Source organism: Protopterus annectens, chromosome 17.part0 (genome assembly GCF_019279795.1).
Source record: "Protopterus annectens isolate FY-2018-M chromosome 17.part0, PAN1.0, whole genome shotgun sequence".
Classification (NCBI taxonomy): domain Eukaryota; kingdom Metazoa; phylum Chordata; order Ceratodontiformes; family Protopteridae; genus Protopterus; species Protopterus annectens.
In genome coordinates this window covers 753,658,080-753,730,168 of record NC_056751.1, presented here as the reverse complement: position 1 = coordinate 753,730,168, position 72,089 = coordinate 753,658,080, and positions in this window count along the sequence as shown.

Below are 72,089 nucleotides of genomic sequence, written 5' to 3'. Positions count from 1 at the left end.
GTTATGCTCCGTACATTTATGTTAAGAAACAGGAGTGATGAGGCAGGCCTGAGGTAGAGGGGATTCTGTTGCGTAGGGTTGGTGTTGGTGGTTGTAGTGCGGCCTGGATTGGGGTGTATATCGCCGCATTGGGTGAGAGTATGGAGTAGGTAAAGATAGAATTTAGATGAGAGGTATGTGTGTGTGGGTACAGAGTGCATTCTACTGAGCAGAGATGTCCATTATATGTGTGGTATATTCCACATAGCATGTGATTTCCAGGTATGTCAGTGGCAGAACAGTACAAAGTAATGTGGTGAACCACTGACAGACAGTTGTGTATAGGTTGATAGGTTGATATGAGGTTAGTAGGCTACTGGCCCTGAAGCCCTTATAACCCTTGCAGACGAGAGTGTAGCCCATGTTAAGACATGTCAGCACCCAGAGCCCCTGTTCAGCAGGATTTGTATTTATTTTATTTTACAATTTGTTTACCAGATAACTGGGCTGGTCTGTTGACCATTTTCAGTCATGACCTAGGCACACAGAGCTGTGCAGTACTTTTCGGGGTATATTAGGTATATCAAGTATATAGAAAAGAAAAGTGTGTTCTTATGAAAAGTTAAATAGAGAAACATTTCTATGTATATTAAACTGTCATACACAGAATATTAACATATTATGAAACGTTAAATAATCCAAGGATTGACTACCTCATACAAATATAAAATAGCTTGCGAATATAGCTTATAGTATTTGCACAGTGTGATAATGTTTCATTGTGTTGAGTTAACCAGTATCCACGAAGCAAATGCATTTGGATTCAGTTTGCAGGAACTCTTTCAAGTTTATTTTTTGAAATTATCTTGAGTTAAGAGTATTTTTAACATTGTTTGGTAGATTATTTTGTAGAGCAGACCCCAGCCTAGAAAATAATTTTTCACTTCTATCCAGTTTGAATTTAGGTCTAGCTAGTAAGAATGTATTATCCTGGGTAATTTTGAATGAGAAACGTTGTTCTCTGGGGATGTTTTCTTTTCAAGGAGTAACAGTAGCCAGGTTGAAGTATTTTGAAAATAAGGGAGCCCGAACAATTTATCATAGAGTAACAGTCTAGAGATTCACCTTAAGGTACATGAATACCCTCCTAAAAAGGCAAAAATAAAAGGATCTCCTAAAAGTGATAATGATAGGGCCTCCTAAAAGTTTTGCGATCTCAATTACCTTAATCAGGGAAGGTAGTTGATGCTACAGAACCAGGGTAAATACAAAAAGTACCCCCTGCCCAATTTTTCTAGCTTGGTTCTTGGAACAGTTAGAAGACCCTCACTTGTCAACCTGAGCAGACAAATATTGGCTGAGGTGCTGACAGCTATTTTAATTAACAGGGACCCAAACCATGCAAGACTCAAAAAGTAAATAATTCTTAACTATAGTCTAGCTATAGCAGGCAGTCAGCTCCAATCCCACAGCACAGTGATGATCTGACAAAATGTGGAAAATCCAGTTAATGTCATGGTTACACTGCAGATGGGCAAGATCTGTGTCTGACTGCTCCAGCTAGAAGCACTTTAGTACTCCAGACATGATAACACAAGTGCATGAATAACTATCAAAGACTATTCTAAAGACATGCGTCTGGAGCATTTCTCCCCGGGCCTCCGCTGAAAACAGGATCTGTGGAACCTAGTCGGACTTTCCCGGTTAACAAATGTTAAATAAAAAATAAATAAAATCAACAACTTTGCAGAAGGGGCAAGGTGTTTGACCTGAATCATATTCTTATAGGATCATAGGATCATAGGAGGTAACTAGGATAATGGCCCTAGGGCCCTTACAAGCCTAGCCAAGTACAAGGATAATGGCCCTAGGGCTCTTACACGCCTAGCCAAGTTCAAGGAAAATGGCCCTAGGGCCCTTACAAGCCTAGCCAAGTTCAAGGATAATGGCCATAGGGCCCTTACAAGCCTAGCCAAATACAAGGATAATGGCCCTAGGGCCCTTACAAGCCTAGCCAAGAACAAGGATAATTGCCCTAGGGCCCTTACAAGCCTAGCCAAGTACAAGGATAATGGCCCTAGGGCCCTTACAAGCCTAGCCAAGTGCAGCCCCTGTTCCCAAGAGTATCAAGATATTAAGTGGAACTAAGTCAATAATTACTGCCCCTGTCCAAGAGGGACACAGGTGAAACTCCTAGGGTGATTCCTATCCAGTCATCAAAATTATGCTTAAATAGGGTCAGTGAGGTGAATTGGAAGTTTGTTTCCGAGGAGAGGTATCCTCTGTGATATATATCTGTCTGTCCAGCAAGTCCTGTTAATGTCACATACTAGGCTGAGTTTCCTAGAGCGAGTGCATCTTATACCATTTGATTTACAAATGTGCAGCATTTCCATTAGACCAGGATATGAGATTGCTTTATATGCAAGGCAGAGTTCACCTCTGAGTAGTCTGTAAGACACAAAGTATAGTGACATTGATTTCAATCTGTCAATGTATGACATATGCTGAAACCTTTGAGGTTTTTCCAGTTGCTGCAGGTGCCTGGTAAGTACATACCAAAGGTAGCATTGTACTCTATTATTGGGCTGATGAGAGAGGAGTACAGGGGGGTTTAACCTCTTTTGTTCTGGGTGAAATGCCCTTACTTATGAGATGGGCAATGTAAAAAGCCTTTCTTATCACTGTGGAGATGTGGTAATCAAAGAAAAGGTTGCTGTCAACCTGTGTGCCCAAATCTGTCACCACTGATTGAGTGCTTAGGGTGTTGTTATTAATGTGGTAATCTGCAGGGATGTCACTCTTACTGAAGGGGATGATAATGCATTTTTTTGCATTGAGTTTTAGACCATGACTTTGGCACCAGTTGTTTGTCTGTGTAAGTCCCTCTTGTAGGATGTTGACATTGTTTGGGGACTTAATGACTGCAGACAGTATGCAATAATCAGCAAACTTTGTAAGCCATAGGCCCTTTGTTTTAGCCTGTACACCTGTACATCTGAGAAGTAGATTCCAAACAGTAGGGGCCCCAGCACCGATGCCTATGGAACACCACTGGTTATAGGTTTGCTGGTGGAAGTAGAGTCACCTATTTTGACTGCATGCTTTCTATTGCTGAGCCAGTTTGCAACTGACCTGACAATATATGGGTTGCTCTCCAGCTGGGTGAGTTTATCAGTGATGCCTGACTGGGGAATAATGTCAAAGGCCTTACCTAGGTCTAGGTAGGCTGTATGCATGGATTTGCCTTCATCCAGGGCTTTAGTGACTGTCTCAAAGAAGTCCACCAAGTTCAAGAGGCAGGATCTCCCTTTAACAAAGCCAGACTGGATTGTGTTGAGTATCTGGAGGTCTCCTCTGTCTTTGTTGATAAGGCCCATGATTATTCCTTCCATAACCTTGCAGTTTAGGCTGGTCAGGCTAATGGGTCTGTAGTTCCCAGGGTTTGTGGAGGTGCTTCCTTTATGTACTGGGATGACAGTTGCTGTTTTGCATTCAGCAGGTACAAAACCATTGCTTAGACTGTGGTTAAATAGTACCCAGTGGTGCAGCTAGTTCCTGTTTTAATCCATTTAGAATGCAGCCTGGGGTATTATCAGGTCCCATACAGGCCATGTTTTTGGCTTTGGATAGAATGTTTATGACCTGCTCCTTGGAGATACTAGATGGAGGGCAGGTGGTAGGGATGCTTTTGGGGGATATGTGGCAGACAAGGGGGGAGAAGTTTTCACTGAACGTGTCAGCTCACAGGTTGGTTATGTCTCCAGGTTCAGCATATGTGGTTCAATTAGCAACCAGTTCTGCACAGGTCTGTTTTTTTCCTTTAAGGTTTCTGATGTAGCTAAAGAAGGTCTTATGGTTATCCTTAGCAAAGGGGGCTAATTTGGATTTATAGTTAGCTTTAAAATGCCTTATGAGGTGCCTTATTTGCTTGTTTAAGCTGAGGAAGGACTGCTTCCAAATCAGAGACTGTTCCTTTCCTCTCTTGGACAGCGATTTATTTCTGTTATTGCATAATCAGGTGCGGCTCAGTCAATACATTTGCATAGATGCTTATACAAGGCATTGGTGTAAATCCCAGTATAGATGTCCATGCCATCAGTGAGGACAGGGGCTATGAAGGTATTAATGTCATCATGTATTAGGCTGTGATTGGCTTTGAAGAAGTTTTTTAGTCTAGTTGCTGCTGATGTGGGGGGGTCAGATGTTACTGTTACTTCTAATAAGACTAATTTATGATCAGACCGCACAAGGCAGGGCCGCACATATTGGATGGTGCAACTATCACCCATGTTAGTGAGCACCAGATCCAGAATGTTTGGGCCCCTTGTGGGGGTGTCAACCAATTGGTCCAGGGCATTGGAGTTGATGAAGTCCAAGAATCTTTGGGCAAGTGTGTTAGTACGTGTAGAATTTATCCAGTCTATGGATGGGTAGTTAAAGTCACCTAAAACCAGGGTGTTTGTTGTATCTTGAGTGATTCAAGTAGATCCAAGTATGCAGTGTAGGTACCCTGGTTCATGGAAGGCAACGTCTTGGCAATAACCTGGAGAGGGGTCTTACCTACAGTCAATTAGACCTGGATTAGTTCAAGGAAATAATTTTGTTTATCCAGTTTAGAGGTGTATTTATCTTTGATGAATACTGATACTTCACCTCCTTTAGTTCTCACACTTTGTGGTCTGAATGTGTGGAAGGCATTATAATCTGGTATGGCTGTGATGCTTTCCGCAGCCTTAAACCAGGTCTCTGTGACTGCACAAATGTCAGCATCTTCTAAGGTGATGGCTGCTTCCATGAGTGCAGTTTTAGGTTTATACTTCTAGCATTTAGCAGCATAACCTTGAGGTTGCTTTTTGAAGATATTTTTACATTGGGAATTTTGTTGTGACATTGCCTAAAAAGGCACTATGGTGGAGGCAAGAACCTTGGCCACTAATCAAAATCCCGTTGGTGACAGATGAAGACCATCTCAGGCAAAGCAGTCTGGTCTATCTACTATGTCATCTCAGGCTAACGTACTGGATCCCCTTAGAATGACACCGGAAACTAAGACAATTGTCGAAGTCAATAATTTTTTGTTTATATTGTGGTATCATCTTAGGTGAGGGTATTATGCTGCTCAAGGCTAGGGACATACCTGCCTGAGACACATATTCAGAGAGCTCAGTCATGTCTCTCTTTATATAGTCCATTGAGGTACATCTTAAGTCATTCACACCAACATGAACTATGACAGTCATAACAGTACTTGTTGTGGAGAGATTTGAGTGCATGTGTGATCTGATGGATCCTGGCACCTGACAGACAGCTGACTGTAACCTTTTCCTTGTCCAGCCTGATGAGTGGGACATCTGTGTGTCTCACTGTAGAGTCACCTATGGCCAAATAATTTTGTTTAGATGCGCTTTGCCTTGGGGCTTGTTTGGTGAGGCACTTGTGCTTGTGGTTTGATGTGTATTGAGTGCTGTAGGTACTATATTAGGTGCAGCATGTTTATGTTTTGGAGGTCTCTGGTATTTAGGTAAATTTCTGGTGAGTACCTCTACGTATGATGGATGTATTGAGAGCGTAGTTTGTGCAGGAGGTGTAGTATGTGGGCTGACAACCTGTTCAGTGTCACTGTTCTGTGAATGGGAGAAGAAGGTTTGCAAATTCTTAGTGTAGATGCATCTCTCACAAATTGAGCTTGAGTGGTTTAGGAGTAGTGGTTGTCAGTGTACATAAGACAATTGCTACACTGCCTCAGGATACCCATGTCAATCAGGTTGACAGGAGAAACAGAGGGGGAACTGGCCATCTGTAAATTTGCTTACTTTGATGAGGAAGGATGTGGTTTAATAGGGGGCTTAATGCTGGGTCTGTACTGTTGGGGCTGTCAAGGGGTACAATACTATTAGGGATTAGGAGATCTCAGTTAAAGTGGCAAATGCTGTAGAGAGCCCAGCTGAGGTGATCTCTGAGCAGCTCAGCAAAATTTAAGGGACTCCTCATTTGGCACATGGGCAGCTTCTAAGGGAAAATAAATCTACTTTAACTTTTGCATCTATAACTGCCAGTGGTTACCTTCACTGCACGGTGCTGCGAAGGTGCACTATGTACATACAGATGCCTCGGATTGCTCAGATGAAGATAATAGAGTTATGGCTGGTCACCAAACTCTCTTGAGCTGTGTTAAAACAGGTGCAAATGCGGACCTTATGTAGCAACTATGAAAAACTTTTTTTAAAACAAGTTAAGGAATTTTCAAACAAGCTGGCCAATAGAAATTCTCACTATGAGTCCTTTGCTACATTCTTCTGCCACAAGGGTGCAGGAGGCCCTCTTAATGTAAGATGACTGGTTTTAGTGCTCAGATAATGCCAAACAGTGTAGATTCAATAAATTCTGAATCTAGCCTATGTTATCAAATACACAAGTACTAAAAAATACAAGGTGCAGGAAAAACAGTCTCAAACAGCAAATGGTTGAAACAGTGAAACACCAAAACAGTTAAAATGGCTAAAAACAGTTAAAGGTAGGTGGCAATTCAGTAATACATAGCTTAAAAGTGCAATACAGTGAAGAAAAAATACTTCTTTTTCTGTAGATTTCAAAGGGTGCCTTAGATTTCGTTTGGATTCACTCCAGAGATCAGAGAGAGCCCACCAGTCCTAGAGCAGCTGCTGTAAACTATCTTCAGGTCTAACTAAGATGATCTGATAAGTGACATATTCTGATGTTTAACTTTTAATAATAACTCTACTAGACAATTTCCGAAGAATATAAAATAAGTAAGATAAGGGATCTGCCAGGGGAGAATGGAAGCATACAGTAGCTTAGCTTCATTTTTGTAGGATTAACCATAAGATATCTGACAGTGCAGAGGATTAAGTGTGTGAGCTGCTAACAAGCTACTTCCTGTGGTTCAGGGTTTGATTCCCTCAGCCTTATTTTGCCTACTGTATGACCTTAAGCAAGTTACTTAACCAGGTAGTGCTTTGAGGCAATTGGGAATTTAGGCTAGGTCCATCAGTGGTCTCTTGGTCTGCAAGCCTAGTGATTACCTATGAACTGGAGGTTTAATTCTTATTAAAATGAAGATGGAATCCAAACAGTTTTCCATGGCGTTAAACTTTGACATTTGGGCTTGGGGATAAAGAATTATAGTTGGCTATTATCTGGATAATAGTGAAGTAGAATCCCTTCACCTTGCACAACCAACCTCAAAGGCAGCTTGTAAACTACAGAGAAGAGTAAAAAGGACTCACAGCATCACTCTCCTTATCAGGTAATCACCTTCTGAGAATGAGTCACCAGGTAAGGTGCAAACCACTAGAGTACAGTGCTAGAAAAGCCACGTTAGTTTTGAAAGTACCCTAATAATAGCCCATAGTCCACAGTGTCAAAGGCTGCCTAGAAGTATGCCAGAGTAAGAGAACTTTTGATGGCTTGCCATAAGGAGGTCACTGACCATGCTAACAATAGTGGTCTCAGAAATTTTCTGACTACAAACCTGACTGTAGTTGATATAGAACATCATAAGATGACAAATAAGAATACATTTATTTGTAAACTGCCTTGTCAATGGTGTTAGCAAAATAGGAATATAGAATTAACTAGCTCTAACAAGCTTTTTTTAAAAATTCTGCTAATTAATGCTCCTTTTAAGCTACACAGAATAACATGGATCTCAAAGAGGCCCACATGATCCAGAGGATGAAAAGACGCAGGGACTGCAGGCAGAATTTAACTTGCCAGGCATGGAATAAGCTGGTATACATAATATCTGAGAATAATAACATCATAATGACAACCTATCTTTGAATGGTCTCACAGGTATATACAAAAAAGAAAAAGTAGCGAACTATATTAAGAAATGCAGAGTGAAAATAGTTGTGCTGCAGGAGATACATTTGAAAAGAAATGAGCATATGAACTTGAAAAAAGAAAGGATTTCAGGATGGTTATTCAACTGAATATCTGGGACAAGAAAAAGGATATTACTTATAGAAATTGCAAGAAGCGCTACTATAGTGACAGGAGAAGATAAAAACAGATAATAAAAGCAGATATGTGGTAATAAGGGGCTACTGCCAAGGGAGGAGGAGGATTACACTAACATATTCATATTCCACTGAAAACTGCTGTAAAATTATTGGAGAAATAATCAGATTTCAGCAAGGAATATTACTGATACATGGGGACTGTATTTTGATTCACAACCGTGAGGATGTATCTGGGAAGCTAGAAAGAAAAATATAACAAAAGAGGGTAGAGTTTTGATGACATTTATAAAAATATTTGGCATGGAGGATGTCAATTCAGAAGTAGGAACCAATACAAACACAAAATACTTCAGTAGTAGGCTACATGAGTTCAGCGCTGTGAGTTTTTAACAAGGATTGTAATTGTTGTTATATGTATTTTAGATGGTTTTCACTTTTAAGGTGTATGATCAATATAGGCAATATATGTGGAGAAGGAAATGATGTAATGTGCTGCAATGTGAGGAAGCAATGGTAACGGATCTTAATTGGGGCGTGTATAAAATGAATTCTACACTGTGTGTTGTTATTCTCATGAAGTCTTTTTAGAGCTAAATCTGTTAATAAATATATTCTTTTACATACTTTGAGTGTGGAGTGGTTTCCTGTAGCCTACTACTGAGGTATTTTGTGTTTTTACTGGTTTCTGTTTTTTTGTACCTCAGCCTTTGCTCTTTCCTTTGGATTCAGTAATTGGAGCTCAGAGAGACTTTACATATTATTTCCCAAGGTACAATAACTGTGCTAGGCTAGACAGAAATTATATTTCACAGGAACATGTGCATTTAATTGAAAATTTTGATAAGCATCCAGTAACTATTTCAGATCATGCACCAATAATAACTAGAATAAAAATGCAGGGTAATGAAATAAAAATGAGACACTGGTGCTTCTCACCCCACCTATCTATTAATCAGAGAGTAATTTAAGGAATGGGCAGTGGAAACTATTTGGAACTTATTAAAGAAGATAGAAGTGTCATCTGAAAATATAGCTAGGGAGTCAGATAAAATGAAAGTGGGGTTTAAAAATATAGGATAGAAATAAAAGAAAAGGAGATATGGTTAAGAAGTAACAAGGATTATTTAGAGGGACTGGCAAAGGTTAAAGTATTGCAGAATCGGGGGAATCTCACAGAATAAGAAGAGGTGTAACTGCAGAGTGGTAAAGAAAAAATAAGGGAGTCTCTAGATAATTTGCATGAGTTTAGAAAGATTACTGTTAAGCAACTGTTTTTTGATAACAACTCCAGGGAACAAAAGCTTTTGACACAACAGCTCAGGCAACATAAAGTAGAAAGGGCATTTGCCAAGCTTAGGGAGCCTATATCAATGAAAAGAGCCAGAGATCCTATAGAGGTATAAGAAATATTTTGTAAATTTTATGAAAATCTGCATAAAACAGAGAAATATGGAAATCAATACAAAAAGTACAAATGGAAATGTTTACAGAAGAATTAAATATGCCAGAGCTACAGGTAGCTAAGGCTCAATTACTAACAGTTAGGATAGGTATAACCAATCTACAGGAAGGTCTCCAGAATGTTAATCCTGTGGAAATTTGGAAGTTAGGAGGGAAGAAAGTGGTAAAGATACGGAAGTTTTTTAAATTATTTTAAAAGGAGGCGAAGCACCAGCATCCTGGAAGAAATTTGTGGTGTTTGTAATATCTAAAGATGGCAGAGACCCATTAGACCCAGCTTCATATAGGCCCATTCCAACTCTAACCCCGTGATTATAACATGTTTATGTCTATAATGGCTAAAATAATGGTAAAAGTAATGTCAAAGCTGATAATATATGGATGAATGTGGTTTTGTGGAGGGGAGCCAAACATTTGACAACATTAATACAACAATGATGATTAAGAAGGAAGCAGAATGTATGAAAATACCTCTGTTGTTGGTGGATTGTGACGCAGAGAAAGCATTCGACTGAGTAAGCCAGGATTCTAAGAGTATGGAAATGAATGCATTTGCATTCCCTGACACAATAATAAGGTTACAGAAGGATATATGAGGAATCAGAGATGAAAATTACAGTGTGTGGGGGAGTTCCTGTCTGATAAGTTCTGTTTGTACACAGGAACCAAGCAGGGGTGTCCTTTTTCCCCTTTGTTATTTGCTTTATATTTAGAACCACTGGCAAAAAAATAAGGGACCTAGAAATTCAAGGATATAATTTATTTGGTAATAAAGAAAAGTTGGCTTTATTTGCAGATGATATTATTTTGTACCTGATAAAACCAATAAAAGATATTTCAGTGTTGTGGAGCATTCTGAGACAGTTTCAAGTATTTTCAGGATACAAAATTAATTTAGTTAAAACAAAAGCAAAAGCTGTAAACTATGTACACACACACAAAATGTTGAACAATACCTATTAAACTATGTACACACACACACAAAATGTTGAACAATACCTATTAAACTATGTACACACACACAAAATGTTGAACAATACCTATTAAACTATGTACACACACACAAAATGTTGAACAATACCTATTAAACTATGTACACACACACAAAATGTTGAACAATACCTATTAAACTATGTACACACACACAAAATGTTGAACAATACCTATTAAACTATGTACACACACACAAAATGTTGAACAATACCTATTAAACTATGTACACACACACACAAAATGTTGAACAATACCTATTAAACTATGTACACACACACAAAATGTTGAACAATACCTATTAAACTATGTACACACACACAAAATGTTGAACAATACCTATTAAACTATGTACACACACACAAAATGTTGAACAATACCTATTAAACTATGTACACACACACAAAATGTTGAACAATACCTATTAAACTATGTACACACACACAAAATGTTGAACAATACCTATTAAACTATGTACACACACAAAATGTTGAACAATATAGCAATACCGCCTGGGTGTACACACACACCCAGTTGGCATGGTTTGAACAAGGCCAGGACCAAACAAAGCCAACCATGGGTAAATATAGCATTACACACACAAATGTTTATTGCTATTAAACTATGACATTATTTAAGAAAAGAAACTATTACTTTTCTTAAATAATGTTGAACAATACCTGTTTATGCCCTTCCGCAGATGTCTGGCATACCTAGTTAAACTATGTACACACACACAAAATGTTGAACAATACCTATTAAACTATGTAGAAAGCAAGATCTCCGTTGAACAATACCTATGTTAAATGAGTTTAACATAGCGAGACAGTTTAAAATAACAGCGGACATCTCCGTTGCTTATTTTAAACTATGTACACATTAAACTCAATGTTTAACATACCTATTAAAAAACAACGGAGATCTTGCTTTCACACACAAAACACTGTTGAACTACCTGTTAAATGGGTTTAACATGGCGACACACTTTAAAATAAGCAACGGAGATCTCCGTTGCTTATTTTAAACTGTCTCATATGTTAAACCCACAAAATGTTGAACAATACCTATTAAACGATGTATTCTAATGGAAAAAGTCCGGCGACGGACCTTTCCATTAGTATAACTTCGATTTACACACACGCTGGCCAATCAGCGTGCACGTTTTGGGGGGATCATGGTATAATACCTATTAAACTATGTACACACACACAAAATGTTGAACAATACCTATTAAACTATGTACACACACACAAAATGTTGAACAATACCTATTAAACTATGTACACACACACAAAATGTTGAACAATACCTATATTTATGGGAACATGATAAAATGCTGTACTTAGGCATATGGGTTTAAAAGGATTCTTTTATGGCAGCTAAGGATATCTGGGAAGAGACTAAACAAAATATAATAAAAAAGTGAGAAATTGAAAGATCTGTTTTATGGATATGGATGGCAGGATACAAGCAGTGACAGTGTTTTTAGTCCCTTTAGTTTGATACACAAGTCAGGCATGTTTATCAACCAGGGGAGAAGTTGTGGATAGCAATTAATAAAGAGTTTTAGGATTTTATCTGGGAGGGGAAGAAGGCAATAGTCAAGTGGGACAAGACAAGGTGGTTTGGGTTTACCTGATTTAAAGGGGTATTTCAGAGCTACACAGTTAAGGCTCCTATACATACCACTAGCAGAAAGCTATAATTCAAAGTGAAAAGGGATGATGATGAACTAGGGGGGCAGCTCAAGAAATAAGGAGAGACTGGGATTTTGTATGCAGATCTTAGAGCAGAATAACAATAATCATACAGAATATTGTATTCATAAAGTAGCAGAAAGTATTCTAAGAACTAAGCAAACATGGGAATGGAGGAAGGAGATTCTGCTGATAGGGATGACTGTAAGTACAGAGAATAGGCCAGAGGGGGCTAGAATTCATTGGCGAAAACCGGCAAAAGACCCAAGATATCGAGAGAAAATAATTAGAGAGGGAAAGGTAATAGAATAGGAAGAGGTCAAGAATATATCTGTATTGCAAACTAGAGATTGCCTTCCCTAACAAGGATTGATATCAGAGTATAGGCAAAGAGACAGACCCTGAGTAAAGAATATCAGAGTATAGGCAAAGAGACAGACCCTGAGTAAAGAATATCAGAGTATAGGCAAAGAGACAGACCCTGAGTAAAGAATATCAGAGTATAGGCAAAGAGACAGACCCTGAGTAAAGAATATCAGAGTATAGGCAAAGAGACAGACCCTGAGTAAAGAATATCAGAGTATAGGCAAAGAGACAGACCCTGAGTAAAGAATATCAGAGTATAGGCAAAGAGACAGACCCTGAGTAAAGAATATCAGAGTATAGGCAAAGAGACAGACCCTGAGTAAAGAACCAGCACTGGTGCAGTTTTTAGTAGAATCCAGAATGGAAGCTGCTGTTAAAACAGGGACAATTAATAGGACATATAAATACTGCATGATAACTGTAGGATTCAATCCGAGGAGGTTATAAAGGATTTGGGAAGAGAGACTGGATAAGCAATTCACAAAGAAACAATGGGAGGATAAATATATGGTTCCCAAATATGCAACAAAGTCTAGAAGATTTAGGATTTTTGCTTGAAAGTGTTTACACAGGTATTTTTATACCCCAGTCAGACTCCAAAGAATTTTTCATCAGGTAGATTGCAAATCTTGGAGGTGTGATGGGGAAGAAAGAGGTAATTGGGAAAATGTTTTTTGGGAGTGTCAGGCTTTAAAAATTCCCTTGCAGACTACTGTGTCAGAAATACTGGGTGAGCAATTGGTGTAATAAGGAAATACATTGCTTGAGTTGTGATACAGAATTGGAATTGCCTAGACATAGTAAGGCCTTACTGAGTTTAATTCTGGTGGCTATCAAAATAGCAATTACTAGAAAATGGAAATCAAAGTGTAAACCAACTGCACTAGAAGTAGTGAATATAGTAACAGAGATACAAGAACTGGAAGTGGGCTCTTTAGAAAAGGGTAGGAGCAAATTACATAGAAAAAAATGGGAATTGTGGGAACAATGCATGCAGGATAATTTTTTATAGGAGGAATGAGTTTTAAGGGAAGGCAAGAACTGAATGAGCTATGTAATATTTGACTGACAATGATTGGCTATATTATAAGTGATGTATAGTGTTTGCTACTAAAAATATGTCAGCATGTTTGTTTTCATTTATACAAATGTATGACTGCCTATGTCATAAGCGATGATTTAATAAAGATGTTTCTTGCTTAAGAAAAAAAAAATGAATGTTCTTGTATGCTTTTCCACCCTTTCCAAGAATATCCAGGGTACTTCTGAAGATTCAGAAAGAATTCCCCCTACATAGGTTCATAGGTAGATACTAGGCTATCATACCAAGGGCCTCAGTAAGCCTAGCCAACAAGGTTTCCTGGCTTATGCCAACCAAGAAAGTTATTTTCCTGTGCCACTGTAGAGCAGAGCCACAGAAGTGATCCCCAGGGTGTATTTCCTATTTCCCATCCACTCATCAAGATTTTTCTTGAAGAGTGCTAAAGAGGAACTTTGCTTGACATAGATGGGTAGCTTGTTCCAGCGTATGGGAAGTCTCTGGGACAAGAATCTATCCCTCCAACATGTCCTGTTTATTGTGGTGACAAGGTTTAGGTCCCTAGAGTGTGTAGCTCAGAGGGATTGAGATTTCTTTAGGTGTAGCATGTCCAACAGCTCTGGATTTGACATAAAAATGTATGTTAGGCAGAGATCACCTCGGAGTAGGTGATATGCTACGGAGTAAAGCTGGAATTTTTTGAGATGGTCAATGTATGGCATCTGTTTGAGGCCAGTAATCCTCTTTGTGAGGTAATTCTGTGGCCTTTCCAACTGCTGCAGATGTCTTGTGAGGTACATTGCAAAAGGGGCGTTGTACTCTATAATGGGTCTAATGAGTGCTGAGTAGAGTGGAGTATGACCTCTTTCTTCCTGGATGAGAACCCTTTTATGATGAAGTGTGCCACATAGAAGGACTGTCTGACTACTGTGGCGATGTGATTATCATAGGAGAGACTACTGTCCACCTGAGTCCGAAGGTCTCTTATCACACATTCGGTGTTAAGTAGACTGCTGCCTATGTGGTAGTTCATGGGTACTGAGTTTTTGCCAAAGGGGATGACAATGCACTTTTTGACATTGAGCTTGAGGCCATGGCTTTGACACCAGGCATCTGTCACAGTGAGGCCCTTCTGTAGGATGTCCACATCATATGGGGACTCGACTGTGGCTCCTAGTTTACAGCCATCTGCGAACTTCATTAGCCAGAGGCCTTCTGTGTTAGCCTGTACTTCAAAGAAGTAGATACCGAACAGGAGAGGTCCCAGGACTGAACCCTGTGGTACTCCACGTGTCACTGGTTTGAAGTCAGATTTGGAGTCTGCAACTTTTACAATGTGGGTTCTTTCAGTGAGCCAGTTGGCAACCCATCTTGTGATGTAGGGATTTATACCTAGTTTAGTGAGTTCAGCTATAATTCCAGAATGGAGGATGGTGTTGAAAGCCTTGGCGAGGTCAAGATAGGCTTTGTGAACCACCTTACCCTCATCTACGGCTTTGGTGATTGCCTCAAAGAAGTCGATCAGGTTCAGGAGGCATGATCTGCCTTTTACAAACCTAAAATGGGTGGGGTCCAGAGTTTGGAGGTTACCAATGTCTTTGTTTATGAGTTCCATGATGATATGTTCCATGGCCTTGCAGACCAGGCTCGTCAGGCTAATAGGGCGATAGTTCCCGGGATCAGCGGTGGCTCCCCTTTTGTGGAGTGGGATAACTGTTGCTGTGTGCCAATCAGTAGGCACAAAGCCTGATGTGAGGCTATGACTGAACATGGTGCTTAGGTGGGGAGCCAGTTCGTCCTGAAGTTCATGTAAAACACAGCCTGGGATGTTGTTCAGTCCCATGGATGCTGTGTTTTTAGCTTTAGAGAGTGCAGCTTTTACCTGCATAGTTATAATTACAGGGACTCTGCATTCTTCCTGTATAGATATGGGTCCTTTAGTGGGTGAGAGGGGGGTAACGTTAGCACTGAACCTATCTACCAGGATGTTGGCAATATCAGTTGGTTCAGTAATTTTCATGCCATTGTGCTGTAACTCAGAGCAGATCTGGGTGTTGCCATTGAGATTCTTGACATAGCTATAGAATGCTTTGTGGTTGTCCTTATAATCAGTGGTGATTTTGGTTTCATAGCTAGCTTTGGAGAATCTTATAAGGGATCTCATCTTCTTACTGAGGCTAACCAGGGAGCTCCTCCACTCATGGGATTTTACTCTCTTTTGCAATAATTTCTTCCTTCTGTTGTACAGTTTGTTTGGCATGGGACCACCAGATTGGCTTCCTTTTTTGGAGGATAGCATCTTGGTTCTGTTTGGGATAGCATGATCCATGCACTTGTGTAAATGCTTATAGAGTGCATTTGTGTGGGATTCAGCAGTTGTAACTGTATTGTCCATCTGCATGGGTGTCATGAAGTTCACCAATTCTGTCTTAAGAAGCATGAAGTTGGCTTTGGAGAAATTTTTTACAATGCTTTTCCTAATGGGAGGTGGGGGCAGGATGTGGATATCTAGAGTGATTAGCTTATGGTCGGATCGGACCAACGAGGAGTTGACTTCAGGTGTGGAACACCAGTCACTCATGTTGGTAATGACTAGGTCTAGGATATTGTTGCCCCTGGTGGGGATGTGGATAAGTTGATCCAGGGCATTGGAATTTATGAACTCTAGAAAGCATTGAGCGAAGGAGATGGTACATGAGTAGTTTTCCCAGTTAATGGTGGGGTAGTTGAAATCGCACATTATTAGGCTGTTTGGTTGAACCCTAATATTTTCCAGTATATCAAGAAAAGAGGAATGGGAATCCTGGGGCATGGTGGGGGATCTGTAACAAGCTACAATTTGGATTGCAGTTTTGCCCAGAGTTAGTTGCACTTGGATAACCTCGGATGCATTATGCTGAGCAACTAGCCTGGAGGTGTGGCTATCCTTAATGAATATGGACACGCCTCCGCATTTAGTGTTTTTTTCTGGGTTAGGTGGCCGAAAGGTGTGGTATGAATTGAAGCTTGGTAATGCAGGGGTGCTCTCTGGAGCTTTGAAACAGGTTTCTGTCACTGCACAGATCTCAATGTTCTCCATTTTAAGGAGTGCCTCGAGTGAGTGCATTTTGAGGTTTAGACTTCTAGCATTAAGTAGCATTACCCTCAATTTTTGCTTGTGCATTCCTGTTATGGTTGTGAATTTGTCATTTGAACCTTGCCTAAAAAAAGGCACTATAGGGGCGGCAAGAGCCTTAGCCAGTATCCGGAATCCCAGGGGTGACAGGTGCAGGCCATCTCTGGCAAAGCATCGTCCCAGGCAGACAGATACTGGATCCCCTTAGAATGACATCAGAAGCTTAGCCAATTGTTGAAATCAATTATTTTGCCCTTGTAGTGTGGTATCATTCTGGGCGATGGCAGAATGCTACTCAGGGCTAGGGTCATGCCTGCCTGGGCTACAAGATTAGACAGCTCTTCCATGTCTCTTTTCATGTAGTCCAGGGAGGTACATCTTAGGTCATTCACACCAACATGGACAATGACAGAGTCATATTTGTACTTGTTGTGGAGTGACCTGAGTGCCTGGGTTATGTGGCAGATCCTGGCACCCAACAGGCAGCTGACAGTAACCTTCTCCTTGTTTAGGTGAGTGGGACATCAGTGTGCCTGACTATAGAGTCACCTATGACTAGTGTGTTGGGCACGTTGTTTTACCTTATGGACTGTGGTTGAGTGGCACACTGAGTCTGTGGGCTATGTGTCATCTGGGTTGTGTTGGGGGGTGGAGGTTGCTTGTGTTTCTGCTTTGGAGGTCCCTGTTGCTTGAGCAGATTATTATTGAGAGCCTCCATGAATGTTTTTGTGTTTCTATGTGTGGATTTTGGTGGTGATGACTGCGGTGTGGTGCAAGTGTTTACCTTCTCCTCTTGACTGTCACGTTCAGTTTTGGTTGGAGAGAGCTTTACTTCCAATTTGGCTAGATAAGTGCATCTCTCACAGGTTGTGTTGTTGGGTGGTAGGAGGAGAGGGTTGTTTTTTTACATGAGGCAATTGCTACATTGCCCCAAGATGCCCAGATTCATCAGATAGACAGGAGAGAACACTGAGAGCTGACCCTTGGACATGCCTGAATAAAAAACTATTTTCCTCTAGATAAGTGAGGAAAGTGAGTACAAGAGGTGTTTTTCTCTAAGCAAGTGAGGAAGTAAGTACAACAACTGTTTTCCTCTAGGTAATGAAGAAGGTTGAGTGCTATAGTAATTAGTAGCTTATTTAGTGCTTACAAGTCCTGAACAAGTGCTGAGCACGAATAAGCAAATTCAAGTGCTAAAACTAAGAATCTGTATCTGAACTAGACTAGTTACAGGAAAGAAACAAGTGCAAATGCGGGCTTTTAAATCAAAAAGTTGAGACAGATGGAAAAACTGCCCAGACGGCCAATAACTACAATTTCTGGGCCAATAACCACTCCTTATGTGGTAGATAGGTTACCTAGTGCTTACCACTCCCACTGATAAGATAGCAGGCTTCCCTCCAACACAGAAAGGCATGGGGGGCTCAGGAGCTTGCAAACAGTCCTGGATACAGCAAATCTGTATCTGGACTAGACTAGTTACAGGAAGGGGGGAAACAAGTGCAAATGCGGACTTTTAAATCAGAAAGTTGAGAGAGATGGAAAAGCTGCCCAAACAGCCAATAACTACAATTTCTGAGCCAGAAACCACTCCTTATGTGGTAGATAGGTTACCTAGTGCTTACCACTACCACTGATAAGCTAGAAAGCTTCCCTCCAACACAGAAAGGCTTGGGGGGCTCAGAAGGTTACATACAATCCTGGATACAGCAAATCTGTGTCTGGACTAGACTAGTTACAGGATAGGTGGGAAACAAGTGCAAACACGGGCTTTTAAACCAGAAGTTGAAAGAGATGGAAAAACTGCCCAAACGGCCAATAAACTACAATTTCTGGGCTAGAAACCACTACTCTTGTGGTAGATAGGCTACCTAGTGCTTACCACTCCCAATGATAAGCTAGAAGGCTTCCCTCCAACACAGAAATGTGTGTGTGGGGGGTCAGAAGCTTACCTACAATCCTGGATACAGCAAATCTATATCTGGACTACACTAGTTACAGGAAAGGTAGGAAACAGGCTTAGAGTTCAAGTGCAGTGCAAGCTATCACACTTCAGTGTGTAGCAGTATTAAAACAAATACAGTTTAAATAAATGCAATTTATTCAAAATGTATTCTGAACTGAATTCAATTATTGTTTTATTCAACTCTGAACAGTTAAAAAGTGCCAAAAATATACTTATCAGCCGAGAAGCACACACATTCAGAACACAGGGAGATTCTAGCAAAGTTTTTCTTTTTTAGTAAAGTGGAAAGGGAGAAAGGAGGAGCAGAAGATAATTCATGCTTAACAAACTAAGTGGGTTGGCCTTCTCAAATGTCCTCTCTGTAATAGATAGAATGAGCTAATGACACTAGACTGGGGGGAGTGTTCCAGAAGACATTTACAGTAGGGGCGGGCAACTGGAAAGTCACCAAGTATAAGAACAAAATACCAACAGGGAAGGTGGGTGAGAATACAGCACCAATATAAGTAATAAGCAAATGTATAAATACAGCACAGTGCAAATTAAGTTACAAAAAAGTGTACTTATCAGTTTGGTATAGATTCCAACACTTCTTACAGCCAGGAGATCTATCAGCTTTGCACCAATTCACAGAAATGCAGTCTGTAATGGAATTACAACAGAGAAAATACACCTCAGGCAATGACTAACAGCTAGAATGTATATATATATATATATATATATATATATATATATATATGCACACACACACACACACACACACACACACACACACACACACACACACACACACACACACACACACACACACACACACACACACACATGCACGCACACATATATATGTATATAAATATGTATATATATATATATATATATATATATATATATATATATATATATATATATACACACACACACACACACACACACACACACACACACACACACACACACACACACACACACACACACACACACACACACACACATATATTTAACTTATTTATTTATATATAACTGGGAAAATCTGTCTGGGTAGGAGGCCATTTTTAGTAGTGGCCCAGGGAGAAAAGCTCCAAAATATTACATTTTAATAACAATAATTTTGCAATCTTTAAAAATAATACAAAACACAAATACAGTTTAAAAATTTACCAGTTAAGCATAGAATGAAAACATTCATTAATTCCTTTCAGGCACCTGTTCTCTGAGGACGTGCAGCAGGTATTGATGGAGACAGGAAAGCCGCTACTAGAAAAGCAAATATTAGCAAACGGAAAATGTTTTGTAGTTGGTGCCAACACCATAACCAGCATCCATTCAGGACTACCTCTTCTCTGGTTCTGCAATATATGGCCTTTATTAGTCCTTCTTCAGGGTTAATTTTTTTGTCTGTTTTAGCATGTCTGCCTAAGGACACTCCTCTTTCAATGCAGCTTCATGCCAAAATGTTCTTGAAAACAGTTTTTTATAAGAAGCCTCCAAAAAAAAAACAGTGGCCCCCTTTTTGGGAGCTTAATTTTGTGTTAGAGAAGCTAACACTTGCTCCATCTGAACCAGCTAATCTGGCTGACTTGAGGTTCTTAACATGAAAAAACAGTTTTACTGATTACCCTGACCACTACAAGAAGGGTATCTCATTTGCAAGCTCTTATGCTGAGTCAACCCTATCTCATTTTCCATAGGGGCAGGGTTTCTTTGAAAACTAATACTTCTTTTATACCTAAAGTGGTACCTGAGTTTACTTTAAGCCAAACTATTCATCTCCCTGTTTTCTTTTCTGAATCTAAAAATGAGGACGAAAGGATACTGCATACATTAGATGTCTACAGACAATTTGGGTACTATCTTGACTGAACTAAATCTTTCAGAAATTTGGATCAATTGTTCATTTCGTGTGAATTCAAGAAGGAAGGACAACCTACATCAAAACAGACTATTTCCAAATGGTTGTCTAAACAATTAACATTTGTTATATTTGTGATGATGTGAGGCAGTGCCAGCTATGCCAGAGAGAGTAGAGCAGTGCATGTATAACATATGGCAGCATAGCTGGAGTTCTGTAAAGAATATTATATCATTTGAATATCAAACTGATTTGTACAGATGCTTGTGTTAAAATGTATTTATAAAGTTTCTTGTGTTAAAAATATATCAGCAGTGGGTCTTGTTGGACACAAAAGAAATATACATGTATGTCAGACTGTATTGTAACTGATGAAATATATATGTTAACAGAGGGTGCTGGAAGGGAAGGGAAAGGGTTAAGCTCAGCCCAGCTAATAATAAGAAAACTAGGTTGAAATTAAATGACTTGGGTTAGGCCATAAAAATTTTATCTCACAGGTCTAAATGCAGCCAGAGATGCAATGTCTGGGCTGGGATCCTACTCTTATTGTCCTTAGTGGTGAACTAATTGCTACCATGGGGTGCCAGAGAATGGCTTGTTAGTCCCTGCAGGAAGGGTGGAGCTATTGGAAATGTTTTACAGTCTCCAGATGCTGGAATAAACCTTAGCAAATCTGTGTGTGTGAATTGTGACACATCTGCGCCAAATCCTAGCGTAAAGCTTCTAGTGAGGGCGTAGTGTGGGAACCACAGAGTCAGGTGACCAGATATGATGTCATTTTGTAGCCATTACTGAAATTGTATTTAGACACTAGTGAGACATATGACAGAGGACACTCAGTACTCTGTTTTACAACTGACAAGACCACTCACCCACTTCATCTTGCATTGCTTTAGTAAGTAACAACTAGGAAGCAGTAATTCTTCAGTTAGTTATGAAAATACAGTGAGATTAGCTAAAGTGTTATTTTTCTGTATATGTATGAGTCTTTCCATCTGTGTTATTTTTTATACTTCCTGTGAAATGAAACTCTGGTGTTTTTGTAAATAGATATTCAGTATTTTCATGTTTTCTATTTTATTTATTATTAAACATATTTATACCTTTCATTATGGCTGGTCTTTTAGAAAATATTTTAACCTTTGAGAGTAATTACATTTATTTGGTGGCGCTGTGGCTTCATGGTCCTGAAAGTCTTGCCGATTGGTTAACAATATCATTTGTATAAGTATTAATTTTACTATGAGTAATTGTGTACCCTAGTAAGAGCCTTAAAGTAGCTGGCTGGTGGCAGTGAATCTACCTTATAGTCTGGGTGAAGGTGGCAGCGGGTAAATCTGTGCCAGCCTTTCTGATGTATGTTTGTGTCTGTGTGTGTGTGTGTGTGTGTGTGTGTGTGTGTGTGTGTGTGAAAATCAAATCTGAAAGAGTGTGTGTGTGTGTGTCTGCTACTTGGAACCGGGGCACAGACCACTGATTTCTCCAGTGAGAAAGGCAGAATCTTATTTGGGGCCTGGAGAGGAAGCCCAGCACCAGGACTGGAGTGTACTTCCTGTGTACTCTTAAGAGAAATTGTGCTTGGTGCAGAGAGCTGCATCTGAAAATATTATGTGCATCTATTTTTATTCTAAGTGAATGTTCCTCACCGGTGTCAGTGGTGAGGACTGAGGATGTTCTTCGTGTTTCACTGTTGCAGTCATAACTGTAGGGTGATCCTGCCGGCAGGCAGCCCGAGGTCGGCCAGAATCACAAAGTCTCTGTCGGCGGCGGCTGTACAGCATAGTACCCTGGCGTCAGTGCGGCTCTGGTACATAGCCCTCAGCCGCCATCTTCTCCAGTCTTTCTTGCCGTGCGGTGGAAAGCAGCTCGCAAGTCGTTGGTTGGGATTGCTGTCAGTCCGAAGTTCTTACTTCTCTTCTCAAAGCTAACTAGAATCTTTTTCTTGTTCCTCCGATGTCAGAAAAGTTAATAATTGTATAGCGTGTGGGAAACTGATACCTCATAAAGATTTCCACTCTTACTGTCTACCTTGCTTAGGCCCTGACCACGACGTTTCTTGCTGTCGGTTCTGTGCCAGGTTCAGTACAACTGGGCTTTAAATTACTTTACCAAAGACAAGACGTGGTGGCACAAAGGTATCCTGAGTTAGCAGGCTTCCGAAATGAAGCACCGAAAGTCACACTGATGCAAGTAGATTTTAAATAAAAGCTGTTAGTTTTAATGAATCAAACCAGGAAGGTGAAAACAAAGCCAGTAGTGTCACTGCTTGAACTTCCTCAGACTTACAACAATATTCAAATCAATTGTCTCTTAAATACTTTAGTTAATTGTATTGAATAATAAATTGATTGATTAATTAATTAAAAACATTTTGTAAAACATTTTATAAAACAAACCTAGAGAGCAACCTTACCATACACTAAGACCTAATACTAAGAAGGTATATATATATATAATAATAACCATAATGGTAAATAATAATCATCAATAGTGAATCATATGTCATCAATCACAATAGACCAACCACTCAACAGACCTAGATAGAAAAGGAGATTAGATTATCAATTAAAATTGTCACACATATAATAATAATTATAGTTAAGGTAAAAAAGCTAAATAAAGATGTATATATCAAAATATACAGAAACATATCTGCTAATGAAATGTTGCACCAATTATATAAGACCTATTATAATCCACAGTAAGAGATGAAAATAATGACAGCAATCAATTTTTTGAATTTTTTGAATAAATAGCATGGGAGATATGGAATATAAACAAAAGTAAACTGACATCCAGTTACGTATTATTTTATATATACAATGTATGTATGAATATGTATTTTGTGTATTTTATGTGTTGTATGTTATTAATTTATAAATTTGTATTGCAAGCTGTAACAAAATGTATATATATATATATATGTAGGCATCATGTGTCTATATTTGCAATATAGTGAAGTAAATATAATATGATGTAATATAATAAAGTAAAATACATTATATGTTATAAGACCTGTGATGAATACCCAGGTCAAAAACCATATAAAAGACATTTTAACTCAAGGTATCACACTATGATGTACATCACCTAGGTGTCGATTGTATAATGGAGACTGTATTATCTTAGTAAACTATTCAATTTAAGAATACACATAATTGAATAATATTCATTGAGACCAGGTGCTTTGTATGCTGCCAAACGTAACTGCCAACTTAATTCCTTCTTCTCTAACTGTAATTTCAAAAGGCTATCGTTGATACAATTAGTTTGGTCAGGCGTGATTTGGTCAATCACCATAAAATCAAATACATGGTCTGTAAAGGTGTTACAATGCCTTGCAAGAGCGTTGTCAACTTTGTTGTTGTTAATTGCGTAGCCATGTTCATATAATCTCTCCCTCAACCGCCTATCAGTCTTTCCTATGTAAAATGCGGGGCAAAGTTTGCACTGTGCCAAGTAGACCACACGTTTGCTGTTACAATTATAACGTTTCCAAACCTTAAAGTTGTTGTTTCTGATGGTAAATGAGTCAGAAGTATTGATGTTTGTACATTGCCTACATGCCCCGCATTTTTGGGTACCCCCCTTCCTCAAGTTGGATCCCACATTCTTTCTTTCTAAGAGGTCCTTCATATTACTACCCCTCTTGAAAGTAATTTCCAAAAGTGTGGATAAATCTTTCTCTAAACATAGACAAAACCAGTATTTACTCACCACCTTAGAAATCTCATTGGCTTCTGGGCAAAAGGTAAAAACAAACGAGTTGATGTAGTTAGTTTGTTTGTTGGATGACCTAACCCCTAGAGTTACGACGTTGTTAGTTGTGTTTGGACTTTGGGTGAGAGGAATGTCAATCTCATGGTTGTCAGTCCTACCTTGGACACCCAAAATAGCTTCATATACCCTGTGTTTTCTTTTTGAGATGACCTCACTGAAAATATTGTCCAAAAATGTCCTAGGGTACCCTCAGTGTCGAAACATCTGATATAGGTTCCCACATTCTTTTGTAAAATCCTCTTCAAGTGTTGTCATCCTAGCTACCCTCACCAGCTGACCCTTAACTACAGATTTCTTTTGGTGGTGGGGGTGGGAGCTTGAGAAATGTAAGTATGTATTTGAAAACGTACTTTTCCTATATATTTGTGAAATATATTGGTCTTGGTTTTTACTGAGGAGGATATCTAAGAAGCAGATATCCCTGGTTTGAAAGTTCATAGTGAACTTCAAAAAATTGGTCGTAGAATTAAAAAATCCTACCAAATCCCTTGCATCTGCCTCGTCTCCCCTCAGTAAAATAAAGATGTCGTCCAAATATCGCTTGTACAGATGTATTTCTGATTTCCAAATACTATTGAGTACGTGTGATGTCTCCCAGTGGGCCATAACCAAGTTTGCAAAGCTTGCCCCCACTGGGGATCCCATGGCTACGCCTATTTTTTGCAAGAACAACTTGTCTTCAAAGGAGACAAAGTTGTTTTTTAAGATGATATCCAAAAGTTGTTCCACTAAGTTGCATTGATCGCTAGTTTGATCCTAAAAATTCGACAACCCACTCCATTCCCACATCTTGGGGAATGCTAGAGTAAAGGTCACATACATCGACTGTTAAAAAGTTGTAAGTGCAGTCGAATGTTGTTTCGATACATTCAAGGAAAGACCAAGAGTCTTTCAAAATTTGGTCCTCCTTTCACGCATTCTTTTGAGAATTAAATCAGTCAATTTAGCAGCTGTGTATGTAATGGATTGGCGAGCGTCAACTAGCAGACGAAAGGGGGGATTTTCAAGGTTTTTGTGGAGCTTTGGAATACCGAAAGCTTTTGGGATTCTAGGGGCCAACATTGTTAGATATTGGTTTTGTTCCCCTGTAGTTAGACCGTCAATAAAGAGGTCATTTATATGTGACCTAATATGGTGACATGCTTGGTTGTACTGGTTCTTACTGACTTCTTCATAGGTATCTGTCTCCAATAGTCTTAACATGATATTAGTGTAGTCCACATTGTGTACTATTGCTAACCCTCCTCCCTTATCCGGTTTCATGACTCTTACCGGTAATGTCCTGAACATAGACAGTAAATCATGTTCGTCTTTAGAAATATTAGACTGATAGTTGCTGTGTGTTCTGGAAGTTATTTCCCTAAATTCCAACTCACAAAGTTGTTCAAATAAATATAGTGAGTTGTTCAGGGGTGGGTTGAAACTGCTCGGGACATGTAGTGGGTCAACTAAAAAATTGGGGTCAGAATTACCGAAAATCATGTTGAGGTTTAACTTCCTAATAAACATTTTAAAGTCTATTAGTAAATTTACAATGTTGCAAGGTTGTGAAGGTACAAAGGTTAAACCTTTTGCAAATAATTCAACCAAGGTGTTGTCAACATGACATTCAGTATAGTTGTAAATTTTAAAGTCTGCATCCCCATTAGTTACAACTTCAATTAATTTTAGTCCCACTGTTGGTTGTTGCTCCGAGTGTTGTAACGTTTCTTCGGAGGTGCTGGTCGTTTCGGTTTCCAAGTTGCCCCCCTCTGTAGTTTTTTTGCTGCTGTTGTTGCTCGCCATCGGTGGCCCAGTCGTCGTCTTCAAAAACTTCTGGCATAGTATCAAATTCATTAGAGCCTCAAAAAATTGATTGCTGTCATTATTTTCATCTCTTACTGTGGATTATAATAGGTCTTATATAATTGGTGCAACATTTCATTAGCAGATATGTTTCTGTATATTTTGATATATACATCTTTATTTAGCTTTTTTACCTTAACTATAATTATTATTATATGTATGACAATTTTAATTGATAATCTAATCTCCTTTTCTATCTAGGTCTGTTGAGTGGTTGGTGTATTGTGATTGATGACATATGATTCACTATTGATGATTATTATTTACCATTATGGTTATTATTATATATATATACCTTCTTAGTATTAGGTCTTAGTGTATGGTAAGGTTGCTCTCTAGGTTTGTTTTATAAAATGTTTTACAAAATGTTTTTAATTAATTAATCAATCAATTTATTATTCAATACAATTAACTAAAGTATTTAAGAGACAATTGATTTGAATATTGTTGTAAGTCTGAGGAAGTTCAAGCTTTTACACTACTGGCTTTGTTTTTCACCTTCCTGGTTTGATTCATTAAAACTAACAGTTTTTATTTAAAATCCACTTGCATCAGTGTGACTTTCATTTTGTAGCTTAAGCCTGCTAACTCAGGATACCTTTGTGCCACCACGTCTTGTCTTTGGTTTAGTTTTTGTTACAACCTTCGTTTTTTGGTTCTTGGCTTATCCGTAGACGCGGTGTACACGTATCGGAGATGGCAGCCACACAGGAAGGGGAAACCCTTTCACAGGGAAACCTTACGCAACTGTTAGAATTAATCAACAGCCGTTTGGATCGCTTAACAGAGAAGGTGGATAATGTTAATTTTACCTCTCAGCAGGGATCGACTATGGGCACCAATACAATAAGGAGTCCTAGACAAACCCAGACCAGCCGGAATAATAATACTCGGCCACAAGCCTGTGGGCATACTAGTGGAGGAATTACAACTGCTGAAACGTTTTTTAGCAGTAACTTCGACCCGAGGAAATGGCTTGATGATGAACTTAACATGGAAATCATGGACAACAGTGGTCTGGACAATAATAACACAGTAAGTGACATTACTCTTATCGAGAAACTAAAAACTTTTGACAGCAATTTATTCAAGATTAAGAAGAAACAACTTGAAGTTAACTATTTAAACAAGTGCATCAAAGAAAAAATTGTTCCTAAGGGCCTAAGACTGTTTGTGTACCAGAACGGTTTAGAACCCGGATCGGATTTTCACAATGAACTTACATGCTTATTTAACAACCATGGGTTAGCTTTACTTAAATGTATGGTCAAACATTACCAGATTGAACTTGACAGTCTTGGTACCGAAGCAACAACACTTGAAAGGGAGATTAAAGGGGACTTAGATTTTCATAGATATGAGTTCGAGTTCAGCCGAACTCTATCGAGCATTGCACAACAGATGATTAAGTTAAAGGCAACAAAGATTAAAAAACTTAATAGGGATCTTAAAGCGTATGAAGAGGGAACAGCTTTCCCTAAGCCTGCCAGTATGACTACTCGATTAAGGCAGAATAATTTTACACATGCAAAAAGGAGAACCCAACTTACAGGGTACCAAAGAAAGCAAAGCAACAGTAGACAAGGGCATAACACAGATGAACATGTGGGTGTTGAAGAACACACTATGAGAGCGAGAGGCTCTAATGAATTTGACACTATGCCAGAAGTTTTTGAAGACGACGACTGGGCCACCGATGGCGAGCAACAACAGCAGCAAAAAAACTACAGAGGGGGGAGGGGGGCAACTTGGAAACCGAAACGACCAGCACCTCCGAAGAAACGTTACAACACTCGGAGCAACAACCAACAGTGGGACTAAAATTAATTGAAGTTGTAACTAATGGGGATGCAGACTTTAAAATTTACAACTATACTGAATGTCATGTTGACAACACCTTGGTTGAATTATTTGCAAAAGGTTTAACCTTTGTACCTTCACAACCTTGCAACATTGTAAATTTACTAATAGACTTTAAAATGTTTATTAGGAAGTTAAACCTCAACATGATTTTCGGTAATTCTGACCCCAATTTTTTAGTTGACCCACTACGTGTCCCGAGCAGTTTCAACCCACCCCTGAACAACTCACTATACTTATTCGAACAACTTTGTGAGTTGGAATTTAGGGAAATAACTTCCAGAACACACAGCAATTATCAGTCCAATATTTCTAAGGACGAACATGATTTACTGTCTATGTTCAGGAAATTACCGGTAAGAGTTATGAAACCGGATAAGGGAGGAGGGCTAGTAATAGTACACAATGTGGACTATATTAACATCATGTTAAGACTACTGGAGACAGACACCTATGAAGAAGTTAGTAAGAACCAGTACAATCAAGCATGTCACCACATTAGGTCACATATAAATGACCTCTTTATTGACGGTCTAACTACAGGGGAACAAAACCAATATCTAACAATGTTGGCCCCTAGAATCCCAAAAGTTTTCGGTATTCCAAAGCTCCATAAAAACCTTGAAAATCCCCCCTTCCGTATGCTAGTTGATGCTCGCCAATCTATTACATACACAGCTGCTAAATTGACTGATTTAATTCTCAAAAGGGAGGACCAAATTTTGAAAGACTCTTGGTCTTTCCTTGAATGTATACGAGAAACAACATTCGACTGCCCTTACAACTTTTTAACAGTCGATGTATGTGACCTTTACTCTAGCATTCCCCAAGATGTGGGAATGGAGTGGGTTGTCGAATTTTTAGGATCAAAGGGGGCGTCTAGCGATCAATGCAACTTAGTGGAACAACTTTTGGATATCATCTTAAAAAACAACTTTGTCTCCTTTGAAGACAAGTTGTTCTTGCAAAAATGGGATCCCCAGTGGGGGCAAGCTTTGCAAACTTGGTTATGGCCCACTGGGAGACATCACACGTACTCAATAGTATTTGGAAATCAGAAATACATCTGTACAAGCGATATTTGGACGACATCTTTATTTTACTGAGGGGAGACGAGGCAGATGCAAGGGATTTGGTAGGATTTTTTAATTCTACGACCAATTTTTTGAAGTTCACTATGAACTTTCAAACCAGGGATATCTGCTTCTTAGATATCCTCCTCAGTAAAAACCAAGACCAATATATTTCACAAATATATAGGAAAAGTACGTTTTCAAATACATACTTACATTTCTCAAGCTCCCACCCCCACCACCAAAAGAAATCTGTAGTTAAGGGTCAGCTGGTGAGGGTAGCTAGGATGACAACACTTGAAGAGGATTTTACAAAAGAATGTGGGAACCTATATCAGATGTTTCGACACCGAGGGTACCCTAGGACATTTTTGGACAATATTTTCAGTGAGGTCATCTCAAAAAGAAAACACAGGGTATATGAAGCTATTTTGGGTGTCCAAGGTAGGACTGACAACCATGAGATTGACATTCCTCTCACCCAAAGTCCAAATACAACTAACAACGTTGAAACCCTAGGAGTTAGGTCACCCAACAAACAAACTAACTACACCAACTCGTTTGTTTTTACTTTTTGCCCAGAAGCCAATGAGATTTCCAAGGTGGTGAGTAAATACTGGTTTTGTCTATCCTTAGAGAAAGATTTATCCACACTTTTGGGCCCCAGACCCAAAATTACTTTCAAGAGGGGTAGTAATATGAAGGACCTCTTAGAAAGAAAGAATGTGGGATACAACTTGAGGAAGAGGGGTACCCAAAAATGCGGGGCATGTAGGCAATGTACAAACATCAATACTTGACTCATTTACCATCAGAAACAACAACTTTAAGGTTTGGAAGCTATAATTGTAACAGCAAACGTGTGGTCTACTTGGCACAGTGCAAACTTTGCCCCGCATTTTACATAGGAAAGACTGATAGGCGGTTGAGGGAGAGATTATATGAACATGGCTACGCAATTAACAACAACAAAGTTGACAACGCTCTTGCAAGGCATTGTAACACCTTTACAGACCATGTATTTGATTTTATGGTGATTGACCAAATCACGCCTGACCAAACTAATTGTATCAACGATAGCCTTTTGAAATTACAGTTAGAGAAGAAGGAATTAAGTTGGCAGTTACGTTTGGCAGCATACAAAGCACCTGGTCTCAATGAATATTATTCAATTATGTGTATTCTTAAATTGAATAGTTTACTAAGATAATACAGTCTCCATTATACAATCGACACCTAGGTGATGTACATCATAGTGTGATACCTTGAGTTAAAATGTCTTTTATATGGTTTTTGACCTGGGTATTCATCACAGGTCTTATAACATATAATGTATTTTACTTTATTATATTACATCATATTATATTTACTTCACTATATTGCAAATATAGACACATGATGCCTACATATATATATATATACATTTTGTTACAGCTTGCAATACAAATTTATAAATTAATAACATACAACACATAAAATACACAAAATACATATTCATACATACATTGTATATATAAAATAATACGTAACTGGATGTCAGTTTACTTTTGTTTATATTTTCGTTCCCCATATCTCCCATGCTATTTATTCAAAAAATTCAAAAAATTGATTGCTGTCATTATTTTCATCTCTTACTGTGGATTATAATAGGTCTTATATAATTGGTGCAACATTTCATTAGCAGATATGTTTCTGTATATTTTGATGGTTCTACCTGACATAGTCGAAACCACACAACACCGACAACCACATCACCGACACCACATATTCGACAGTCCATAAACACGAAACCACACATAACCGACAACGAAATAACCGACGGTACACAAACACGAAACCCCATACACTGCACACACCACAATAACAATTAAAAGCAAAACACATCCCCATTCCACAAACCACACACACAACACAAGCACACCAAAATCCTTACAAGCCCACACTAAACCTTACCCTAACCCTAAGGTCCGTCACTATCGCACACTTACCTACCCGCCTAACCCTAACTCACTTAACCCGCCTATCGCCTAACCCTAACTCACTTAACCCACCCCTATCGCCTCCCTAACCCTAACTCACCTAACCCCCCCCTATCGCAGCCTAACCCTAACTCACTTAACCCACCCCTATCGCTCCCTAACCCTAACTCTCTTAACCCACCGCTATCCCCACAGACCGTCAATCTCCACACTTACCTGCCTCGCACCCTAACGTCCGTCACTACCGCATACTCACACAGCCTTTCCCCATGTCGGCATCCTCGGCGTTGGTGTTGTCATCCGTCGTGTCGGTCTTCTGCATTGTCGATGTTCTGCCACTCGCGTCGGTCTTCTTCGATTTCGATCTTCTGGAGCTCCGGATTCCGATGTCGGTCTTCTGCGCTGTCGACGAAGTCAGGTAGAACCATTTTGATATATACATCTTTATTTAGCTTTTTTACCTTAACTATAATTATTATTATATGTGTGACAATTTTAATTGATAATCTAATCTCCTTTTCTATCTAGGTCTGTTGAGTGGTTGGTCTATTGTGATTGATGACATATGATTCACTATTGATGATTATTATTTACCATTATGGTTATTATTATATATATATACCTTCTTAGTATTAGGTCTTAGTGTATGGTAAGGTTGCTCTCTAGGTTTGTTTTATAAAATGTTTTACAAAATGTTTTTAATTAATTAATCAATCAATTTATTATTCAATACAATTAACTAAAGTATTTAAGAGACAATTGATTTGAATATTGTTGTAAGTCTGAGGAAGTTCAAGCAGTGACTCGAACGAAAAACGCACTTGGGAGCGTTTTACACTACTGGCTTTGTTTTTCACCTTCCTGGTTTGATTCATTAAAACTAACAGCTTTTATTTAAAATCTACTTGCATCAGTGTGACTTTCATTTTGGTTATCGAAGCGGTTAGTCGGTGCTTCATTTCGGAAGCCTGCTAACTCAGGATACCTTTGTGCCACCACGTCTTGTCTTTGGTTTAGTTTTTGTTACAACCTTCGTTCTTTAAATTACTTTGGCAGACGCTTCAATTATAGAATGTCGTCGGATTCTACCAGAATTCAAAAGAAGCGCAAAGACAAGGACAGGCCTCCGAGGTCCAAACAGGATTCGTCGCAGCTGGAGCCAGCGTCCGGTTCGGCTGTCATCAGTGAGGCGCTTTTGCAGCCCCTGTCGTCCGCCACTTCTGAACTGATGGCCGATACGGACTCCCATGGGGAGCCATCAAGGCCTATTGTTTTATCTGCTGCAGGACCTTCGGACGTTGCTCCCTTAGATGGGTCTGGAACCGCTGTGCAGGTACCGGCTTCTGAGGGGGTATTCAGGCCTACTCACATCACCATTTCAAAGACAAAGGCAAAGTCCAAGACTCCAGTTAAACCTAAAGTTTCTGCTCCAGCTACTTCTGAAGCTACTCCCAAGACACAGAAGCAATTGCTAAGGATGGCTGAAGATTTGCTTACAATGATTAGGGGTTCTCACCCCCCTCCAGAGAAAAAGCCTCGACAGGATGTTCCTTTGGATTCCTCTGACCAGGCTTCTGTATCTTCTGTTTCTTCCTCTGATCAGGAATATTCCTTTCCTCCTTATGAGGATTCGGATGCAGAGGATTCCCTGCCCTTTGCTTCTCCGCCTGAGGATTTTTCTTTTGGGGAGACCTTACATGAGATGAGGGAACATTTTCATTGGGAAGGTCAGGATTATTCTGTTACAGGGTCCCTGATTCTCTTTTATTCTTATTCAAGAACCCTTCTGCGGATCCTGAAACTATTTCTCAGGGTTCTAAGGCTGCTAAGGTTGCTTCTTCCAAAAATCCTATTCCCTCCGTGAAGGATTCTCGTGCCTTAGACAGGTGGGGTAAAAAGGTATATACTTCTGCTACCCTTGCTATTAGGGCTTTAAATTGCCAGTTTCATATGTTTAAGTATCAGCAATTTCTTTTGTCTGTTTTGAAGCAAAAGATTGCTACCTTTCCAGCATGTGCAGAGGATAAGGAATTGCAGGATGTATTGCATGCAACTGAACAAGTGAACAAGCATAGTTTGCATTGTGGTTTTGATGCTTTGGAAGCTTCTTGCAGGGCCGCAGCCTCTGGTACTGTTATTAGGAGACATGCCTGGCTTCGTGAACAAAGTTTGCCGGAACAGGTTAAGGCTAAACTTTTAGATGCCCCTGTTCAGTATGATGTTTTATTTGGATCCAAGGCTGAAGAGGTTATTAAAAAGATGGAAGAAAAGGCAAAATCTATGCAGACTGTGAAAGATTTCTTACAAGTTCAGCCTCCTAGATTTTCCAGGAATTGGCCCTCCAAAAATTGGTCTGTCTGACAGGCCTCAAAGAGGAAGATATAGACGCTCCAGAGGTCGTGGTCAAGCTCAGGCCTCTTACAGATCCAGACAATGGACTGCTTCTTCACCTACAAGGGGAGAAGACAGATCCCAATCTCAAAGGAAGCAGACTCAATGACTCTCTCGGTTGGGCTTCAGGACCCCCTTACCTGGATGCCCCTCTCGGAGGAAAGCTTTTACAGAAATTGGACTCATATTACCCAGGACAAATGGGTATTGGACGTGATTTTTAGAGGCTACAAGTTCCATTTTCATACTCTGCCAAGGGTTATCGGTTGGCCAGATCTGCCAAAACATCAATGGGCAGAGGCCTTAAATCAAGTGGATGCTCTACTGGCCATGAGAGCCATAGAGCCTGTTCCTCTCAGAAATGGGAAAAGGTTTTACTCAAGACTATTTCTGGTTCCAAGAAAACAAAACTCATGGAGACCTATTCTGGACCTTTCAGTGTTAAACACCTTTTTGGAATTTCCAAAATTCAAAATGCTTACTCTACAACAACTGCTTCCAGTACTCTCCCAGGACGCTTGGATGGTGACATTGGATTTAAAGGAGGCCTACTTACACATTCCCATCAGGCAGGAACGCAGGAAATTCCTCAGATTCAAAGCAGGCTCGAGGCACTTTCAATTCTCTGTACTGCCCTTTGGTTTATCTACTTGCCTGGCCCCAGTAGTGGCTTATTGCAGACTTCAGGGGATTCTGATTTACCCCTATTTGGACGACTGCCTTATCCAGGCAGACAGCAAGGACCTTTTACTTCAACATCTGGATTTTGTTCAACGTCTCTTCCTCCTCCTGGGATTTTCAGTGAACATAAAAAAGTCACAATTGATTCCTTCTCAACAAATGATATTTTTGGGAGCCCTCCTAAATACAACCTTACAAAGGGCCTTCCTTACTCTAGAAAAACAAATACAGCTGGCTTCAATTTTCAAAACCTTGGCAACCTTAACTCAGCTCACTGCAAGGAAATTCCTGCAGGCACTGGCCTATATGGCTTCATGCAGTCTGTTAATTCCAAATGCAAGGCTTCATATGAGAAAGCTTCAATGGTACCTGAAAAGTGTATGGTCACAGCATTACCAAGATCTGGACACTTTGATTCCTTTGATCCCCTGCCTCCAGAAGGAGTTCCTTTGGTGGTCCAGGGTGTGCGCTTTAAATGAAGGGAAGCCTTTTTGTCTACCTCAACCTTCTCAAATCATAACCATGGACGCCTTGGATTATGCTTGGGGAGCACATTTTCTAAACAATTGCCAGCAGGGGACCTGGACAAAGAATCACCTGCACTGGCACATCAATCTGAAGGAAATGTTGGCAGTTCAAAATGCTCTTCTAGCCTTCAAGACCCTTTTGCAACCAGGGCCTCTTCTAATTGACAGACAACACCACAGTCATGTGGTACATAAACAAGCAGGGGCTGTCATTCATACCCCTTTGCAGACTAGCTATGACTTTATGGGACATAGCTCTAAGTCTGAATCTGCATCTTCAGGCTCAATTCATTCCAGGAAAGCAGAATCTCTTAGCAGACAGCCTAAGCAGAAACATTTTGGATCCTCACGAATGGATGCTAGACACCAACTTATTCAACAGGATAACTGCAGTTTGGGGTGTCCCCAGATAGATCTGTTTGCATCCCATCTCAATCATCAGCTGCCTCTCTTGCACCAGGTCCTTCCACAAAACAGCTTGGAAAGTGGATGCCCTGTCATTCAGTTGGAGGAACCTTCGATATGCCTTCCTCCTCTTCCTCTTCTTCCCCGGATATTACTGAAGATAAAACAGGACAAGCCCAAGTTCATCATCTTGATTGCTCCAAATTGGCCTTGACAGTTTTGGTATCCGACACAACATCTGTGCTTGGAACCTCCTTGGATCCTTCCTCTGTACCCTTCTCTTCTGTCCCAGCATCAGGGTCAGATGCTACACCTCATCTCAAGACCCTTTGCCTGGCAGCTTGGCTCTTCAAGGAAACTTGATTTCTTCTAAGCTTCCCAAACAAGTTTTGGATGTTCTTCTTGAAGCCAGACGGCCTAGCACTAGGAAATCCTATGCCTCTAAATGGAAAAGGTTTTGTATTTGGATGCAGGACCGTGGCTCTAATCCTCTTGTGCCTGATCTCTCTATTTTGTTTTTACCTTTCAGACCTTTTGTCTAAAGGCCTTTCCTTTTCTTCCATTAAGATTCATGCTTCTGCTATATCTGCTCATTTTAATACTGACCCTCCTGTTTTTTCTCATCCATTGGTGAGACAATTCTTGAGAGGAGCTAAGAATTTGAGGCCTCCCAGGACCCCTCCTGTCCCTGCCTGGGATCTTAACTATGTTTTGGAAAAACTCACTTTGCCTCCTTTTGAGCCTGCGGCTTCTGATATAAAATTTTTATCCTGGAAGACAGTTCTTTTGTTAGCATTGACTTCTGCCAGAAGGGTTTCAGAGTTGCAAGCTCTTATGGCTGTGGAGCCATACCTATTTTTCCATCTTGACAGAGTATCCTTGAGGACCAATCCTACTTTCATGCCTAAGTTGATTTCAAAAGTTGCTTTAAATCAGACAATTCACCTTCCTACCTTCTTTCCTAATCCTCAAAATAAAGGGGAAAGGATTTTGCATTCATTGGACATACACAGACAGTCGATTTTACTTGGACAAGACTAAGGAGTTCAGAAAATCTAACCAATTGTTTGTTTCTTTTGCCTCCAGTTCTCTTGGAAAGGCTATTTCCAAACAAACTATTTCCAAATGGATTGCTTATGGAATAAGATTTTGTTACACTCATCATGGGAAACAGTTTCCAGGTGAGAAGTCATTCTACTAGAGCAGCTGCCACTTCTACTGCTTTTCTCAGAGGAGTCCCTACCAAGGATATCTTGGAAGCTGCCACTTGGAGTTCTGTGCATACTTTTTCCAAGCACTACAATCTCCCTTTGTATTCTAAGACCAGGGCAGGTTTTGCCTCTGCTGTTTTGCAGGGTCTTCTTGCTGCCCCTTCTTCTATCTAGCCTCCTCCCTTTCTTCACTGCTTTGGGATTCCACCCTACAGTTATGACTGCAACAGTGAAACATGAAGAACATAGTACAGTTGTGTACACCTACCATAAATGTAGATGTTCGAGTGTCTTCACTGTTGCAGTCCTCCTCCTATCCCCTCTTGTTTCACTTTATGGTGTGTTTGTGTTTCCTTGTGGGACTCATTTTTTGTTTATTGGGGATTTCTGACATCTGGGGCAAGAAAGGCTGGAGAAGACTTTGTGATTCTGGCCGACCTCGGGCTGCCTGCCGGCAGGATCACCCTACAGTTATGACTGCAACAGTGAAGACACTCAAACATCTACATTTATGGTAGGTGTACACAACTGTACTTTCCTTAATTACTGGCCCAGAGGAGGGACGTCACAATATTCACCATAACAAAACTATTCCAGGTTGGATCAAGGCCAACTCTACCAGGGCCTTGGGTTCATCTATGGGTTTTTGTAAAGGGTGGATTCTAGAAGTAATCTAGAAGTTGCTACTTTATCTTCTACACACTTCTACAAAACACTGTAAGCTTCATCTCTTGTCTAGGTCCAGATAATGCTTTCCTAGGACCATTCTTCAGGGGCTTCTGGAATCTTCTTCTTTCACCTCCCAAATGCAGTTAGCTAATGTAATTTATATATATAGCTAAGATTACTGCAGCAGTAATCAATCGGATGAACATGGTACAGTTGTGTAAGTTAAACTTATCATAACAGTAGATGTTCAAATGATCCCTGCTGAAGCATCTGTTCCCTCCCTCCATCCCCCTTGTTTTTTGGTGTGTTTTTAATGCAAGGGTGTGGACATTTATTTTTTTACTATTCCTAGCATTGTCTTTTCATGACTCAGCCTCTCTCTCTCTCTCTCTCTCTTTCTTCTGGCAAGAATGCACTGAAGGGCTTTGCTCCCAAACTTGTCTTTTACTTAGCTCATCTCAAGTTTCTTGACAGTCTGGGAGCATGGAAGGTGCCATGAAGCTCTGGAAGCTGGTTTACCATTATATCCTATGCAGGGTATAACCCATATAACTAAGGCTACTGTAGAAGTGATCACTTGAACATCTACAGTTATGGTAGGTGTAACTTAATGACTGTAATTTCTCTTATTTCCAGTTGCTCATTCCTGTTTGATAGTATCAGAAGCATTTATATGCCTTTTCGTCCCAGCCATTCTTCATTAGAGTGTTTAACTTTTAGGCTTTCTGCCACACCCACACTAGTGTCTAAGCACATTTTCAGCCAGCACACAATATAATTGCGGTTCTTGCACAAGTTCACTCTTATGAAATTTATTCTTAATTTCTAACATTGTTTTCCCCTTTGTTTGCTTAGAAATTACCAGTTGCTTGAAATAGATTTTCTCTCCAATTTGAAAATGACTGTTTTTCATATCTGGTTAAGTAGACACTAGCAACAGGTAATGCAAATAGCTTCACACAAATCTGTTTTCATTACTATGTGACAAAAAGTGTGTTTTTGCTGCTGCACAACTTGTAAAATCTACTTTTTTATTTTAAAACACATTATACTATTTCATTTGTTCAAGCAGCCACAATTAATTGAAGATTATTTTATACAAAGTCATAAGCAGTGATATGTAGAAATTATGTATTTTTGCTTCTCTGTGATTTTTGCCTTTAATATCCACCAACCATCACCCCCTTCCTCTTGGACTGTAACCCTCTGATCCTCCTACACTTGCCACTTGTATGCCACGTCACGTTAGGTGACAACTGCAGTCTCCCTTGATGATTAGCCTATTGGTACCTCACTCTTAGGGGGCCCAGTTTTGGAGGCAAGAGCCATCCAGAGGATTATCCATCATCTAGGAAGTGATAAAGTGTGCATGATTTCTTCCCTAGCCTGTTAGGGTCTATGCATTAGATGGATGTAACTGACAGTAATTGTGAGGATGGTGACACTGCTTTTGTTATAGGTTATGGATGGATAAACATTCCAAATTTACCCTGTATGGAGAATTCCTTTTATCCCCCCAAATTGCCTGAGGCTGTTACTATGTTTGAGAAATTGCTGTTAAGTAACATTGAAAAAGAGTTTAAAAAGTTTAAATGCAAGCAATTAAAGGTAAACAAGGATGAATGGCGTGAATTTATTAAACTTCGCAGATGTGTGGGGGATTCTATATTTAGAGAAGCAGACAAGGGGGTTAATCAGGTGATTATGGATAAAGCAGGGTATCAAAACATGGTTTCTGAACTTTTGAATGATGACAAGAATTATGTCAAGTTGTCCTATAACCCCCTCCCTCATTTTAATAATGAGTAATTAGAGATACTTGAAAAGGGAGAAAGACTAGGATTCTTTTCTGCACAGATTGTTAAGAAATTGTACATTACTAAGGCCTGTGACCCAACATTTTAAGCCATCCCAAAGGTTCATAAGGATCTTAGTAAACCTCCATGTAGGCCGATTATATCGGGCATCGGGTCTTATTTAGAAAATGTGGAAGTGTTGTTGGACTCACTACTTAAGAAACATTTGAATTTAGTATCAGCTCATATTAAAAATACTCAGGAACTTTGTGTTCTGGTTAAGAGCATAACATGGCAAAAGGCTTATTTTTGGGCTTCTATGGACAATTCTTCTTTGTATACGAATATTGTCCCTGGTAGGGGTCTTGAAGTAACAGCTGCAATTTTGGGTAAAGGACCATGTGGTTCCTATATTTTGGAATTACTTGAATTTTGTTTAACACACATTTATTTTACTTTTAATAAAGAATATTATCTGCAGATCAGGGCTACAGCCATGGGGGCACCCTTCGCCCCATCTTATGCTATTTTGTATATGGGGGGAATTTGAGAATCATTTCATCTATAGTCATAAGTACTACACAGAGGATGTGATGATCTATAAGCACTATATAGGTGATTTGTTTTTTATTTGTAAGGGACCCATGGCTAATTTTAGTAAATTTGCAGATGAGTTAAACATGAATGCAAATGGTTTGAAATTTTGTTGTCACAGGGACCACAGGAAAATAAATTTCTTAGATGTTCAGTTATTTGTGGATGAGATGGATGGTGTTCAATACATTTCATTCAGGAAGAGTACTGCAGTAAATAATTTTTTGCACGCATCTAGCATGCATGCCCCTCATCTCATCAGGTCATTACCCTATGGTCAATTCAGGAGAGTGTGGATGAATACTTCTGAGATGGCATCTAAAGATAGTTTTTTGGCTGAAGTTGAGGACAGGCTGCCTGTTAGGGGTTATTCCAAGTTAATTTTAACTTCTTCTTCTTTCAGCTTTTCCCAGTTAGGGGTCACCACAGTGGTTCACCTGTCCGCTCATGATTGGCAGTGGAGTTTTACAGTATCTAGTTGCCAGCCCAGCACCCAACCTTCCACAGAAGACACACACACACACACACACACACACACACACACACACACACACACACACACACACACACACACAGGGCCAATTTATAGTGTCCAATCCACCTAGGAGGAAACTGGAGCACTTGGAGGAAACCCACACGACCACAGGGAGGACATGCAGACTCCACACAGAAGGCACCCCAACCAGGGATTGAACCGGAGAACCTCTTGCTGTGAGGCAGCAACACTAACCGCTGCACCACTGCAGCTGCTCCATGTTGCAGATTACAATAAAATATAGAAATATAGTTACAGTACCAGTGGCAACAGCCCTGAACTCCGTATCTACAATGTTATAAAAATACTTCAAACAATGAGTAGTGATGGGAGAAAATGAAGAAACTAAACCACACACAGGAAAATTTTTGTCTTGGTAAGTAACTGGATATAAAATATTCCTCATACATTCACAATTAGAATAAACTAACATGAGCCTGTCCTGACAATTCCCAAAATTCTAAAAATGAAAGATGCAAAAATGCACACTTTTTCCTCTAACTTATGAATTATTTTACCATCCTTGTCAAAAGGTTGATGATTAGAATTAACAAAATGTTTGGCAGTAGCTGGATTAACTAAAGTTATAGCTGCTGGGTCAGGTCTGGGATGAGTATAAAAAATTGAAAGAATGAGGAACTTTGTACCTTCTATCTGTTTTCTTAGGTGCAGCAGTCTGGCTATCAGGGAAACCATGGTGTGTGGCAAACACTTCCGTCAGTGCTGATAGCATGAGGGTGGAAGGTGGGGTTCTGGAATTCCAGTTGTAACAATTCATAGTATTTTCTGAGGGAATGACAAATCTCTGCATCCTCCAAATGAAAACACTAGCACATTCTGGAAATGGTTTCAAAGAAAGAGAATCTGTGACAGGGAGATCCAGATAACAAGCTCTCCAGCATCTGAATCAGAAATCTAAGGGAAAAATATTCTGGTCCTCATCACATTCTTCTTCAGTTTCAATTCCTTGAATCTCTTCAGGAAAACAGGATAACCTTTTTCTTTTATTAGAAACCACCTGATAAGAAGGATCAACAGCATGTACATGACTCTGTGCCAGACTTAATAAACTACTCCTGTCCAGTGAAACTGGTGCAAGGAGAAGATATGTGTTTCGTTTGTGATTCTTTTTGACAAGACAGTTGGGGCAAACAGGATTATTAATGGCAGTAGCACCTTCCCCAGGGAAGGGCACAACATTCTGGTTTAGCAGGGGCACCCTCCATGCCCTTCTCCCAAAACAGACAACAGTGGTTCTCCCTTACCCACTAAGGGGATTCAAACAGCCACAGAGCATGTAGCTACCACCTGGTCCATAACGGCTGTACAGAAAAAAGACATATAACATAAAAACAAAGAGTACAGCACAGTAAGTCTGAGCAAACACAGAATAGTAGTACATAGGATACTCATAAAACACAGATTAACAGTACATATGATATTCAAAAAATACATTCAATACCTAGAATAGCAGCAAATAGCAATGCATAAGCTATTCCGAAAAACACAGAAAAACAATACAAAGAGTATTCAGAAAAATAATACAATTTGTTCAAGAACATAGACTCCAGTACATAAGTCATGATGCACAGTAATGTGGAGTCGATTCTAATGTCTAAACTTAACCTAGCTTATCACAAGGGCAGAGCCAAGTATGCATAAGATGTTGCTTAACTTCTGTTTTGAAAGAACTTTGGTTTTCAATTTGTCTCAATGTCACTGGAGTAGAGTTCCATTTCATAGAGACACAGTTAGGATATACAGTGTCTCCAACCTAACATAGCAAAATGCAAACATTCTGTAACAATCTGTGACCAGATCAAGTATTTGTATGGGTAAATGAGTGATTCAAGGCTTGGACACTGTTCTGGTTTATTAAGTAGTTGATAAACTGTTTGTGGATTACTAGTAGTTGTGCATAGGTAAGTGTATATAAGAGGCCAAGAGCTCAGGCTAGTTTAGGTTCTGAGTGCCAAACAGTGTTGTGCCCTATATGGCAGATTTGTGGCAAATGTGACAACTTTTTTACAACACTGTTGAGGTTTAAGGGTTACCATGGATCTTAAGATAGTCAGACCTGGGGAGACATATAGAAGAGGTGGGAGTAGGAAGGCCGAGGCAATGCTTTTACCTGGCTGTATCTGTGAGCTTGGTAGAGACTGACTAGTTTTTGATGCATCTTTACTACTTGTAGTATATGAGGACTGCATTTCAACTGGCTATCTATAATAACTCCTAGTAGTTTAGTATTTGTTTGCAGTTCAGCTTTTGTATTGTCCTATGAGGTTATAGAGGACAGATATCTTTGTAGTTGAACTGCTTTGAGGTGAACAACATTAGTTTTGTTTTCTTAGCATTGAGGAGGAGTTGGGAGTTTTAAAGCCAGGTTTCAATCAAAGAGAACGACTGTCATATTAGCTGTTGGCGAGTAGAGAGATTTCTAGCAGTGCAAACAAGAGTACAGCCACTGGCATATTGATCTAGTCCAAGTTAATTTTAACAAAAGCCAAAAATAAGTTGCTTAGCCAATTCACACATAATGACCAGGTATTTGGAGGGGTGACTGCTGGACACAGAACTGAGCATGAGTCTATAAGAGAAGGGGGTGACAATAAAATATTTTATGTCACCAGATTTAGTCCTTTCTCTGACAAACTTAGACGTGTGGTATCAAATTTGTGGCCCATAATTGTTGCAGATGACAAAGTGGGTAATTTGTTCCCGAACCACGTTACCTTTTCTTTTAGCCATTTCCTTAATTTGAAACACCTGTTAAATCACCCCATTGCTAATTGCACACACAATAGATTTATGGGTGCCTTCCCTTGTAGTAAATGCAGCATGTGCTGCCGAATAAAAAAATGTATCAGATATTATGATTAATGGTCGTAGGTTTGTTTCACATGGAAGGTTTAATTGCCAGTCATGTGGAGGTGTATATATTCTGGGATGTGGATGCAATAAGGTGTAGTGGTATATAGGACAGACTAAGAGAAAGGTCAGGGTTAGGATTCTGGAACACTTGGCAGACATCAGGAGGGCTAACACATTTAGTCCAGTGGCAAAACATTTCACTAAGGTGCATTCAGGGAATTATGATTCCTTATTCTTTAGTGTTTTGGCTCAACCCTTTGGCAATTTTTGGTGTCATTTTGCTAGCAAGCTAACTTTATTAGAAACTACCTTAATTTTTAATTATAGTACACTTGTTCCCAATGGTTAAAATCAGGAGGTGATTTTGAATTTTTAGAATTTAGATCTGTCTGTTTTTTATATGCTATTTGAAATGTATGTTGTTCTTCGATTCATGTTTAGTAGTTTACTCAGAACTTGTATTGAGGGATGTGTATTTGTTACATGGGCACTGGTTACTTTATAGTTGGGATGTGCATGTATTTAAAAAGTGTATTGGATAATTGTTTGATCTATTTAAGATGGTGAATTGTGTTACTGAATATCCCTTGGAAGGCGACAAGCCGAGGTACCAGGATTAAATACGCGTGGTACTCACTTTTGTGTTTGGAGTGTGTTTTTTCATCTATGCAGCACAAAACTGATATTTGTGTGTTTTCTCTGTGCTTTCCCATGATCCACATAGTCTCCTGTGCATGCATCTAATGGTGACTACTACACATGTGCAGTTTAGTGGGTGTGTAAATCTTGGTTCCATAAAGCTCATTGCTGTTACATGCCTGTGCTGGGTGTCAGATATGTAGCAGGTCAGGCTGTCTCTCTCTCCCCAAACAGTGAGTGGGCTGGCATTAGCCACTCACCATATATCCTCCTGCTGCCTCCTTCAATCCCTGGGTACTGCCTGAATCCAGGTTTTGTGAATCATACTTCATTTTGCTGCCATTCTGTTCAGCCTTCTCATTCTTTATAGCATTATCCATCTTAAGCGCTACTGTTACCAGCCTTACCATTTCATTGATTACTTTGTACCGTTTTAACTGTATCTATGGAAGGAAATCCTAGAGCCATTTTCAAAAGCTGACACTTTGTTACACGGATAGAGCCATGTTCAAAAACTGACACTTTGTTACATGGATAGAGCCGTGTTCAAAAGCTGACACTTTGTTATGTGGATACAACCATGTTCAAAAGCTGACAATTTGTTATGTGGATACAACCATGTTCAAAAGCTGATACTTTGTTACATGGATAGAGCCATGTTCAAAAGCTGACACTTTGTTATGTGGATATAACCATGTTCAAAAGCTGACACTTTGTTACGTGGATAGAACCATGTTCAAAAGCTGACACTTTGTTATGTGGATATAACCATGTTCAAAAGCTGACACTTTGTTACATGGATAGAACCATGTACAAAAGCTGACACTTTGTTATGTGGATATAACCATGTTCAAAAGCTGACACTTTGTTACATGGATAGAGCCATGTTCAAAAGCTGACACTTTAATACATGGATAGAGCCATGTTCAAAAGCTGACACTTTGTTATGTGGATATAACCATGTTCAAAAGCTGACACTTTGTTATGTGGATATAACCATGTTCAAAAGCTGACACTTTGTTATGTGGATACAACCATGTTCAAAAGCTGACACTTTGTTACATGGATAGAGCCATGTTCAAAAGTTGACACTTTGTTACATGGATAGAGCCATGTTCAAAATCTGACACTTTGTTATGTGGATACAAGCATGTTCAAAAGATGACACTTTGTTACATGGATAGAGCCATGTTCAAAAGCTGACACTTTGTTACATGGATAGAGCCATGTTTAAAAGCTGATGTTCAAAAGCTGATACTTTGTTATGTGGATACATGGATAGAGCCATGTTCACAAGCTGGCATTTTGTTATGTGGATATAACCATGTTCAAAAGCTGACACTTTGTTACATGGATAGAGCCATGTTCAAAAGCTGACACTTTGTTACATGGATAGAGCCACGTTCAAAAGCTGACACTTTGTTATGTGGATATAACCATGTTCAAAAGCTGACACTTTGTTACATGGATAGAGCCATGTTCAATAGCTGACACTTTGTTATGTGGATATAACCATGTTCAAAAGCTGACACTTTGTTACAAGGATATAACCATGTTCAAAAGCTGACACTTTGTTACATGGATAGAGCCATGTTCAAAAGCTGACACTTTGTTATGTGGATATAAGCATGTTCAAAAGCTGACACTTTGTTACATGGATAGAGCCACGTTCAAAAGCTGACACTTTGTTACATGGATAGAGCCATGTTTAAAAGCTGACACTTTGTTATGTGGATATAACCATGTTCAAAAGCTGATACTTTGTTATGTGGATATAACCATGTTCAAAAGCTGACACTTTGTTATGTGGATACAACCATGTTCAAAAGCTAACACTTTGTTACATGGATAGAGCCATGTTCAAAAGCTGACACTTTGTTATGTGGATATAACCATGTTCAAAAGCTGACACTTTGTTACATGGATAGAGCCATATTCAATAGCTAACACTTTGTTACATGGATAGAGCCATGTTCAAAAGCTGACACTTTTTTACATGGATAGAGCCATGTTTAAAAGCTGACACTTTGTTATGTGGATATAACCATGTTCAAAAGCTGACACTTTGTTACATGGATAGAGCCAAGTTCAAAAGCTGACATTTTGTTACATGGATAGAGCCATGTTTAAAAGCTGACACTTTGTTATGTGGATATAACCATGTTCAAAAGCTGACACTTTGTTATGTGGATATAACCATGTTCAAAAGCTGACACTTTGTTACATGGATAGAGCCATGTTCACAAGCTGGCATTTTGTTATGTGGATATAACCATGTTCAAAAGCTGACACTTTGTTACATGGATAGAGCCATGTTCAAAAGCTGACACTTTTTTACATGGATAGAGCCATGTTTAAAAGCTGACACTTTGTTATGTGGATATAACCATGTTCAAAAGCTGACACTTTGTTACATGGATAGAGCCAAGTTCAAAAGCTGACATTTTGTTACATGGATAGAGCCATGTTTAAATGCTGACACTTTGTTATGTGGATATAACCATGTTCAAAAGCTGACACTTTGTTACAAGGATATAACCATGTTCAAAAGCTGACACTTTGTTACATGGATAGAGCCATGTTCAAAAGTTGACACTTTGTTATGTGGATATAACCATGTTCAAAAGCTGACACTTTGTTACATGGATAGAGCCATGTTTAAATGCTGACACTTTGTTATGTGGATATAACCATGTTCAAAAGTTGACACTTTGTTACATGGATAGAGCCATGTTCAAAAGCTAACACTTTGTTACATGGATAGAGCCATGTTCAAAAGCTGACACTTTGTTATGTGGATATAACCATGTTCAAAAGCAGACACTTTGTTACATGGATAGAGCCATGTTCAAAAGCTGACACTTTGTTACATGGATAGAGCCATGTTCAAAATTTGACACTTTGTTATGTGGATATAACCATGTTCAAAAGCTGACACTTTGTTATGTGGATATAACCATGTTCAAAAGCTGACACTTTGTTACATGGATAGAGCCATGTTTAAAAGCTGACACTTTGTTATGTGGATATAACCATGTTCAAAAGCTGACACTTTGTTATGTGGATATAACCATGTTCAAAAGCTGACACTTTGTTACATGGATAGAGCCATGTTTAAAAGCTGACACTTTGTTATGTGGATATAACCATGTTCAAAAGCTGACACTTTGTTATGTGGATATAACCATGTTCAAAAGCAGACACATTGCTATGTGGAACACAAGAACATTACAAAAACGAAGCAAGTACTTCAAAGCTTCTGACAAGCAGTTACAGTGCTAACAGAGAGAAGAAGGTACAACATATAGGAGATAAATACAAAACACTGAGAGTGAAGAGAATGACATAGTACAGAAAGCAGGAGTGGGGGAATGGTGGAGGGTGTAGTGAGGGATGGGGAGATGGATATTTGGAAAGGAAATCTTTGGATGTCAAGCTAAATGGTTCCAGAGGCTGGATGGTAAGTTCTTTCAGCTAAATACACATTAGGCCAGATTCAGTAATGCCTTCATTAAGTGTACACAGTCTGTACTCAAGAAGATCCCTACCACATTTTTTGTGCTTTCTAGTCACCCAGAAAGATTACACTAAATGTACATGTAGTCTACAGTTTGTGGTAACCATTATGAATCCCCATCGATATTTAAAGCTGCAAGAAAATCAGTAGGAAAACTAAAATTAGGTGGAAGAAGGTATGCATTATGCTTGTGTTGAACGGTGTATTTAGTGTACACTTAGTGTAGGCATTGATGAATCCCAAGGGTTGTCTTTAATTCATATAAATTCACTGTATATTAACTAACTGGTATATGTTTGACCATTAGTAACTTCCAGTGACAATTAGATCAATTTGTAGATGTACAAAATCATTTTGTTGATTGTTAAAATAACAGTCCCTTAATAAATAAATCACGTTCACTTCTTTTTCTTCTTCTTCTTCTTTTGGCTGCTCCCATTAGGGGTCACCACAGCAGATCATCTGTTTCCATTTCTTCCTGACGTCTGCATCTTGCTCTGTCACACCAATCAGCAGCTGCACATCTTCTCTCACCACATCCTAAACCGTATCTTAGGCCTTCCTCTTTTCTATATGAAATTATGCTGTATGCCCTTTTAATAGTCACTCATTTGTTTCTTTAGATTCACAGGAGAATTTAGGACATTAATACCCTGTCCTACACCGGTTGCCTAAATGCTCTGTCTCTGTATTCAGTCTTCTACAGGCTGATGAGAGTGGATCTTTGCCTGGCTTGCAGGGCTTCCTTAGACCCAGCCCTGATAGATCTGTCTGTTGCACATGTGCAAAACAAACAGCACCAGAAACACTAAATCCAGAGACAGCTATGTGTTCCAAAGGATATCCTTACTATGGAATAGGGTCCCCATCCATGTAAAACAAAACTAGCCCCAGTCTGGACCCAATGTCATTTATGGACAGAGGCTGTCAATAGTAAAAGTATTATCCTAACACCCCCTACAAATCCTTAGTTACTTGCCCCCATATAATACTTGGGACGCAAATGGTTTGGGGTGCAGAGCTAGACTTGTAAGGGCCCTAGTGATCATTAGCTAAGTAACAACCTATGAACACTGCATAACTTTTTTCCATAAAATGAAATGTTCTGAATGTATTTTTATTAGGCACAATTACTTATCGTTCCACTTTGTTCAATATTTTTGTCACTCATTGATCTATTCTCTGACATCTTGTGCAGAACCAAGTTTTTTTCTTGCCTGGTTCATGACACAATGTGTTTTTCACACCTTTGACTCAATGCTACTGCTTTCACAAATGGATATAGATATTTCACACAGGCATTGGCCTCACCACTGTTTAAAATACATTTGAAACAAACAGTCTCTGTGGTGTCCCTCAAAGTCTCCCAAACCCAGTATGTCAATATACTGGGTCCAACAACAAAGAATGAGAAAACTTCTCTGTGTGGAAGATCTAAGATTCTCTGGAGTTCCTTAGAGTTCAGGCACCTAATAAAAACCATACTGTGAATATCCCACCTAATAACAGGTGGTAGAAATATGTTCTTTAAAAACTTTCCAAAGTATAAATCCACTAATGAAAGTAGGGAAGCACAACCTAGTTCAAGTCGAATCTTCTTTATTAAAAAAATTATTATACATTTGCCTCAATATATTTAATATAAAGATATCAATAACTGCGTGGAGTCCTGAGCTAAAGAGTATAATACATCTTCACTTACAGCCTTACCTGTACTGCTACCAGGTCCAGGTGGTATGTCTGCATGTATGTACTATGTCAACTCTATAGATCCATAATTAGAGTTTTACAGTATCACCACTATGCTTTAGATTAACAAGTTGCTGGAATAATGCTTATGAGACTTTTATTATGTAGGTGTTAGTCTGTATGGTAAATGAAGTGGCTGAGATCAAGAATACATTTACACACCCTACAGATATGTTTGTCATGTGGTGGTTGTCATACTGAAAGTGTCTTTACAAATGAAAAAAAAGTATTGGATATGTATCACTGACAGAATGTGTGATTTGTGATTATGTACAATGTGTGTTATTTATTTATTTATCCTTTGTTGACTAGGCTAATGGCCTCTTTTCAGGGGAGAACTGAGGTGGTATTTATACTACTAGTGGCCATTGTGCAAGGGCACTAGGAAACTTCCCCTACTCCTTAGTGTTGTGCGTGGGACCCATTTTGGATGAGCATTTCCAGTTTCTGTTCCAGGAGAAGAGGTGGCTCAGGGAAACAGGGAGACAGATGGAAAGAGAAGGAGATGATGGTGCGGTGGAAGAAAGGAAGGAAAAAACAAATATCGAGACTGGAGAATGTGTGCAGGATTCTGAGGAAATGTTTCAAAGAAAGATGTCTTGATGGAGATGAGTCAGCAAATGATGGATGTATAACTACAATCCTCTAGTCAGTAGGGTTGCAGGATGATTTATGTAAAGAAATGGTGGTGCAGAGTGAGCCAGAAAATGAAGGAGATGATTACTGGGGGAACATTACGGAGACAACACAAAAGAAGGATCCAGAGACAATCCTGAAGAATAGTGGGGAGACAGAAAAGAAAACATACGCAGAGAAAGTAAAAGAAGACAAATGGGAGTAGCAGAAAAGAAGGCAGAACAAAATGAAAAACAGAAATAAGTGCTGCGGATTCAAAGTAAAGAATACAAAGAAATGGACAGGTATGAAGTGTGGGACAACTGAAAAACAGAAGTAAGTGGTAAGGATTCAATGTAAAGAAGACAAAGAAATGGACAGGTATGAAGTGTGGGACAACTGAAAAACAGAAGTAAGTGTTAAGGATTCAATGTAAAGAAGACAAAGAAATGGACAGGTATGAAGTGTGGGACAACTGAAAAACAGAAGTAAGTGGTAATGATTCAATGTAAAGAAGACAAAGAAATGGACAGGTATGAAGTGTGGGACAACTGAAAAACAGAAGTAAGTGTTAAGGATTCAATGTAAAGAAGACAAAGAAATGGACAGGTATGAAGTGTGGGACAACTGAAAAACAGAAGTAAGTGTTAAGGATTCAATGTAAAGAAGACAAAGAAATGGACAGGTATGAAGTGTGGGACAATTGAAAAACAGAAGTAAGTGTTAAGGATTCAATGTAAAGAAGACAAAGAAATGGACAGGTATGAAGTGTGGGACAACTGAAAAACAGAAGTAAATGTTAAGGATTCAATGTAAAGAAGACAAAGAAATGGACAGGTATGAAGTGCAGGACAACTGAAAAACAGAAGTAAGTGGTAAGGATTCAATGTAAAGAAGACAAAGAAATGGACAGGTATGAAGTGTGGGACAACTGAAAAACAGAAGTAAGTGGTAATGATTCAATGTAAAGAAGACAAAGAAATGGACAGGTATGAAGTGTGGGACAACTGAAAAACAGAAGTAAGTGTTAAGGATTCAATGTAAAGAAGACAAAGAAATGGACAGGTATGAAGTATGGGACAACTTAAAAACAGAAGTAAGTGGTAAGGATTCAATGTAAAGAAGACAAAGAAATGGACAGGAATGAAGTGTGGGACAACTGAAAAACAGAAGTAAGTGTTAAGGATTCAATGTAAAGAAGATAAAGAAATGGACAGGTATGAAGTGTGGGACAACTGAAAAACAGAAGTAAGTGTTAAGGATTCAATGTAAAGAAGACAAAGAAATGGACAGGTATGAAGTATGGGACAACTTAAAAACAGAAGTAAGTGGTAAGGATTCAATGTAAAGAAGACAAAGAAATGGACAGGAATGAAGTGTGGGACAACTGAAAAACAGAAGTAAGTGTTAAGGATTCAATGTAAAGAAGACAAAGAAATGGACAGGTATGAAGTGTGGGACAACTGAAAAACAGAAGTAAGTGGTAAGGATTCAATGTAAAGAAGACAAAGAAATGGACAGGTATGAAGTGTGGGACAACTGAAAAACAGAAGTAAGTGTTAAGGATTCAATGTAAAGAAGGCAAAGAAATGGACAGGTATGAAGTGTGGGACAACTGAAAAACAGAAGTAAGTGGTAAGGATTCAATGTAAAGAAGACAAAGAAATGGACAGGTATGAAGTGAGGGACAACTGAAAAACAGAAGTAAGTGTTAAGGATTCAATGTAAAGAAGACAAAGAAATGGACAGGTATGAAGTGTGGGACAGATAATCCAGCATACAATAACACAACCCCAGGCGAGCAGCGTTCCTGTTACCAAATGTAAAATAAAAGTCCAAAACCTCATAAACGGAAACAGGAACAAAACGGCTAAAGTAATAAACAATAACTCAGAAAACGTAAAATAACCCGAGACTCTCAATGTAGCGAACGTTCTTTATTAACACAGTTAGCGCTTTCACCAATTCGGCTTCATCAGACTGTATCAAAATGGAATATCACAGTCAGTTAAATAGCACACTCAATTAATCAATCTCAATCATTAAACATATTATTTCATTCAACAATTTAAAGTGATAAGGACATTTAAAATTAGATCTAAAAACAATCTAAAAACACATCTAAAAAACTCTCCATCTGTGATTATAAACCTTACCAAATGCTTTATGTTCAAAAACTACTACTTCTTTACCCCTTTTTTAAGCCTTCTCTTCTTCAAAATAGTTTGTAGGCTAACTTTGTCATTCAGACCGGGTGGACAATCTGCTCTGAGGCGTATTATCCATCTCAGTTCGGTCTCTAAAGTAAAATTCTCTAGATCCCCACCTCTGAGACTAGTGTTAATATGCTGTATCACAAAAAATGTGAATTTATGAGAGGGTCCTGCCAATTTACAATGTCTAGCTAAAGCATTATGTTCTTGTCCTATCTGTATCTGGTATAAATGTTCCCTAATCCGTTGTCTGAATTCCCTGTTCATCTTGCCTATGTAAAACGCAGTGCATACATCGCACTGGGCCAAATATATCACATTTCTACTTCTACAATTAGTACCTGTCGAAAAAAAGAATTCTTTATCAACATTAGGGGGCCTAAATGAATTGTCCATATTGACGTAGCTGCACTGATTGCAGCTTCGACAAGGAATAGTATTATAGGGCTGTATTACCTGCTCTTTTACAGATTTATGACAAAGCAACCTCTTTAAATTCTTTTTATTTTTGTATTTAAATCTATGCCTGCTCCCTACTAATTCCATAATTCCCTCTTCTGCTTCTAGCACATCCCATCGTTTTTGTATGATTCTTATGATATTCCCTACATCACTAGTAAAATAAATAGGAATACTTAAAAAATCTTCCTTTTTGTTATTAATAGCCTTTTCATCTACTCCATGACCTGATGGACTAGGTCTACTGGAGAAATATGGGCATGCTTTCGTCTCCCTGAGCCTAACAGAAGTCTCAATGGCTTTCTCAACCTCACTCCTACCATATGACCTCTCCTGCAGCCTATGGCTTAGTCCTCTTAATTCATCTCTGAATCCCTCCTCTGTGGGATTTAACCTAGATGCTCTCAGGGATTGACTTAAGGCTATGTTCTCAAAGACATGCCTGGGATGCATGCTGGTCCTATGCAGGAGTGTGTTCCTGTAACATTTCTTCCTGTGGACTGATGTATTAACCATCCCATTACATAATCTTATAATGTTGACATCCAAAAATGAGATGTAATCCCTAGATGAGTTAGTAGTAAATTTCAAAAAATCCACTGATTGATTTATGAATGCCTCAAAATCCCTTAATTCCATCTCATTACCTCTCCAAACCAGGAAGAGGTCATCAACAAACCTTTTGTAGAAAGAGACATGTTGTTTAAACAAAGTTGATGTAAAAAGCACTTCCTTCTCCCAATCTGCCATAACAATGTTGGCGTAGCTATTGGCACAACTTGTGCCCATAGCTACGCCATCATTCTGGATATATATATCTTCCCCAAAAATGAAAACATTATTCTCCAGGATGGTTTCTAAAAAGAGTGCTAATAAATCTACTAACTTACTGTCTAATGAGGCATATCTCTTTAAATAATCCATTACCCAAGCAATTCCTCTATCATTGGGTATAACTGTGAACAAACTGTTCACGTCAAACTTAGCCAGAATATAATCGTCTTTTTCATCTAGAGTAGAAATGTATTCATAAAAGTCCAGTAAAAAATCCTTACTGTCCTTTAATATACAAGGATTTGCTTCTACAATGGGCCTCAAATGGTATTCAACAAACAAGGAGAAGGGTTCAGTTAACCAGCCTTGTCCCGATACTATAGGTCTCATTGGGGGATTATTCAAGTCTTTATGGACCTTGGGGAGGCCTTTCAGGACTGGTATGAGTGGATTTTCAACCTTCAAATATTTAGATACATTCTTATCAATAATCTTACTTTTAAATAAATCATCAATCATATCATGTACCTGATGGACTCTGATCACCACATCCTCTCTATTCAATTTACTATATGACTTGTCCTCATGTAACAAGAGGTTCATATTGCATCTATAATGGTCAGAATCCATTAACACAATGGGCCCACCTTTATCCGCAGATGTAATGATGATAGAATTGTCATTCTTCAAGCTGTACAAAGCTTGTTTTTGTAATGAGTTTAAGTTATTCCTACTATAAACTTTCTTTTATGAGAGGTCATATGGTAGGAGTGAGGTTGAGAAAGCCATTGAGACTTCTGTTAGGCTCAGGGAGACGAAAGCATGCCCATATTTCTCCAGTAGACCTAGTCCATCAGGTCATGGAGTAGATGAAAAGGCTATTAATAACAAAAAGGAAGATTTTTTTAAGTATTCCTATTTATTTTACTAGTGATGTAGGGAATATCATAAGAATCATACAAAAACGATGGGATGGCTATTTGCCAGACTTGTAAAAGTTACTATGTGGGCAAAACCGATCGCTTTTTAAAGAATAGGATATATGACCACACTTATTGCATAAGGAAACTGGACATGAACAATGCCCTATCTCGACATTTAATTAACAATCCAGAGTGTAAGATGTTTAAATTTGCTATTCTTGACATTATCTATCCTAACCCACGTGGGGGTAACATCAAGGCTGTAGTTGGTGAAAGGGAAATCAGATGGCAGATTATGCTAGATGCAGCCACCCCACCTGGCCTCAACGAGGTAATTCCAACAAAACCACTAGTTAAGGTTTAGAATTTTTAATTTTGAATATGTTTTACGGTATGTGCAATGATATATAAAAAATATATATATATTTTTACATATCTGACTATATTTTTTATTCAAATATTTTGGTTGTGTCCTAATATGTACTTGTCCATACAATATTCACCAGTGATTATGTCATGAACTGGACCTCCAGAAGATATATTAGTGCCTGAAGATATAAGAAATAATTATTTTTACTTGTAATTCACTAATTTTATCAAATGAAAGTGCAGTTTTTTATGCTTTTATTGTACCTAGCAAGCATAGTTATATATTGTTACCAGATTCATCAGTAATGATTTTATTTGGAAAAACTTGCTATGTGTTGAATGGTACGTTTTATTTTTGTAATATAGGAATATGTTTCTTTAAATTTTAATTGTTTAATTGATTAAAAAAGGCGGGTTTTAGTGGGGGTAGGTGTGTATATATGTGATGCATTTTTAAATGTTCATTGTTCTGATGAAGGCAGTTATTTTTACTGCAGAAAGCGCTTAACCTGTATCTTGGATATATTAAACTTGTTTCCAGCTTCCAGCATTGCCTCCGGTTTCCTGGTGTGTTTTGCCTGTTTGGCTTTTGTGTAGTATTTATTTTACTAGTGATGTAGGGAATATCATAAGAATCATACAAAAACGATGGGATGTGCTAGAAGCAGAAGAGGGAATTATGGAATTAGTAGGGAGCAGGCCTAGATTTAAATACAAAAATAAAAAGAATTTAAAGAGGTTGCTTTGTCATAAATCTGTAAAAGAGCAGGTAATACAGCCCTATAATACTATTCCTTGTCGAAGCTGCAATCAGTGCAGCTACGTCAATATGGACAATTCATTTAGGCCCCCTAATGTTGATAAAGAATTCTTTTTTTCGACAGGTACTAATTGTAGAAGTAGAAATGTGATATATTTGGCCCAGTGCGATGTATGCACTGCATTTTACATAGGCAAGACGAACAGGGAATTCAGACAACGGATTAGGGAACATTTATACCAGATACGGATAGGACAAGAACATAATGCTTTAGCTAGACATTGTAAATTGGCAGGACCCTCTCATAAATTCACATTTTTTGTGATACAGCATATTAACACTAGTCTCAGAGGTGGGGATCTAGAGAATTTTACTTTAGAGACCGAACTGAGATGGATAATACGCCTATGAGCAGATTGTCCACCCGGTCTGAATGACAAAGTTAGCCTACAAACTATTTTGAAGAAGAGAAGGCTTAAAAAAGGGGTAAAGAAGTAGTAGTTTTTGAACATAAAGCATTTGGTAAGGTTTATAATCACAGATGGAGAGTTTTTTAGATGTGTTTTTAGATTGTTTTTAGATCTAATTTTAAATGTCTTTATCACTTTAAATTGTTGAATGAAATAATATGTTTAATGATTGAGATTGATTAATTGAGTGTGTTATTTAACTGACTGTGATATTCCATTTTGATACAGTCTGATGAAGCCGAATTGGTGAAAGCGCTAACTGTGTTAATAAAGAACGTTTGCTACATTGAGAGTCTCGGGTTATTTTACGTTTTCTGAGTTATTGTTTATTACTTTAGCCATTTTGTTCCTGTTTCTGTTTATGAGTTTATGAAGTGTGGGACAACTGAAAAACAGACGTAAGTGTTAAGGATTCAATGTAAAGAATACAAAGAAATGGACAGGTATGAAGTGTGATGCAACTGAAAAACAGAAGTAAGTGTTAAGGATTCAATGTAAAGAAGACAAAGAAATGGACAGGTATGAAGTGTGGGACAACTGAAAAACAGAAGTAAGTGTTAAGGATTCAATGTAAAGAAGACAAAGAAATGGACAGGTATGAAGTGTGGGACAACTGAAAAACAGAAGTAAGTGTTAAGGATTCAATGTAAAGAAGACAAAGAAATGGACAGGTATGAAGTGAGGGACAATTTAATAGCTCCTTTGGCTACAAAAGCACATGATGTAAGCGCATTGATTCGTATTAACAAAGAGACATTTGTGACATATTTGAGACTGTTTTCTTAATGAAAAATGTTCTTGGAGAATATGAAAAAAAGAAAGTCTGTAACTCACTGGAATCTTTATGTGATAACAGCATTTAACAGGGAAACAAAAAGAAGATCCATGTACAATTTTGAACAGAGGTAGAAAGGCAGATTTTGAAAGGACATTTGAAAACTTTATATAAAGAAGTACTGGACATCGGAAAAGTTTATGACAAATTGGGTTTATGGACTGGTGGCTGGGATTGTAATATTGTATTAAAAAACAGAAAGAGAAAAAAATTATGCATATACCAACAATGATAAATGTGGAAGGGAAAGGGGTGTTGTAATATACTGGGGAGAACTCAAACCATGTTTTTTTTTTTTTTTTGGAAAAGAAGAACATTTCATAAGTAACTGTTGTAGATCAGAGTGTGTGATGTACCTTTAAGAAGCATTCCAGTCAGTGCGTATGTGAATATAAGTACTGTGCATGTGCAAACAAGAGTGCCATTTTGAGTGAGTAGCCAGAGTGAAGGCATGTATGAGTGTAACAGTCATTCAGTTAGATTGTCTTAGTTTAATGTTCCTGCCATCTATCCTGATGTGTTTGTGTGTAATAAACTACTTAAATGAACACTCAAGCCTCATCGTCTTATTCAGATACACATGACAAGTCACATGGTGTCAGAATGGGATCCAGAGTCAAAACCATGAGGCGTGCAGTTAGAAATGGAGGAATACACAGGAGTGGCTCATCCCATGCTCAAACAACTCGAAACAGGTCAGAAATGAATTCCAGGTACTAAAACTCACTTAATTTTTTTTCGCAATGAATATAAAATGAAGCACTCAGAATGCTCAAAACGAAAAGTCCAAAACTGTGACATATTGATAAAAATATTCAAAATAATTATGAAAATGTTTGAAACAATATACAAGCTGCATAAAATGTACAAAAAAGGTGAAACAACCATATTTGTTCACAATGTACTACTTTTTCACATTAACTAAAGCTATTCGAAGTCTCTAAAGTATGTAAAGTGTTGGCAACTGTGTTTGGTATTACGGTACAGTTATTTTGCAAAGTACAGTCATTTCAAAGAGAATTTCTCAAAGTACAGTCTTTTGAAGAGATTACTGTGCATTTGAATATTATTACAAGTACCTGGTGTGTATGCATGTTTGTATATAATTACAAGGACCAAGACTGCATTGTGTTTAAACATAATTTGTTGTCATGGCAAAAGGCTTTTGCAGACCAAATCCTCTTATGTTTGATAACAGTATTGCAGAAAATTAGGGAGTGTTTGAGCAATAGTATGATATTTTCATACAGACTGTTTTTTCTGATTTATTCTGCTTAATTTAGCTGGTTCAAAGGCCATTGAAAGAGAGCGTTCATTTGTGTATGCAACTGCTGTGTTTGCAGGGGAGGTGGAGAACTGCCATATTGTGGTACCAGCTGAAACAGGGGAAGACCCTCAGTGCTTAAAATGTAAATTTAGAGAAATGTGTAACCTCCAAATAGATATTATAGTGGAAAAGCACGTATTTTACACAAGAGATCAGAAGCCTGGTGAAACATTTACAGCATATATAACCAACTTCAGAAATAAGGCTAAAACATGCAAATTTGGTGATCTAAGAGATGAGCTGATAAAAGACAGACTTGTGCATGGTGTCATTAATGATGCAGTGAGAAAGATTTTGCTTTGAGACAGTGATTTATCGTTGAATAAGGTCAGTGAGATTTGTCAGATATATGAGCTTACAGAAAAGCACACAAATATGCTTACAAATGAGAAAAGCACACATGTTACTTCTTCCAGTGCTAATGTAGATAGTATGCTGCATGAGGTTAACAGATACAGGCCAAAGGCTGGGGCGGCTACAGTCTGAGCTTCAGTAAAACCCAGAGCAGCTACAGTAAGGCCCAGGGTACACACAGAAAAGCACAGGAGTGACTCAGCAAAACCTGTAGCTAGCCTCATAGTCAGCTGTTGTAATTGTGGTGGTAACCATGAACCCAAACGAGAGAAGTGCTTAGTTTTTGGTCAGCAGTGCCATTCTTGTAAAAAGTGGAATTATTTCAAAAGGTTTTGGTATAGAGCGTTAAGAGACACAGACGGTGTCTACACATCAAATCCTGTCTCTAAATTATATGTAGAAACCTCCGACTGTGGCAGGACCGATAATATTGCTGTTTTGGACTTAATACATACGGAAGATGACCAGTTGCTAAGCGAGCATCAGGAATTTAACACTGAACCGGACTGCACATTTGACTTCAGTTTTTGCAGGCAGCAAGCCGATAAACATTATCAAGGTGCTCGTCCTAAGGAGAAAATTTCTGTGAAAAACCATCCGGACTATAAAATTAAGCATAGGATGGATAAAAAAGGTACTGTTATTCATGATACTCAATCGGCTATCTTTAGCCCTTTCAAAAATCATTACAATGTTAAAACTAATGAACATATTCATCATGTTGACAGAGGTAATGGTTATGATAAAAAATTGAATGGAGAGAATGTTTTTGAACAATTTCTGAGCGAGAGCCAAGATTTTTTTAATACTGATAAGGATAATATTACAAGCAAATGTATGAATTCCGATATACCATATAAATCATTGAAGGAATTGATTTTTGATTTTGGGAAAAAACTAGTGACTTTTAAGAACACCAAAATTGATTGCAATTATATGTCCAAATGTTTTAAGTTGAATATAGTGCCGAAAGGGTTGAGGTTTTTTAAACTTCCTTTGGGCATTAATTTATCCACTGAAGTTAAGAAAGATTTTAATAAATTGTTTGATGGATTTGGACAGGCCTATATGAAATTATTAGTGAAATATCAGGATGAGAAATTAATCAATTTGTCTGATGAGTTGGAACATATGAACCATACTATCATCAACCATCAGGATTATGAGTGCTGGAAAGAATTGTATTTTAAACAATATACTTATGCGGATAATAATGTACATAATATAGTAGAAAGGAAAAATAGGAAAATGTCTAGGGACATTGAGGCATATAAAAATGATAGAGTATACATATGGCCCAGCCAAAAAGGTACAGAAGTATATAATAACAATCCACATAGGAGGAAGCAGCCTAAGAATTCTTTTAGGGAGGAAAATTTTCAGGGTGGGAGATTCCACCCAGCATGGAATGTTCAAAAGCAAAGGTACAGGACTTAAAGCAGATTTTGACCTCAAATGGCATTTCACCCATCAATGTATGTAAGTCCAATTCAGTGCAAAGTAGTGTAGATATAGGCATTAACAGCTCCAGTATAAGTAAAGAGAGCAGTAAGATTTTAAGACCACACATTACTACCTATGAAGGTTTCAAAGTCTTCAATTATACAGATAATGAGATAGACATCACTTGGGCAAAACTATTAAGCAAAGGGATGAAGTTCATACCGATGACTGGATGGGATTTGGTAGACAATATCAAGGAGGTAAAAATGTATTGTAGAAAGTTGAATCTAGCTATACAATTCGAGAAAATCAACGAAAACAAAACTAAGGATGCTAATATAGTGGGTAAAGGGATTGCTGGTACTGATCTCACCAGAAACAGTACGTATATACCCAGCTCCAACTCCCATGTTCACAATTTCGAGCAGTTGGTGTGCAATGACATTTATTGGACACATAATAAAATCAGAACCCAAGGTAAGGGTACTATGGATAATTTGACCACAATGGAAAGAAAAAGTTTGCAAGATATTCTGAACAATAGAGAAATCAGGGTAATGAAACCTGACAAAGGAGGTGGAGCCGTGATATATTATGCAAATGAATATCTCGAGGAAATATATAATATTTTACATAACTCAGATAATTATGAAAACATTTCTCTAAATCAGATCAATATAGGACACAAACGTATTGATTTGATATTAGAAGAATATCTAATTGATAGCAGAATTTCGAATGACACATACACATTTTTGAAAACTGATCATCCCGTATTGGCGAAATTAGTCGGTATACCAAAGATACATAAAAATATAAAACATCCTCCTTTTCGTCCTATAGTTTCGGGATCCAGATCAAAAACCTTTAACATTGGAAAATTAATTGACAGATGGCTGAAGAAAGTGTACGATAATATCCCTCAAATTATGAAGGATTCTTGGAGATTTTTGGGGGAAATAACAAATGACAAGTGGAGTGCAGATTTAATATTTTTGACAGTCGATGTCATCGATCTATTCTCCAGCATACCTAAGGACGAGGGTTTAGAGAGTTTTGAAAGAAGCTTGAAAAAATATACCGACTTTACATGGGAAAAAGTTTATCTTATTTGTGATATGATGTCAATCGTTTTAGACTATAATTATATTTCCTTTCAGGGAGAGTACTTCAGACAGACCAAGGGGGTAGCTATGGGGGCAGCGTGTGCCCCCATTTTTGCCAATCTGGTAATGGCAGATTGGGAATCTGAATACGTGTTTAAGAGTGAATTTTTTAAAGAAATTGTCCTATATGTCAGATACTTGGATGACATATTTATTTTGTGGAAGGCACCAGTGGAGAGACTAAATAAATTTATGACATATCTCAATAATACAACAGATTTTTTAAAATTTACTCACACGTATAGTCATAAAGAAATATCCTATTTGGATGTATTATTGAGCCAAGATTCAGGTGGATTTACATCGAGGATATTCAGAAAACCCACATTTTCGAATGATTATGTGCATTTTAGTAGTAATCATCCTCCTCACATTTTTAAAAATGTCGTCAAAGGACAATGTATACGTGCAGCAAGAATGTCATCCAATAAACAAATCTTGGAATTGGAATTAAACGAGGTTAAGGAGTTGTTCTTGAGTAGAGCTTATCCAGAAAAAATGGTTAAGGATGTAGTAAAGTATGTGCTCAATGAATGGGGAATAAGGTACAAACCCTTGTTAGGTTGTTACAACATGGAGCAACAGATATCGTCAGACAGCAATGGATTGGGTAGGGTTTGTATTTTAATGTATACCCCCACCACCTATATCATCAAGGATATATTAGAGAGATACTGGAAAACATTAACCATTATGGATCTTGAGAATTTATTGGGTAATAAACCACGAATTGTTTTTAAGACAGCTCCTAATATGAAAATGTTATTAGCAAGAGCAAATAACAAGAACAACCATGGAGAGAATATTTATAAAGGCACATCAAAATGTGGAAGGTGCCGCCAATGTACTCATATTAATTTGAACAAGGTCATAAAATTGGATGATGTTTGTCATACTACAATTAAATCTAGGACAGGCAATTGTTTCACCAAACAGGTAGTTTATATAGCTGTATGTACAAAATGTAATTCACACTACATAGGGAAGACGGAGAGACAATTGAAGAAAAGAATTTATGAACACCTTTACAAAATTTCCAAATGTGATACCAAAAATGCGCTATACAGGCACATTTTGGATAAAGGAGATGATCATAGATTTACGTTTGCCATTATTGATCAGGTTATTGACTCACCCTTTGGAGGTAATTGGAAAATGAGATTGGCACAACTGGAAAGTAAATGGCAAATTTTAACAGATTCCACCAGATCACCTGGTTTAAATGATTATATTAGTATCAAACCTTTTTTAGCTCTAGCCTCATAATTGGATTTATCAGCTATCAGTTAGATTAGTAGATATTTCATTATAATGTTTAGGATATGTAGTATTAATTTCAGTATTTTCATTATAGAATTAGTTTCATATATAGCATCCATCAGATCGAATGTATAGATATGTATAGAATTTTACAGATCTGGTAGAGTAGATTTCTTAGTCTTTTTAAACCTATGTCCTTTTAAATTGTAAAATTATATTGTTTGATACATTCATTACGAGTCTATATTTATACATATATTTCTTTTTGAAATGTACCAAGTGCTCGCTGTCATTACAGTCAATCTTTTTAAAATGTATGCATTGCCCTTTTAAGACATTTGGCGGGCTTTTGGAATGAATTAACTTTGTGAAATGTATAAATAAGATAGAAATGGTATTTCTTATTGTTCTGAAGAAGACTGGTATCCAGTTGAAAGCGCTAAACTACTGACCGTGTGTGTTATTAAATTGTGATTAATTTTCATCCTTGGCGTACGAGCAGTTTGTCATCCTCAGCTCATCTCATCTTGTTCTTTTGGTCAGCAGTGCCATTCTTGTAAAAAGTGGAATTATTTCAAAAGGTTTTGTAAACCATATAAAGCACATTCTTTTATTAAAAGAGAGTATTTGAGGAGGCAAGTTGATCAATTAGAAAGCTCCGGCCCTACTTTTTATGTTGATGGCATGTCTGTGCTTGGTGAAACAGTCAATGAAGTAGATTTAAGGGCAAAAAGTGAAATATTTTGTACTGTTCAGATTAATGGGAGACCTGTAGAGCTCAAAGCAGATACTAGTTCAAAGTGCAACGTTATGTTAGCAGAAACATTTGCTAGAGTAAAAGCTGGAGAACAACTCAATTTGGCAAAGTGTGCAAAACTTGTTGCTTATGGTGGTGAAGAAATTCAAACCAAAGGCTCAGTAGTGCTTGCATGTTACTCTGCTGGGAACAGCTATGACTTACAATTTTACGTAGTCAAGAGACACATGCAGTCATTATTAGGCCTCAGAGACAGTTTGAAAATGGGACTGCTTTCATTTAACAAAGAAGTTCACCATGCAAGCTTGAATGAAAACAGTTCAAATTTCACCCAAACTATGCTTTCTGACTATGCTGATATTTCTGAAGATAAACTAGGCAAACTCCCAGTTGTGTACTCCATGAAGTTAGACCCTGAGGTGAGCCCAGTTATCAGACCAGCACAGAAAGTTCCAGTAGCTATGCAGAACAGAGTCAAGGCTTGAGCTAGACAGAATGGTGCAGCTAAGACTAATTTGTCCATAGGTTCATAGGTGTGTTCATAGGTTCATAGGTGTGTACTAGGCTAATGGCCCTGGAGCCTTTACAAGCCTAGCCCATAAGATTACCCTGACATCATGCCACCCGACCTTAGTTCCCAGTGCCTCTGTGGAGTAGAGCCACATGACTGACTCCTGGAGTGAATTTTCTATTTCCCATCCACTCATCAAGATTTCTCTTGAAGAAGGCCAGTGAGGTATAGGTTTGTAGGTGTGTAGACTAGTATGAGACTAACTGCCCTTTATAAGCCTAGCCAATTGCCCCATGTGCGAATCAAACCCTGCACCTTGTGTTTACAAGGTAATCCACCTTAACCATTATACCAACCTCCCAACTAAATGTCCAATTGGGGTATTCAAACTGTGTATCTACTACATCCCAAGCCATGACTCTAACCATTAAGCTAACTGTCCAGTAGAAGAGCCAACTGAATGGGTACCTTCCATGATAGTAGCTCATAAGAAAAACTTAGATAATATTAGAATTTGTATTGATCCAAGAGATTTGAACAAAGCACTAAAAAGACCTCATCATCCTATATGTACAGGCAAGTAAGTTGTTGCCCTCATGCCAAATGCCACTGTTTTTTTTGTGTCTTAGATGCAAAAAAGTTCATTTTAGCAAATTTTGCTTGATCATAAATCTTCATTGCTAACCACCTTCAGTACAGCATTTGGAAGGTACAGACTTTTGAGAATGCCATTTGGAATAAATTTTGCCAGTGAAGTCTTTCAACATGCGATGGAACAATTTTTTTTCTGGCTATCCATGTGCTGTTATAGTAGATGATATACTTGTAGGAGGTGATGGTGGTCAAACATGATAGGTACCTCAAGAAAGTTCTGGAAAGAGCTTGTGAAGTGAATCTTAAGTTGAATCCTCAGAAATGTAAATTCAGGCTATGAGAAGTTACTTATGTGTGTCATTTATTTACCAGTTCAGGCTTATGACCAGATCCTTCCAAGCAAACAGCTATTCTTGAGATGCCAGCTCCAGACAATGTCCAAGCCCTACAACATTTTTTGGTTTGGTCAACTATTTAGATAAGTTCATTCCAGATTTGAGTTAACTTTCAGCACTGCTAAGAGAGCTGACATGCAAAGATGTAACCTTGCCCTGGTCAGAACAACACCAAAGAGTATCTGATGTTCTGAAACGGAAAATTGCCAGTCCACCTACTTTAAAATTCTATAATATTCACAAACCAGTAACTCTTTCCTGTGATGCTTCTATGTCTGGTCTAGGTGCAGTCATAGGTTCATAGGTTGGTACTAGGCTATCAGCCCTAAGGCCTATGCAAGCCTAGCCATAACAATTCCCTGGAAATTTCTTCCCACAATATATACTTCTCTGGGCCCCTGTCATTCTTCAAGAGGATAGACTAGTAGCCTATGCATTGAGAACTCTTACCAAAACCAAGATGCAGTATGCCCAGATTGAGAAAGAGGTCTTGGCAATTCTGTTTGCATGTCCGAAGTTCCATAATTATATCTATGGCCAACCTATCCAGATAGAAACTGACCACCAACCTCTAGTCAATATTTTGAGAAAGCTTATGCATACATATCCTGCTAGACATAAATGCATGATGCTCAAATTGCAAAAGTACAGTTTCAATCTTGTTTACACAAAAGACAAGTTTCTTTATCTTGCTGATACCTTATCATGATCACCCAGAAAAAAAACACTGACCAGCATGAAAATGAGCAACCTGATTTTACAGTCATGGAAGTGAGAAATTTTTCTTCCACATGTCTTGATGAGCTTAGAACTCGCAAAGCTTCAGATCCAATCCTTCAGTAGCTTAACTACTTTATCAGTCGAGGATGGCCTTCAAAGCAATCTTGTTTACCAGTAGACATGCAGCAGTATTTTCCTTACAGAGATGACATTTTGTCAGGCAATAGTATCATCATGAAAGGTCCAGAAGTGATTGTTCCAAAATCCTTGCAGAAAGAGTATATTAAGATCTTGCATCATGGCCACCCAGGAACTGATTCTACCAAAAGAAGGGTGAGAGGACTAGTATTTTGGCCTTCTATGTCAAAGGATATTGAGAAGAATAGATTTTGTATGTAATAGCACAAAACCGCATCAACAAAAAGAGCCACTTCAGTTAAGCCAGATTCCTGAACTACGTTGGTTGACAGTAGCCACAGATATCTTTGAGTAGAATGGTCAACATTACTTGGTGTTGGTAGATTCTTATTCAGATTGGTTCACTTTGACCTACTTCCTAGATTAATGTCCAATACTGTTATTACTAAGTTGAAGAGACATTTTTCTGTCGATGGTAGTTCGCATAGTCATTCCTGACAATGATGCACACTTTACAAGTCAGCAGTTCAAATGATTTGTTGAAATGTGGGACTTTGTTTATATTACAAGTAGTTCTGAATAAAACACACACACCACACCAGGATAAAGTATAAATTTTCATTTAATAAAAATTCATGGAGCACATGGGAGACATTAGAAGAGGCAGGATGGAAAGTCCTGTGGTGGAACATTTTATTCGATCCCATGGGGGCTCAGATAAGTCCTTCTTTTTTAGTGTGTTGGCCAAACCAAAACAGCAGAAAGGGTATGAGTTAATTGGTAATTTAACCCTGTTGGAGACCAAGTGTATTATTAATTTTAAGATTTTATATCCCAGGGGGTTAAACATGGAATTGGATTTAAATATCCACAATTACTGAGATAGTTTAACAAATACAGCTCTTCAAATATAATGTGTAAAGCAGGGTAAGGGAATTATTATGTCATAGATTTCACTTCCAGCATTGCAAATCAGTTTGGGCCAGCCCATAGATGCATTTCATTTATTCATAGTTCATATATTTATAGTTTATATATTTACAACTATTTATGTACAGAGTTTGTCTTAATGAAATCTGTATATTGTTGAAAGTTTACTCTTATATAGTGTGTTTATCATGATGTACATGGAATTTATCTAGGGTATTTGGTAAAAATGAATTTTTATTAAATGAAAAGTATGAATTTGGTAACAAATGTTTATGTATCAGGGAATATATCACGGGCACTTTAACGGATGTGTTGAAATGAATCTTATAATTAATTTTAAATGTTTAATTGGAATCAATGAATTAATTAATTAACTGATGTTATAACATTAAAGATGGCTGCTTGATGTAAAAAAAATATTCCTTGAAGGCGTAAGCTGAGGTACCTGATACATCAGTAAAGCATTTATACTTTAGCCTAGTGTGGCGCGTGTGTTTTATCATACTGCAAAGATTTCAGTTTGTTTTTCCAAGTAGTTCTGAATACCCACAGTCAAACACCTTGGCTGAACGTGCAATTCAAAGTGCAAAACAGCTGTTAGAGAGATCCAAATGTGAGAATACCAATGTTTTTCTAAACCTGCTTAATCTCAGAAACATTTCTCATGATAATCAACTTGGTTCACCTGCCCAGAGACTTATGTTGAGACAAACCAGAACCACATTGCCAATCAGTAACAGTTTTTGGTTCGATGTGCTAAAAACAACAAAGCAGTGAAAGCCTAAATTCTAAAAAAGCATTTGTCCCAAAAGTCCTACTGTGATAAGACCAGCAAACCTCTCAATCCATTGAAAGAAGGAGAGATAGTGAGGATGCAGACAACAAAAGGATTTGACTGGGTTGGACTTGTGAAAAGTTTGTGTGAAGAACCGAGATTGTACATCATGAAATCATAGGGAATGAAATTTAGGCAAAATCAGAAGCATTTACTGCCAGTGTTTGAGCCTGTAATAATGACTCTAATTCTCAGAGTGACTTGTCCAATGTTCCTCTTCCAGAGGACATTTCATCAGCTATCCCTGTTCCTGAGAATATCCCTGAAAGTCCTAAAGTAGAACATTCCCCAATGACTGTTCCTGTTGCTAAACCCAGTCCTAACTATTACATTACAAGATTAGGTCGTATCTCAAGACCTAGTTCCAGATATACAGCAAACTGGACATGAATGTTGTTTTGTTTATTATTGTCTGTATAATATGCTTGCCTATTCAAATGTCATTGTCAATGTAAAACAGATTAACAAAGAGGAAGGATGTAGATCAGAGTGTGTGATGTACCTTTAAGAAGCATTCCAGTCAGTGGGTACATGCATATGTATTGAGCACGTGCAAACAAGAGTGCCATTTTGAGTGAGAAGCCAGAGTGAAGGCATGTATGAGTGTAGCAGTCAGCCAGTTAGTTTGTTTAAGTTTAATGTTCCTGCCATCTGTCCTGATGTGTTTGTGTGTAATAATCTACTTAAATGAACACCCAAGCCTCATTGTGTTATTCAGATACACAAGACGAATGACAACTGTAACAAAAGAAAATGTTATATTGTGGTGAAATGATGCAAAAAATATGAATTGTAATGTTATAAATGTAACACAATTGGACATTTATGGATGGATTGCAAAAATGAAAGTAACAGTAAGGAGAAAGAAACAGAAAGCAAAGACAATGAAGAGAAGACATTTTAGAAGAAAACAGATGAGAAAAATAATAAAGAGGACATAGAACAAGGTTCTGAATTAAGTGATGAAGAAGGCATAAACTGGGAGGTAGTAAAAGAAAAAATTCTGTTGGTACAAGGGTAAAAGAGAAAAAAGAAAATTTAAAGGAATAAGCACAAAAGAAAAACGAAAGGAAATGGATGAAATAGAATATATAGAGCTAAAGGTTAGTGCTTGGTGTAATGGTTAAAGCGTCTGACTCACAGACACAAGGTGCAGTGTTTGATTCTCCCTTTTGGGAAGGAAATTACTTAGGCTTAGGACAGCCTGTTAGGAAAGCTAGCCTGGTAATTAGCTATGAAGTTATGAAGCCATGAATCTAAGGAAAAAGGGAAAAGTGAACATTTTAGAGTGCTTTCTGTAAATGTGAATAGTTTTAAGCAAATAGTAAGAAGAAGAGGAAATTTTGAGTGGTGTAATACATGTGATGTAGATGTAATTATATTAGAAGACACAAGATTTTTAACAAATGAATATAGATTACAAATAGAGAAACTATGAGGAGGGAAAACAATCTGGGTTTTGGGAAATGATAGATGTTCTGGAATAGCCACATTCTGTAGAAATACAGTAAAGATATTAGATGTAATTTTAGCAAAAAATGGAAGATTAAGCACTGTAGATTTAAAATGGAAAGAACAAGTATATAGAATTATAACACCATATGGTTATAGTATGAGGTAATTGCAAAGACAGGGAAAGCTTATTTCATCAGATTTTAGACTAAGTAGTGATAAATATGAATATTATAATAACAGGAGATTTTAATTGTGATTTAAGAGGCAAGTGTAAAAAGAAAGGAAATGATACAAGAAAAATGCTAGAAGTTGCAACATGTAAGTTAAAACTTTAGGACACAAATTCATGGACTTACAAAAGGGCTATGTATAGAATTGAAATAGATTATATTTTGGTTTAGTTATAGGAGAATGGAAGGTAGTTGAAACAGGATTATCTGATCATCTTGCAATATGGCTACAGTAAAGGAAAACAAAGAATATATAAACATAGTGAAAGAAATAAAAAGCATAAATGAGAAAGGATGGAATGAAGAAGGAAATAGACTAGTAATACAGCTATAGAGAGATCATATTACTTTGAGAACATTGTATAAAAATGGGTCTGAATGGTGGATGGTATTTAAGGAAAAATATAAAAAAATATTTTTACAGTGGCAATATGATGCGAGAAAAGTAGAGAAAGAAAAATATAAAAGAGCATTTACCGATGCATTGAAAGATTTAGAACATAATATTAGAAAGTATTTTGATAAAAGAAAAGAATTTATGTATATGAAAGAAATCAGAAAAATTCAAGACTTGTTATATAAGCTTTTTACAAGGACAAAGAGAAGAATTATCGAGTTACTTAAGCAGGAAAGGAAGATTGTAGTGTAATGAGAGAAATAAAAAATGTAAAAGGAGAAATAGAAAGAACTCAGGAAAAGATTGTGAATAGTGTAGTACAATATGTACAAGAAGTAAAAAGAAGGTAGTAAAAAACATGGAAAGTAAAAAAGTTAACCGAAAAAGAAAATAAGGAGTTTGAAGAGGACATTTCTCTAAATTCGATAAAGTCTTAGGACAAGTAAGTATAGATCCAGCTGTAGGCCTGGATAGAACAGGGTGTGAAATGTACAAAAACAATTAAAAATTGGAGAGCAATAGTATTAAACAGGAATGATGATATGAACTTTATGAAAATATTACAAAATAGATTTGAAACTACAATGGAAAATATTATGGAAGATAACATATATACTATAAAGGGGAAGGGTTGTCACGAATTATTAATGACAGAGAAATTGTGGCTGGTATTATGAACAGAAAAGAACTGAAAATCATGTCAAGAGACTTTAATAAGGCATTTCATACAACTGTACATGAAATCTTATGGGTAATAGTGAAGGAATATCATATAAGTGAGAAATTTAGGAAATGATGCATGTCAGCATATAGTAATAATAAAGTAAAAATATTTGTAAATGGCTTAAGACAAGAGGTACATATGAAGAGTGGTAGAAGACAGGGATTTCCAGTGAGTTGTATACTATTTGCATTAGTTATGAATGTGATAGTATGTGAAATAATTTACAAAATGAAGGAGATGGAGTATATAAAAACCTGATGGGTTAAGAGTTCCAGTTTTGTTAACATATGCAGATGACATTATAATAATTGCAAAAAAAATTTTGGATAAAAGAAGTAATAATTTGCACAAATGAGTGTCTGCTAGGGATGGCTTTAAATAAAGTGAAAAGTAAAGTTTTAGGTGAGGTAGTAAAGATCACAGCCACTTGGGATGCACAAGCCAGTGCATTTCTTTGTGCCGGTCCCAAGCCCGGATAAATGGGGAGGGTTGCGTCAGGAAGGGCATCCGGCGTAAAGTTTTGCCAAATCATACATGCGGACAACAGTGCAAATATACATACCGGATCGGTCGAGGCCCAGGTTAACAACGACTGCCACCAGTACTGTTGGCCAACAGGGTGCTGGCAGAAATTGCGCTACTGTTGGCCGAAGGAGGAGAAGAGAGGGAAGGCATGCCCGAAGGCAGGTAAAGGCTAGGACTGTGATAGTGAGGGTCAGAACTTTGAATGCTGGCAGTATGACTGGTAAATGGAGAGAGCTAGCTGATATGATGGACTGAAGGAAGGATGGTATATTGTGTGTGCTAGAGATCACATGGAAGGGGAGCAAAGCCAGGTGTATCGGAGGTGGGTTCAAATTGTTTTATCATGGAGTGGATGGGAGGAGAAATGGCATAGGGGTTATCCTGAAGGAACAGTATGCTAAGAGTGTTTTGAAGGTGAAAAGAGTGTCGGATAGACTGATGTTTATGAAGCTGGAAATTGATGGTGTAATGATGAATGTTGTTAGTGCATATGCTCCACAAGTTGGGTGTGCGATGGATGAGAAAGACAAATTTTGGAGTGAGTTGGATGAAGTGGTGATGACTATACCCAAGGGTGAGAGACTGGCGATTGGAGCAGATTTCAATGGGCATGTTGATGAAGGGAACAGAGGGGATGAGGAAGTAATGGGTAGGTATGGTGTTAAGCAAAGGAATGCAGAAGGTCAGATGGTAGTGGATTTTGCGAAAAGGATGGACATGGCTGTGATGAATACGTATTTTAACAAGAGGGAGGAGCATAGGGTGACATACAAGAGTAGTGGAAGATGCACACAGGTGGATTATATCTTATGTAGAAGAGCCAGTCTGAAGGAGATTGGAGACTGTAAAGTGGTGGCAGGGGAAAGTGTAGTTAGGCAGCATAGGATGGTCGTTTCTAGGATGACATTGGTGATCAAGAAGAGGATGATGAGTGTGAGGGCAGTACAAAAGATCAAATGGTGGAAATTGAAAAAGGGTGATTGTGAGGTGGAGTTCAGGGAAGAGTTAAGACAGGCACTGGGTGGCAGTGAAGAGTTAATGAATAGCTGGGTAACTAAATCAGAGCTAGTAAGAGAGATGGTGCTTGGTGTGACATCTGGAAAGAGGAAAGAGGACAAGGAGACCTGGTGGTGGAATGAAGAAGTACAGGAGAGTATACAGAGAAAGAGGTTGGCGAAGAAGAAGTGGGATTGTCAGAGAGATGAAAAAAGTAGACAAGAGTATAAGGAGTTGAGGTGCATGGCAAAGAGAGAGGTGGCGAAGGCTAAGGATAAGGTATATGAAGAGTTGTATGAAAGGTTGGACACTAAGGAGGGAGAAAAGGACCTGTACCGATTAGCTAGACAGGTGGACCGAGCTAGTAAAGATGTGCAGCAGGTAAAGGTGATAAAGGATAATGAGGGAAATGTACTCACAAGCGAGGAGAGTGTGTTGAGGAGATGGAAAGAGTACTTTGAGGGGCTGATGAATGAAGAGAATGAGAGGGAGAGAAGGTTGGATGATGTGCGGATAGTGAATCATGAAGTGCAGTGGATTAGCAAGGAGGAAGTAAGGATAGCTATGAAGAGGATGAAGAATGGAAAAGCTGTTGGTCCAGATGACATACCTGTGGAAGCATGGAGGTGTTTAGGTGAAATGGTAGTGGAGTTTTTAACTAGATTGTTTAATGAAATCTTGGAAAGTGAGAGGATGCCTGAAGAATGGAGAAAAAGTGTTTTGGTACCGATTTTTAAGAATAAGGGTGATGTGCAGAGCTGTAGTAACTACAGAGGGATTAAATTGATCAGTCACAGCATGAAGTTATTTGAAAGAGTAGTGGAAGCTAGGTTAAGAAGGGAGGTGATGATTAGTGATCAGCAGTATGGTTTCATGCCAGGAAAAAGCACTACAGATGCGATGTTTGCTCTGAGAGTTTTCATGGAGAAGTACAGAGAAGGTCAGAAGGAGTTGCATTGTGTCTTTGTGGACTTAGAGAAAGCATATGACAGGGTGCCTAGAGAGGAGTTGTGGTATTGTATGAGGAAGTCGTGAGTGTCAGAGAAGTATGTAAGAGTGGTACAGGATATGTACGAGGGTAGTGTGACAGCGGTGAGGTCTGCAGTGGGAGTGATGAATGCGTTTAACGTGGTGGTGGGATTACATCAAGGATCAGCTCTGAGCCCTTTCTTATTTGCAATGTTGATGGACAGGTTGACAGACGAGATCAGACAGGAGTTCCCGTGGATTATGATGTTTGCAGATGACATTGTGATCTGTAGTGAGAGTAGGGAACAGGTGGAGGAGACCCTGGAGAGGTGGAGATATGCTCTAGAGAGAAGAGGAATGAAGGTCA